Below are 72,089 nucleotides of genomic sequence, written 5' to 3' on the forward strand. Positions count from 1 at the left end.
TCCTCCTGAAAGATTAATCCTGTGTTTCATGTTTCCTTGTTGAAAAAGGCTGATGTATCGGATAGGGAGGCCACTGTCACAGTTCCTCCGGTGGTGGAAGACGGCGAATATGAAATTTCTCGTATCCTGAATTCCAGAGAGCATAGAGGGAGATTGCAGTATCTCGTCGCTTGGAAAGGTTTCGGTCCCGAGGAATAACTCCTGGGTTAAGGCGGATGATGTCTCTGCCCCTAGACTTGTCAGAGCTTTCCACAGGAGATTTCCAGATAGGCCTGGGCCTGGAGGATCCGGAGGATCCTCATAAAAGAGGGGGTACTGTTAGAACCCTCCTGTTTGTTTTTGTTTCTATCTTGTGTTTTGCGGTCACGTGACCATCTTCCTATTTATTCCAGCTCCACCCTTCTGGCCTTGCTAGACTTCAGTGTTGTTTAGACTGTCTTTCTAGCCAGGTGCTTTTGTGACTATCTATCTCTAGTTTGCTTGGTCCTCTGGACCTCTAGTACTTTTGTCAGTTTTTCTTTTGCTCTGCAACAACTTCTGTTAGGAGGTGTCCCATTTTTGTCCCAGTCCTTAGTTCTTTTAGGGACCCCTTCCTTTCTCTATAGGTCTCCGTTCAGACTAGCAGAGGACGAAGGCGGGTCTGTTCACAAGGAACAGGTTGCCTGCTACAACGTAGGGACTCAGCTTAGTCTTACTGTGGGGACAGCTCTCCCCTTCTTTCCCTAGTTTATGTTGCAGATCATAATAATCTTGGATCTACTCATACTTAACAGACAGAACCTTCAGTGTTTCTCACTCACACACCACCTCCTCATCTCGCATCCTATCTGTCAGTGTTCCCCAAGGTTAAGTCATAGGACCCCTGCTCTTCTCCATCTACACCTTCGGCCTGGGACAGCTCATAGAGTCCCACGGCTTTCAGTATCATCTCTATGCTAACGACACACAGATTTACCTCTCTGGACCTGATATCACCTCCTTACTAACCAGAACCCCAAAATGTCTGTTCGCTATCTCATCCTTCTTCTCTGCTAGATTTCTAAAACTTAACATGGATAAAACAGAATTCATCATCTTTCCCCCATTTCACTCAGCCTCCCCATCTGACCTATCCATCAAAATCAATGGCTGTCCACTTTCCCCAGTCCCACAAGCTCGCTGCATCAGAGTAACCCTGGACTCTAACCTCTCCTTCAAGCCACATATCAAAGCCCTTTCCTCCTCCTGCCGACTCCAACTCAAAAACATGGATCCGCATATTCCTCAACCATGAATCTGCAAAAACACTAGTGCACGCCCTCATCATCTCCCGCCTCGACTACTACAACCTCCTGCTCTGTGGCCTCCACGCTAACACTCCCGTACCCCTCCAATCTATCCTAAACTCTGCTGCCCGACTAATCCACCTGCCTTCCGCCTACTCCCCGGCCTCTCCTCTCTGTCAAATGCTTCACTGACTCCCCATTGCCCAGAGACTCCAGTTCAAAACCCTAACCGTGGCATACCAAGCCATCCACTACCTGTCTCCTCCATACATCTGTGACCTAGTCTCCCGGTACACACCTACACGCAACCTACGATCCTCACAAGATCTCCTTCTCTACTCCCCTCTTATCGTTTCTTCTCACAATTGCATACAAGATTTCTCCCGTGCATCCCCCCTACTCTAGAACTCTCTACCCCAAAACATCAGACTCTCGCCTACCGTGGAAACCTTCTAAAGGAACCTGAAACCCACCTCTTCCGAAAAGCCTACAACCTGCAGTAATCATTGCTCCACCACACCGCTGCATGACCAGCTCTACCCTCACCTACTGTATCCTCACCCATCCCTTGAAGATTGTGAGACATCGCAGGTAGGGTTCTCTCTCCTCCAGTACCAGTTTGCCATTGCGTTTTTGTTCAAGATTTTTGCAATTGTGTTTGCTATGTATACCCCCTTTTTCACATGTAAAGCACCATGGAATAAATGGAGCTAGAATAATAAATAATAATAATAAAGTGCCACACACAGTGTCCTGGTATCTCATCCATGCTCTTTCTATTTTATCTTTCATTTGCAGAGATATTAGCAATGAAAGTATTTGGCACCTAATGAGTTAAAAAAAATTAAGTCCAAGTAGATGTTATCAGAGTTTTCACTGGGGGTGCGAAATTCTTCTCCCTGCATGATGCTGACCAATTATAAGCAGACGACAACACTGAAAAGAAAGATGATCACATCCCCACCATAGCTTAGAGCAGATTTCTCAGTGTCTAAGATGTAAGGATACAGACCTGGTCTCCTGGGCTAACCTCCTGCATGATTAGAGCACACAACTGACTAATACCTTTCAGTTAAGGTCTCTGTGGGTGAAGGGGCAGCACAAGAGAGTTTAGTTGTGCAACATTACAAACCTTTCTAACAGCTTTCCTCCTCTTATGGCACTCTCACCTCTGCTGTTCTGCGCCTATCCCAAACTACCTGTCCAGAAATGAGAGCACAGTGTCAGTATCACACTTAGATCCCTTGTGCTCAACTTGTACTCATTCTGCAGTGAGATTAGAGCAGACTGTCATTGCATTTCACCATAGAAGTAACCCAGAACACACTGCTCCTGTGTGAGGTGTAATAACAGCCTAATATCACTGCAGAAAGAATACAAGTTGCTTGAGCACAGAAGACATAAGTGTGATACTGGCACACTCCATAATCAGGAGAGTCAATAAAAGGGTTTGTAATGTGACACAGAGAAACTCAGCTGTGCGGCTCCTTCCTTGTCTAAGAGCTGTTACCTCTGCTTTCTAATCATGCAGAAGGTTAGACCAGGAGATCAGGACTCTCCATCATTACACATCTTAGGCTAGGTTCCCACGATGAGCTTTTGGTGAGTTTTTGATGTTGCAGAATTTCTGCACCCATTAAGATAGGTTACTTGCATTATTTCTAAAATATGCAGCGTAAAAACTCACTAAAAACTCATAGTGAGAACGTAGCTTTATACCCTAAGAAACCCGCTTTGAGCTATGGTGGGGGCGTGTTCTTCTTTTCTTTGAGTGTTGCTGCTTGCTTATGATTGGTCAGCATCATACAGGAGAAATCTGCTGCATATTTAAGGATTTCTCACAAGCCTCATTCGGGTAAGGCTGAGTGCCCACGTAGCGTTTTTCAAGCGTTTATGCTGCGGAATTTCCACAGCATAAACGCTTGTGAAAGGCTAGGTAATCCGCACCCCATGGTCCCCAAGGGGATTCCGCATGTTCTATGCACATGCTGCAGATTTTTCCGCAGCGTTTATGCTGCGTACAAAAATCCGCAGCATGGCATTTAATTTTGCAGAAGCGCAGCGGAACTCCCGCCATTGACTTGCATTGAGACGCATAGAAACCACGATTGTACATTTTTACAAGCGGCTTCTATGCGTCTCTATGTGCGGATGGTACCCAGTTCTGGAGGAGAGAAGACAATCCTCCAGACCTGGGTACCATTGTACCTTTGTACCTGTAAAAAAAGAATAAAAAAACAAATAAAGTTTATATTCACCTGTCCGGCGGCTTCTCTCTGAATGCCGGCATCGCTTGAGGACCTGCGGTGATGTCACAGTCATGTGACCGCAGGCCCTTCACCGCTCTGTCTCGCGATATGCCGGCATCCAGGAACCAGACAGGAAGCAGCGCTGCAGCCACGTCGGGCATCAGGGGTGAGTATAGCTTTATTTGTTTTCATTTTTACGGTTCACACTATATAAATCCATGCTGTTTGCATGGATTTATACAGTGTGACCTAGTTGTCAAGCACTTTCCAAGTGATGCTAAAATCGCCTGGAAAGCGCTTGTCAATCTGCATGCGTTTTTTCTGCCAGGGAGATGCAGAAATGCTGCAGAAATTTTCTGCTTCATTTCTGCATCGTGGGCACATAGCCTAAATGCAAAAAGGTAAATAAAATTACCAAAATTTCCACAACAAAAGTGTAGCTCTACCTACAGCGTATTCACACCCAGACTATAAGATTATGGCCGGTCTCTGGGTGGGTGTTTTCTTACACAGTAGTCAGAACCTACAACATTGTGGTGCCGTGCATTACATGGGCTATACTAAGGGAGCGCCTGTCAGCATAGAGCGAATACGTCCATACACCGAGCAGCAGAAAGTGTAAGAGAAGAACTATAGAAGGATGGACCATAGTGGAGCATTCCGGACTGGTGTAACATAAGGAGCCAGAAGGCCTCCCCCCGGTATTCCATGCTATGTGCTCCTTATAAAGTGACATCTCTCCATAGACCCCTCTGTGAAGACCACCCCCTTATCCAGATGATAGATTCTCACTTCCACCATATATAATGCAGACTGGCCATTTTATTTTTTTTTTCAGAAAATCCCCAATTTTGGGTCGTCAGCTGTAAAAGAAGAAATGCTTTACACCAGTGCTGGGAACCTATGGCAGCGTGCAGAGGGGGCAGCAGAGCCCTCCTGGGGGGCACCATGGCCGCAGCACTAGCGCTACTGGATCGGGCCGGCGGGGAGAACTCTGAGCCGCCGAGTGCCGGCACCAGCTCCGCTACTGCAGCTAGATGTGCGATCTCTCTCGACGGAAACACATCGAGCTGAAGTGTATTGCAGCGCACGAACTAGCCAGGCCCGTGCGCTGCAATACACGCTGCCGGCCAATCAGAGGCCAGCATGACGTCGGCCGGTCAATCAGAGGCCAGCATGAATTCGGCCGGACAATCAGAGGCTAGCGGCTTCCGGACAATCAGAAGCGGCTGCCGGCCAATCAGAGGCCAGCATGACGTCGACCGGTCAATCAGAGGCCAGCGTCTGCCGGCCAATCAGAGGCCAGCATGACGTCAGCCGGCCAATCAGAGGCCAGCGGCTTCCTTCCAATCAGAGGCCAGCATGAATTCGGCCGGCCATTCAGAGGCCTGCGGCTTCTGGCCAATCAGAGACCAGCATGACGTTGGCCGGCCAATCAGAAGCTAGCGACTTCCGGACAATCAGAAGCGGCAGCTGGCAAATCAGAGGCCAGCATGACGTCGGCTGGCCAATCAGAGGCCAGCGGCCGCTGGCCTCTGATTGGCCGGCAGCGTGTACTGCAGCGCGCACGGACCTGGCTAGTACGTGCGCGGCAATACACTTCAGCTAGATGTGCCGACTACAGGAGAGGACGCTGCGCGGGAGAAGAAGGAAGGTGAGGAGGAGGGTTTATTATGTTTTTTTTTTTTTTTTAATATGGGATGCACAATGGCTGGGGGGGGGGGGAGAGGAGCATATATACCAGGATTGAGGGGAGGGCCAGCATATATACCAGGATTGAGGGGAGGGCCAGCATATATACCAGGATTGAGGGGAGGGCCAGCATATATACCAGGATTGAGGGGAGGGCCAGCATATATACCAGGATTGAGGAGACGGCCAGCATATATACCAGGATTGAAGGGAAAGGCCAGCATATATACCAGGATTGAGGGGAGGGCCAGCATATATACCAGGATTGAAGGGAGGGCCAGCATATATACCAGGATTCAGGGGAGGGCCAGCATATATACCAGGATTGAGGGGAGGGCCAGCATATATACCAGGATTGAAGGGAGGGCCAGCATATATACCAGGATTGAGGGGAGGCCCACCATATATACCAGGATTGAGGGGAGGGCCAGCATATATACCAGGATTGAGGGGGGGCAGCATATATACCAGGATTGAGGGGAGGGGCAGCATATATACCAGGATTGAGGAGAGGGCCAGCATATATACCAGGATTGAAGAGAGGGCCAGCATATATACCAGGATTGAAGGGAGGGCCAGCATATATACCAGGATTGAGGGGAGGGCCAGCATATATACCAGGATTGAAGGGAGGGCCAGCATATATACCAGGATTCAGGGGAGGGCCAGCATATATACCAGGATTCAGGGGAGGGCCAGCATATATACCAGGATTGAGGGGAGGGCCAGCATATATACCAGGATTGAGGGGAGGCCCACCATATATACCAGGATTGAGGGGAGGGCCAGCATATATACCAGGATTGAGGGGGGGCAGCATGTATACCAGGATTGAGGGGAGGGGCAGCATATATACCAGGATTGAGGGGAGGGGCAGCATATATACCAGGATTGAAGGGAGGGCCAGCATATATACCAGGATTGAGGGGAGGGCCAGCATATACACCAGGATTGAGGGGAGGGCCAGCATATATACCAGGATTGAGGGGAGGGCAGCATATATACCAGGATTGAGGGGAGGGCCAGCATATATACCAGGATTGAGGGGAGGGCCAGCATATATACCAGGATTGAGGGGAGGGCAGCATATATACCAGGATTGAGGGGAGGGCCAGCATATATACCAGGATTGAAGGGAGGGCCAGCATATATACCAGGATTCAGGGGAGGGCCAGCATATATACCAGGATTGAGGGGAGTGCCAGCATATATACCAGGATTGAGGGGAGGCCCACCATATATACCAGGATTGAGGGGAGGGCCAGCATATATACCAGGATTGAGGGGGGGCAGCATGTATACCAGGATTGAGGGGAGGGGCAGCATATATACCAGGATTGAGGGGAGGGGCAGCATATATACCAGGATTGAAGGGAGGGCCAGCATATATACCAGGATTGAGGGGAGGGCCAGCATATACACCAGGATTGAGGGGAGGGCCAGCATATATACCAGGATTGAGGGGAGGGCAGCATATATACCAGGATTGAGGGGAGGGCCAGCATATATACCAGGATTGAGGGGAAGGCCAGCATATATACCAGGATTGAGGGGAGGGCAGCATATATACCAGGATTGAGGGGAGGGCCAGCATTTATACCAGGATTGAGGGGAGGGCCAGCATATATACCAGGATTGAGGGGAGGGCCAGCATATATACCAGGATTGAGGAGAGGGCCAGCATATATACCAGGATTGAAGAGAGGGCCAGCATATATACCAGGATTGAAGGGAGGGCCAGCATATATACCAGGATTGAGGGGAGGGCCAGCATATATACCAGGATTGAAGGGAGGGCCAGCATATATACCAGGATTCAGGGGAGTGCCAGCATATATACCAGGATTGAGGGGGGGCAGCATATATACCAGGATTGAGGGGAGGGCCAGCATATATACCAGGATTGAGGGGAGGGCCAGCATATATACCAGGATTGAGGGGAGGGCCAGCATATATACCAGGATTGAGGGGAGGGCCAGCATATATACCAGGATTCAGGGGAGGGCCAACATATATACCAGGATTGAGGGGAGGGCCAGCATATATACCAGGATTGAAGGGAGGGCCAGCATATATACCAGGATTGAGGGGAGGCCCACTATATATACCAGGATTGAGGGGAGGGCCAGCATATATACCAGGATTGAGGGGGGGCAGCATATATACCAGGATTGAGGGGAGGGGCAGCATATATACCAGGATTGAGGGGAGGGCCAGCATATATACCAGGATTGAGGGGAGGGCCAGCATATATACCAGGATTGAGGGGAGGGCCAGCATATATACCAGGATTGAGGGGAGGGCCAGCATATATGCCAGGATTGAGGGGAGGGCCAGCATATATACCAGGATTGAGGGGAGGGCCAGCATATATACCAGGATTGAGGGGAGGGCCAGCATATATACTAGGATTGAGGGGAGGGCCAGCATATATACCAGGATTGAGGGGAGGGCCGGCATATATACCAGGATTGAGGGGAGGGCCGGCATATATACCAGGATTGAGGGGAGGGCCGGCATATATACCAGGATTGAGGGGAGGGCCTGCATATATACCAGGATTGAGGGGAGGGCTAGCATATATACCAGGATTGAGGGGAGGGCCGGCATATATACCAGGATTGAGGGGAAGGCCTGCATATATACCAGGATTGAGGGGAGGGCCGGCATATATACCAGGATTGAGGGGAGGGCCGGCATATATACCAGGATTGAGGGGAGGGCCGGCATATATACCAGGATTGAGGGGAGGGCCGGCATATATACCAGGATTGAGGGGAGGGCCTGCATATATACCAGGATTAACGGGAGGGCCAGCATATATACCAGGATTGAGGGGAGGGCCAGCACATATACCAGGATTGAGGGGGGGGGCCAGCATATATACCAGGATTGAGGGGGGGCAACATATATATCAGGATTGAGGGGAGGGCCAGCATATATACCAGGATTGAGGGGAGGGCCACCATATATACCAGGATTGAGGGGGGGGGGCAGCATATATACCAGGATTGAGGGGGGGCAACATATATACCAGGATTGAGGGGAGGGCCAGCATATATACCAGGATTGAGGGGGGGGCAGCATATATACCAGGATTGAGGGGAGTGCCAGCATATATACCAGGATTGAGGGGAGGGCCAGCATATATACCAGGATTGAGGGGAGGGCCAGCATATATACCAGGATTGAGGGGAGGGCCAGCATATATACCAGGATTGAGGGGAGGGCCAGCATATATACCAGGATTGAGGGGAGGGCCAGCATATATACCAGGATGTGGGTGAGCACATTCTTTATTTCTGCAGTCTCTTACCCCTGCTCCTGTCTGTGGCTACTCTATGCTGCCCTCGCCTGCTCTTTGTATCAGTTGTTTGTATCAGTAAAACCTCAATATTTAGGATAAATTGCCGTGTTGGCACTTGGCGATAAATAAGTGGGTTTTGGATTTTTGGATTGCAGTTTGGGCACTCGGTCTCTAAAAGATTCGCCATCACTGTTTTAAACCAATCAATGTGCAAATATCAACATTTTTGAGAAAATACAATACATTTGATCAGATGTCAAAAAATATTCCAGAAAAAAAAAATTGTGATCAGAAATCATAAAGAAAAATTAACTCTTTAATACCATTTTTACCAAAAATAGATTGTAAAAAAAAAAGAAGTGTAATTTTCTACAGTACAATATTTATTTCTATTTTTCTCAAATGAATTGTCATTTTAGGCCCCCCAAAAATTGAAAATCAATGTAAAAAGTGTATTTTAATACAATAAAAAAAATCAGGGTAATTGTTCAGTTGTATTGCCAGTTTTACAGCACGACCCGTAGCGATTTACGATCCCACAGGCCGATGAGCTACAATCTTCCTGAGAAAGGATTCATCAATGTATCAGATGCTTTCTTGCATGTTTCTACATGGAGCAATACACATATGTTCCATGTCCCTTCCTCTAAGAAACCTTCAATGAACCCTGATAGGATCTACAGAGAATAGACAAGACGTCCTTTACAGTGTTACACACTTACTCGATACTCAGTCTAATTTCATCATTCATTTTACTTTCTGCTTATAAATGCATTCATTAAAATAATGAATATCTGCATTGAGGACAGTAGAAGAACGAGTTTGTGTTTGTTCATCAAGATGCATTATCTTGGTTTCGTCTTGGCACTGTTAACTGTTGGTAGGTAGGCAGAGTACTGGAGAGGTTGCTCCCGTCGTTCAGAGAGTTGCTCCGGTGCGGTGTTCTGTTGGTAGACTGACCGCTTTGTTGGTTTGCTATCAGGTGGTGAATCATATCGGTTATGAGATTGAGTTTATGATCCATTTGAGTTACCTACAAATATATAAAAAAAAATTCAAACAAAGAGAATAGCATAGATACAGACCACACTCCATACACATTTTACACTACCCATGAGCGCTGCCTGATATTGTAGCTTATCCCTAACCAGATCAATGGGGCGCTGAGTTGCAATACCAGACACACCCCATGGACAAGAGAGGCACAGTTTTGGGGAGAAATAAAGTAGATAGATCCTTTAATGCAATATTGGTTAGCCATTTAGACATTGTTGTTTTAATTGAAAACTAGAGTTGGTGCGATTCGTTTCGCAGCACTGGGTCCATCGGCCACGTCAGTAATCTTTGGATGCTGGACAGGAGCCTCAAGACCTGCCTTCTACCTTCCAAGATTCCCTGCTTCTCTTCTGATTAGCTGCATCTTTATGGTTACAGCATGATGCATATGTGACATTGCATCAGGCCGGCTAATCAGTAGAACAGCTGTGGATGCCGGGATGTAGGAGGTGGTTCTCAGGGCTCCGATGCAGCCGTCACAGATTATGGATGTGGCTGATGGACTGGGTCCTGCGAATTGACTCGCACCAACTCTATTGGAAACCTTTGTCAGATTGAACTACTTAATGAACTCAGAAAGAGCTTTCTGTCCACATCCATGAAAGTAGTAGCCAACACTTAAAGGGGTTTTCTACTACTCGGACATCTCCTTCTCCATATATATATTTTTGCCCTCAGTAAAATAATAACACCTATACTCCCTTCCAGTGTTCCAGCCGTGTCGGCATTGGCTCTCCTTGGGATCACGTGACATTGTTATATCAAGTGATCCCTGCTGCCAATCAGCGCTGGCTTCACTCTTCCTGCCTCCAGTTATAGCACATACCTGTACATCCGGAGGAAGTAAGAGCAGCAACATCTCTCACTTCCTCTGGATGTATGCAAGTTGGCCAAAGGCGGGGAGAGTAAAGTCAGCACTGATTGCCCCTAGGAATCATGAGACATAATGTCATGCTGTCACACAAGGTGTGGGAAAGACTAAGTGCAACACAAAGGGAAAACGGAAAGGGAACCCAGACTAGGGAAAGTGGGGAGTGGAGAACTCCTAGGCTGATCTAGTGTCACCCTGTCTCCACTAATGTCCCTTTATTGGTTCTTCACCAATCGCCGCACGCATACCTCAGCCTGTCTATCCCTGGCATTAGGCTCAGGCTAGGGAACAGAAAGGATGAGCACTAGTTGATCCCCACTGAACACTAAAGACAACAAGGGGGAACAAACAAGGGAAAATCGCTTAGCTTTACTCGACTCCAGACAAATGCGCACACGTTCTCTAGCACCAGAGAGATAGAAGTACTGCTCTTGCTCAAGCCTTCACAAGGGGCAATGAATATCGCTGGCACCTCCCTCTGGCTCACAACAGGTATTTATACATCCAGGCCAGGGTGTTAATTAGCCCGAGGAAGCTAGCCCCTGGGTCCTAGAGATACATATTCTAAGAAGTTGTCTGTAAGGCCAAATGAAGAGATCTCCTGCAACCAACTGCAGGATGACTGTCTGTCACTTCTGACACACCCATGACACACGCAATCCCCAGGAGAGCCAGTGCAGACACCGCTGGAATAGTGCTGGCACTGGAGGTGAGTATAGGTGTTATTATTTTACTGGGGGACACACATATGGATTGAGATGTAGTTGTCTGAGTAATGGAAAACCCCTTTAAGCCTCCATACACAATAGACTAAGCTAATAGTCTAAGGGGACATCCAGACTCTTCCCTGACAGATGAGGTCAGAGGAGGTAAAATTCAAACTGCCTGACCCTTAATGCCCGACCCTTTTGTTATTCAGGTGATAAGCTGCTGCCAGAGCCGTTTGGCAGTGATTTTCATAGTTCTCCACTTTGAAAACACATGAACATTTAACCAAGCCAAACCTTCTCGTGTATGAGAGTTGGGAGAGGTAGTGGACGGCCGAACCAGCAATCAACTTTCAGTTATTGTGTGCGTGGCCACCTTAACTTGTGTGTGCAAGTCACAGATGACCACAGGTATTTAGACTCTTTGCAGTGTATGAGCAGCACTGTAGAATTGGTGTCTGGATGCACCATTATGTATTTTACACTTTTTCAGAGAGTGAGGAATATTCTGTATGTAGTATGTGGTAATTGTCTGTATATCCTGTACTCCATGTGTGTATGTGTAAGTAGTAGCTGTGCATAATATAAATATATATGGTTTTATCTTATTTTCTTACCTTGTCCTCGACACGGTTCAATCTTGACCCAATTGTATTAGAGCCTCGATCTTTCACTTTATCTGGAAATAAATAAAAGTAAAAAAAAGTCATTTTTAAATTTACTATTAGAAATTAGCATTTTTTGGGTCCACTGGCATTCAACCAAATTTGTGCAACTGTTTATGATTTACAGTTCAGAGAATATAACATGAGAAACGATTTACCTATTTTTCCACAAAGCGATGAAATATGGCATCCTTATTCTGGACAACCTCTTAAAAAAGGCTTTCCCATTGTTACAAATGACGGCATGTTGCTTGGATTTGCCATCATATGGTGTCAGATTATTACCATTACTATTGTTAATTTCTCTAAAACATAGCATTTATTCCATTTCATAGTGGTAGGAAGTGGAATCTATCCAGAAAGAAACAGTGAGGGCTTCCCCAATGACTGGTCCAGTCTGTAAGAAAGGGAAAAATCACTGGTGTAATCGAAAAGTATTTTTATTGAAGAGAAATTCCACCTAAAACTTGCAAACTGTCTCTTCCAGTGCAACCTATTAGAAGTAGCAATCCTAAAAGTCAATATCAACCTTTTAACAAGCCTTGCCACATGATTTAGGATAAATGGCAAACTAGAATCTCAATTTGCAGCCATGGTGTTTCGGGGTGTTGCCCCTCAGCAGTGCAAAGCATGAGATCTGATTTAGCTGTGTGAGAGACTTCAGAAGGAAAAACTTTACCCCTTAGGTCCTAGTGAGGAGAGTGAAATGCCAGAGTAAGGAGGCTTATAAACCATGCAATGGCTCCCCGGGGAGCTTACGAGCCTCCTTACACTGGCATTTTTTAGACAAATCATCTTACTTTTCCTCTAAGGATTCAATTTTCTTCCTTTTTTACTATTACTTTATCACTGTTGATGACTCCCACTGATTTGCTATAGCAATGAGATGTGCACATATATACATATATACAGTTGAAACCAGAAGTTTACATACACTATATAAAAAGACACATATGCATGTTTTTCTCAATATGTGACATGAAATAAGAATAAACCTTTACCGTTTTAGGTCAATTAGGATTACCATAATTTTTAATATTTGCCAAATGTTAGAATAATAAGAAAGATAATGTTTTAACCACTTCGCACCAGAGCCTGTTTTTGCCTTCGTGACCGGGCCAATTTTTTCAATTCTGACCACTGTCACTTTATGAAGTAATTACTCTGGAACGCTTCAACGGATTCCCCTGATTCTGAGACTGTTTTTTCATGACATATTGTACTTCATGATTGTGGTAAAATTTCTTTGATATCACTTGCGTTTATTTGTGAAAAAATCGGAAATTTGGCAAAAATTTTGAAAATTTTGCAATTTTCAAACTTTGAATTTTCATGCCCTTAAATCAGAGAGATATGTCACACAAAATAGTTAATAAATAACATTTCCCACATGTCTACTTTACATCAGCACAATTTTGGAACCAAAATTTTTTTTTTTGTTAGGGAGCTATAAGGGTTAAAAGTTGACCAGCGATTTCTCATTTTTCCAACAAAATTTACAAAAACATTTTTTTAGGGACCATATCATATTTGAAGTCACTTTGAGGGGTCTTTATGACAGAAAATACCCAAAAGTGACACCATTCTAAAAACTGCACCCCTCAAGGTGCTCAAAACCACATTCAAGAACTTTATTAACCCTTCAGGTGCTTCACAGGAATTTTTGGAATGTGGAAGAAAAAAATTAACATTTAACTTTTTTCACAAAAATGTTACTTTAGACCTAATTTTTTTTATTTTCACAGGGGTAACAGGAAAAAATGGACCCGAAAATTTTTTGTGCAATTTCTCTTGAGCGCGCTGATACCCCATATGTGAGGGAAAACCACTGTTTGGGCGCACAGCAGGGCTCGGAAGGGAAGGAGCGCCATTAGACTTTTTGAATGTAAAATTTGTCTGAATAATTAGCAGACGCCATGTTGCGTTTGGAGAGCCCCTGATGTTCCTAAACAGTGGAAACCCCCACAAGTGACACCATTTTGGAAACTAGACCCCTTAAGGAACATATCTAGATGTGTGGTGAGCACCTTGAACCCCAAGGTGCTTCACAGAAGTTTATAATATTGAGCTGTAAAAATAAAATTTTCACATTTTTCCCACAAAAACGTTTTATATCCCTTAATTTTGCATTATCATAAGGGTAATAGGATAAATTGCACCATGAAATTTATTGTGCAGTTTCTCCTGAACACGCCGATACCCCATATGTGGAGGCAAACCACTGTTTGGGCGCACGGCAGGGTTTGAAAGGGAAGGAGCTCCATTTGACTTTTTGAATTTAAAATTTGTTTGAATAATTAGCGGACGCCATGTTGCATTTGGGGAGCCCCTGATGTGCCTAAACAGTGGAAACCCCCCACAAGTGACACCATTTTGGATACTAGACCCCTTAGGGAACTTATCTAGATGTGTGGTGAGCACCTTGAACCCCAAGGTGCTTCACAGAAGTTTATAATATTGAGCTGTAAAAATAAAATTTTCACATTTTTCCCACAAAACCGTTTTTCATCCCTTTAATTTTGCATTATCATAAGGGTAATAGGAAAAATTGCACCATGAAATTTGTTGTGCAATTTCTCCTGAACACGCCGATACCCCATATGTGGGGGCAAATTACTGTTTGGGCGCATGGCAGGGTTTGAAAGGGAAGGAGCGCCATTTGACTTTTTGAATGGAAAATTTGTTTGAATAATTAGCAGACGCCATGTCGCATTTGGGGAGTCCCTAATGTGCCTAAACAGTGGAAACCCCCCACAAGTGCCACCATTTTGGAAACTAGACCCCTTAGGAAACTTATCTAGATGTGTGGTGAGCACCTTGCACCCCCAGCTGCTTCACAGAAGTTTATAATATTGAGCCGTAAAAATACAATTTTCACATTTTTCCCACAAAAAATGTTTTTCATTCCCTAATTTTGTATTATCATAAGGGTAACAGGATAAATTGCACCATGAAATTTGTTGTGCAATTTCTCCTGAGTACGCCGATACCCCATATGTGGGGGAAAACCACTCCTTTGGTGTACGGCAGGGTTCGGAACAGAAAGGAGCGCTATGTTGGCTGGGATAGGTGGCAGACACCATGTCACATTTGAAGAGTCGCTGACATGCCTAAACAGCAGAAACCCCCACAAGTGACCCCATTTTGTAAACTACATCTCTCAAGGAATTCATCTAGGGAAGTAGTGAGTATTTTTTTAATTTTTAAATTTATACCATTGGGCAGTGAAAAAAGCATAATTATATTTTTACCACAAAAAAATGTTTTACCCTCAGATTTTACATTTTCACACAGGGCAATGGGTAAAAATGGTGCCGAAATGTGTCACACAATTACTTCTAAAAGTGGCAATACCCCATATGTGGCTGTATCGTACCACTCAGCCATACGGTGAGATCTGGGGGGGGGACGGAGTGCTATTTGACAATTGGAGAACAAATTATTGTAGAATAGGCATTTGAATTTGGGAGCACAACATTTTCTGAATTTCTTTTGGGGGGCAAGGGCCATTTCGCTTTTCCAGAGCCTTTCTGCTACCAGTAACTTGGAAGTCCCTTATAATTTTAACAGATGACGGACCTGAGTGGGGACTAGCTTTTTTTGAGGACTGAGTTGAAGCTTTTATTTGGAACATTTAACGTAACATTTATCCGGCGCTCTAGGCTGAGCACTTACATCGAGGTTTCCATCTAAATTTCCAAGTGATTTCCTGCGGGATCCATTCAGTGTAATGAGGCAGCAGAGTTACTCTGGACTCCGTCTGGCCTCTGTTTAGCGGTGTCCTTTTTTTCAGAAGTGCACAAAACTGTGGCCAACCGCACTTTTATGCACGCCTAAAACAAATGACACCGTGGGATCACAGGCCAGACGGCATCCACAGTGGCCTATATCTGCCTCATTAGAGGGAATCTTCCGTCATGGGTTTTGTCTGAATCACGTATTTCAGAGATTTACACGGAAACTCTTGTGTAAGCGCTCAGCGCAGAGCGCAGGATAAATGTGAGCGGAGCCTTACTGCGATCTTTGGGAGACATAATAAACAAATCAGTAGCAGGTGAAGAATTGGTTTTATTTATTTTTTACGCCGTTCCTCTTGTGATATAACTGATTAGATTACTTTATTCTTCGGGTCGGTGTGATTACAGCGATACCAGAATCATATCGGGTTTTTATGATTGACAGCTATCACACACTAAAAGACGCTTTTTTTTGCAAAATCTAGTTTTTTCATCACCATATTTTGAGAGCTATAATTTTTCCATGTTTCGGCCGACAGAGTCATGTGATGGCTTGTTTTTTGCGGGACGAGTTGACATTTTTATTGGTACCATTTTTGGGTACGTGACATTTTTTGATCGCTTTCTATTCCCTTTTTTGGGAGGTAAAATTAACAAAAACCAACAATTCAGGAATTGTTTTTTGAGGGTTTTTTTTTATGCCGTTCTGCGTGTGGTAAAAGTGATCAGGCAGCGTTATTCTTCGGGTCAGTACCTTTACAGCGATACTACACTTACTGTATTTTTTTTTATTTTTTGGCGCTTTTACACAATAAAACAATTTTATAGAAAAAAATATTTTTTTTGCATTGCTTTATTCTGTGCGCTATAACTTTTTTATTTTTCGGCTGATGGAGCTGTATGGCGGCTTTTTTTTTGCGGAACAAGATGACGTTTTCAGCGGTACCATTTTTATTTCTATTTTGCTTTTTGATCGCATTTTTTTCCACTTTTTGTTTGGCGATATGATGAAAAAGCATATTTTTTTGCCCCGTTTTTTATTTATTTTTATTACGGTGTGCACAGAAGGAGTTAATTAGTGTGACACTTTTATAGCTTGGGTTGTTTCGGACGCGGCGATACCAAATATGTGTACTTTTTTTGGTTTTGTAAAAATATATGGATTTATTGGTTTAATATTTTCTTTATTTATTTTTATTTATTTTGTGATTTTTTTTTAACAGTTTAAAAACTTTTTTTTAAACTTTTTTTTACATTTTTACTTAGTCCCTGCATGGGTCATTAATTTTTATTTTTCTGATCACTGATCTCATGTAATATAATAGACATGTATTACATTACATGAGATCTTTGCTGACTGTTTCACACCGTGTCTCCTGCCAGGCTTCAGCTGCAGGCTGAGCCAGGCAGGACACCATATATGGCAGATCTGGAGGCGGTCATGTGACCTCCAGCTGCCATAGCAACCCCAGGTCCTGGAAGGTATCAGGGGTCGTCGGAGAGGTAAGTAAGACGACCCCCTCTCCTCTGTCTATCTTCTATATGCCGCGATCACTATAGATCGCGGCATATAGAACATAGCAAAGGGTTAACATCACTGGGACCTGATCCAATCAGGTCCCAATGATGTCCCCTGTCAGAGCTAACGCTCTGCACCGGAATCGCAGCGCTTGCAGGACCCTGGGGGTCCTGAGCGCTGCGAGACCACCCACCGTTTTTAAACGTCGGCGCTGCACAGAGCCCAGCAAGGGCCGACGTTTATCTACAGTGGGCGGTCGGGAACCGGTTAAATTATTTGCCTGCTCCAGTGGTTTTGGGGTTACCTTGGTTAAAATTGCACAATCCTGTACTGGACTGGTCTACCAATGAAATTAAGTCTTGGAGTCCTAAGTGTTATGATAGATGTTGTAACGGTCGCATTGCTGCTGTGGAAAGAGGGGAATTACCTGTACCTATTCAGGATTTTTGGAAGTTTTTTTCAGAGGAGGAGTTGCAAGTTTTGCCTCCTCATAGGGACTATGATTGTACTATTGAGTTTGTCCCTGGAGCAACTCTTCCCAAGAGTCGCTTATTTAATCTTACTATCCCTGAGAGAAAGGCCTTGGAGGAATACATACAGACAAGCTTGGCCGCCGGTCACATTAGACCTTCTAAGTCACCTGTGGCTGTTGGATTTTTTTTTGGAAAAAAAAAGGACGGCGGTTTACGTCCATGTCTGGACTTTCGCGAAATTAATAAAATTACAGTATGCAATTCCTACCCACTGCCATTAATTCCTGACTTGTTCAACCAGTTAGTGGGGGCCAAGTGGTTCTCTAAGATTGATCTCCGGGGGGCATACAATTTGTTACGTATGAAGGAAGGTGATGAGTGGAAAACTGCTTTTAACACTCCAGTGGGTCATTTTGAGAATCTGGTTATGCCCTTTGGTCTTACCAACGCACCAGCGTTTTTTCAGAACCTTATTAATGACATCCTAAGACCGTTGATTGGTAAGAATGTGGTGGTGTATTTGGATGACATTTTGATTTTTGCGCCGGATCTGGAGTCTCATTGGCAGAGCGTACGTGAGGTATTGCAGTTGTTAAGCGACAATTCACTTTTTGCTAAGCTGGAGAACTGTGAGTTCGCTGTGCAGAGAATTAGTTTTTTGGGCTACATTATCTCCAGTGAGGGCTTTGAGATGGATCCGGTGAAGGTTCAGGCGGTGCAGGAATGGCCTAGGCCTATTAGTTTGAAACCAATACAGAGATTTTTGGGTTTCGCCAATTATTACAGAAAATTCATTAAGAATTTTTCTATAATTGTTAAGCCGCTGACCGATCTCACCAGGAAAGGTGCGAATACGGTTCAGTGGACTACTGAGGCCATTGAAGCTTTTGTGTATCTCAAGGAGAGGTTCAGTTCTGCCCCCATCCTTATGCAGCCTGATGAGACCAAGCCTTTTTTGGTCGAGGTTGATGCTTCTTCTGTGGGGGTCGGTGCTGTTTTGTCTCAGGAAAACAAGGATGGAGTACATCCCTGTGCTTTTTTTTTCAAAAAAATTTTCTGAGACCGAACTTAATTACGATGTCGGTAATCGGGAATTGCTGGCTATTAAACTCGCATTTGAACATTGGCGTCATCTCTTGGAAGGTGCTAAATTTCCCATTCAGGTTTTTACTGATCATAAGAATCTGATCTATCTTGATGCTGCCAAGCGCTTGAATGCCCGTCAAGCTAGGTGGGCACTTTTTTTTTTCGCGGTTTAATTTTTCTGTTACTTACATCCCGGGTACCAAGAATCTAAAAGCTGATGCTTTATCTCGCAGTTTTTCTCCCATGGTTGGTACCGAGGAGGAGAGCATTTTACAGGAAGGTGTTGTGATAGCAGCATTGGACTCCGTTTTGGAAGATGGGATTCTGAAAGCCCAGGAGGATGCCCCATCTAACACTCCCCATGGGAGGTTGTTTGTGCCTAGGAACTTTATGAGAGATTTGTTTGTGGAGTGTCATAAGTCTCGGTTGGCAGGTCATCCAGGAATTTCGGAGACTAAGAGACTTGTAGGTCACAGTTTTTGGTGGCCTGGGTGGCAGAAGGAAGTCATTAAGTGGGTGCGTAAGTGTACTGTGTGTGCTAGATCTAAGTCTTCACATGCTCCTGCTGCGGGGTTGCTTTGCCCTCTGGAGGTTCCTAGTGCTCCTTGGACGCATCTTGCTATGGATTTTATTACTGACCTTCCTGCCTCTGAGGGTTTCACTGTTATCTGGGTGGTCGTGGACCGTTTTAGCAAGATGTGTCACTTGGTTCCCTTCATCAAACTGCCCTGCGCCAGGACACTCGCTAAGGCTTTTGTTAAAGAAATTGTCAGGCTCCATGGCGTTCCTTCCGACATTGTTTCCGATAGGGGACCTCAGTTCGTGGCTCGTTTTTGGCGTGCCTTTTGTGACAGGTTGGGAGTCCATTTGTCATTTTCGTCTGGTTATCATCCTGAGTCTAATGGACTGACAGAAAGAAAGAACCAGGATGTTGAACAGTTTTTGCGTTGTTTTGTGGCTGACTATCAAGAGGGGTGGTCTGAGTTTCTGCCACTGGCTGAATTTGCTCTTAACAACCATACATCCTCTTCTGCTAGGTGTTCTCCTTTTTTTTGTTGTACTGGGAGACATCCGTCTTTTGGGTCATTCTCCAAATTGGTATCGGCTGTGCCGGAGGAGGAGAATTTTTCCGGTGATTTGGAGAGAGTTTGGACTGATGTACGTCGTAACCTTCAAGAGGCTAACAAAAAATCCAAGAGGTACTTTGACAGGAAACGTCAAGAGGTTTTGTTTACTGTTGGTGACATGGTTTGGTTGTCCTCTAGGAATCTGCGGTTGAAGATTCCTTCTAAGAAATTGGGCCCGAAGTTTGTAGGTCCGTTTAAGGTGCTTCAGGTAGTTAACCAATCTGCTGTTAGGTTGGAGGTTCCTACCTCCTGGAAGATTAATCCGGTGTTTCATGTTTCCTTATTGAAAAAAGCTGATGTTTCTGATAGGGACGCCACTGTCTCTGTTCCTCCGGTGGAGGAAGAAGGTGAATATGAAATTTCTCGCATTCTTAATTCTAGATGGCATAGAGGGAGATTGCAGTATCTCGTCGCTTGGAAGGGTTTCAGTCCCGAGGATAACTCCTGGGTAAGGGCGGATGATGTCTCTGCTCCTAGACTTGTCGGAGCGTTTCACAGGAGGTTTCCTGATAGACCTGGGCCTGGAGGATCCGGAGGATCCTCATTGAAGAGGGGGTACTGTTAGAACCCTCCTGTTTGTTTTTTCTATTTTGCTGGTCACATGACTTTTTGCCTATATAATCCAGCTCCGCCCTCCTGGCCTTGCAGGACTTCAGTGTTACATTTACTCTTAAGCTAGCCAGGTGCCTTGTACCTTACTCTGTAGTTTGCTTGGTCTTTTGACCACTAGTACTTCTGTTTGTTTGTTTGTCTTTGCTCTGCTACAATTTCTGCTAGGAGGTGTCCAACTATATCCCAGTCCTTAGTTCTTGTAGGGACCCCTCCCTTATATCTATAGGTCTGCGTTCAGACTAGCCGAGGACTTAGGCGGGTCTGTTCACAAGGAACAGGTCCCCCGCTGCATCGTAGGGAATCAGTTTAGTCCTATTGTAGGGACAGTTTTCCTTTCTTTCCTTAGTGTTTGTAGCAGTTCATAACAGCTCCCTGCATTCCACCGGTATGGGGCCACTCAATACTCCCACCGCGTGAAGGAGGAAGACTTAACAACCATCATGATCAATCCCCTACCTCACCACAGCTGGGCCAAGACCCAAGATAGTGACCCTGCAGTCCGCATGGTGAAAGACCTGCTGACCCGAGAAGACGGCCGTCTAGATCCGGATGCCCCAGAGGAAGCCAAGCAGCTATGGAAAGAGAAGAGCAGGCTGTTCCTCTATGAAGGTAAGCTGTACAGAAGACTCGTCAACCACCGGACGCACAAGCTGACCTGGCAAGTCGTCCCAAGGCGAGATGCAGCTATGGTCCTGGAGGCTTACCATGACAGAGCGGGGCACTTCGGCTGGAAGAAACTGGAGTTCCTGCTAAGAGGACGGTTCTTCTGGATCAGCATGAGAGGGGCTGTAGAGAAGTGGTGCAGAGACTGTGGCCCTTGTAATCTAAGGAGGAAGGACCGCACCAGCCAGAAGACACCCTTGAGGCCCATCGTCACCAAGCAGCCTCTTGAGCTGGTAGCTCTGGACCACGTCAAATTGGCTCCAAGCCGGTCAGGATACGTTTATGCCCTGACAATCGTGGACCACTATTCCCGATTTCTAGTGGTGGTCCCGGTAAAAGACTTGACAGCTCAAACGGCGGCCAGAGCCTTCCAGCAAAACTTCTGCCACCCACACGGGTATCCAGAACAGGTCCTGACAGACCAAGGTCCTGCATTCGAGGCCAAAATCTTCCAAGAGTTCTGCAACCTCTATGGATGTAAGAAGATTCGGACAACACCTTACCACCCACAAACCAACGGGATGTGTGAGAAAATGAACAATATAGTCATTGATCTCCTGAAGATGTTGCCCCTGGAGGAATGCAGCCTGTGGCCAGAAAAACTGCCGGACCTGATAGACTTATACAACCATATCCCGGTGAATGCTACAAACTGCACCCCGGCTTACCTGATGCGAGCCAGACCAGGTAAGCTGCCCATAGACCTGGAGATGGGAGTCCTAACACCCAAGGACACCTCCCCAGATGCGGACTGGGATACGGAAAGGCGACTGCAGTACAAGAAGGTACAGGAGAGTGTGGAGAAGAGCCTGGCCCAGGCGAGAGAAAAGCAAGAGAGGCTCTTCAACCAACACGTCCCTGCTTGTCCCCTGGAACCTGGTGAGCAGGTTCTGAAGCGAAAAAGAAGGCTACACAAGCTGGATGACCTGTGGGAAAGGGAACCCTACACAGTACTGCAGTCTGATCACGACAACCCGAAGGTGTGCGTGGTCACTAAGGATGGAGGAGAAACCACTAGTACCGTCTCCAGAGACAACCTAAAAATGTGCTCCGAGCAACTACGGAATGCAGAAGAGGATCAAAGTGACCTTGAACCCGCAGAGGACAAGGAAGAAATGATCAGCACCATTCTCGGAGAATTCCCTCAGTCCTGGACTTGAATAAACGGTGCCATAGTGGTACCCGTCCTGCATTTCCTGCAACCGGCTCAGCAACAACCTACACCAGAGCAGGAAGGTGGAGAAGAACAAGCAGTTCCAGAGGCAGAAGGGCCTGTACCAGCAGCCCAGGAGAGTCAACCCTCTGCTGACAGTGAGCCTGCCATGCCTGCGGTAAGCCAGAGGACCCGCAGACAGCTGCCTGCCCTGCCTGTAAGTTTAGCCAGTGACTGCACCCCGAGCGCTAGTGAGAAAAACCAGGTTAGACCACCACCAGACAGTGGGTTACGTAGGTCAACCCGAAGCACTAAGGGGCAAATGCCAGCTCGCTGGAAGATCTAAGTGGATAATGTATGTATTTAATGTGTTATGTTGTACCCTGGTTATTAATTATGTTTTTCTAGTTTTTCTAGCTCATGGACTGACAGGTTATGGACGGTGAATAACCGGAACTATCATGTAGATAGTTGCAGTTGGTGCCTCTTGCGAAGACGGCCACGGAAGAAAAACCTGTCTGGCGTGGCCCCGTGTGGTCCAAAGTAGGTAGTTTTGCCTTGCAGCCACGCCCAACGTTTGGGGTTTGCTTTGGACAGGTCCCCACATCGCTCAAAGACTTCGCCTTGTTGGGTGAAATGGACACCCGGTCGCGGAAGCGCCGTTTCCTTAAGGACAAAATGCACTTGTACATATGTTATGTTGTTGTTTATAACCTATATTTGTGTTTCCTGTTAGTCCCGGAGTACTAAGTTTTACTAGGGGGGAATGTGTCACCCTGGCCTGGATGCCACAAATGTATAATAAAGCTGTGTCTGAGAGCAAGGGGGAGGTTCTCTGGTCAGGGACCATTAGCATGCAGCACCTCCTGTCCCAAGTCAGTAGGGGGAGCAGGCTGACCCTATAAAAGCTGGAACTGGGGGCAGGGTTAGAGAGTTCTGGACGACCTGTCTCTGGAGTGAGAGGTGTCCCAGAGAAGGGAGAGCCAGTTCAGCTGAAGCTGAGGAGGTCGTGTGGCAGTAGAGGAGCCATGAGCCAGGAACGGAAGGCGAGGAGAGGCTGTCCTGGCTGAGAGAGAAACTGATCTACCGGACTTGGTGTCCGAGGCTGTTAGGAATCCAAGTCCTACAGCAAATAACCAGCCCGCAGGGGACTGTATGTTCCTTGGCCTAAGAAGCCCGGTGGTTCCGCCACAGCAGAAGGGACCAGCAAAGCTGCACCAGGCCAAGAGTAGAAAGGGACCCAAGTTGCAAGCCATACGTGCGAGAAAACACGGTGAGCTCAGGAACGTGGGCTGTTACACCACAAGGAGGGAAATAGCCAGAAAGAGCGCAGAGAGCATGGTAGGCCTTCACCCTCACCCTGACCAGGGCCAGCTTCCCACTTGTTCTCAGACATCCAGGCCCCCTCCTAGCCGGGACTGTTTTTGGGTCGTCTCACCTGTTCTAATAAAGACCCTGAACTGTTTAAGAGGCCTCCGTTTCCTGGCTATTGCGGTCAGAATCATCCCCTCCATCATCCATCTATATACTGCCCTGGGGCCACACTCCTCCCGTGGGGAGTTATACTACTTAGTGCTGCACACCTACATCTGCCCCAGCGGTCTGCACTGCTGCTGCGGTTAACCCTGACCGCAATCCACGGGTGGCGTAGTCGGACATTTAAAACCCTACAAATAGACTGCCACAACATTTGGTATGACCACCCTGAGCCATGGACCGGGTTGCCACTACTACCCCCATTATTGCCCTATTGCCCGGTTCCGGGTAACCCACGGCCCATAGGGCGAGTCATATCCATAAGATAGGGCATCAATGTATGATCGGCCGGGGTCCTGCACGCAGCACCCCTGCCGATCAGAAGTTATCGGTGCTGGCGGCGGCGGCCACCAGCCGGAAGTACTTGCCTGCGGTGTTTGGCCATCCATCTATAGTGGCCCCCGCGGGGTACTGCACATCCGCCTCCCATTCAATTGAATGGCAGTTTGATGTGCACTAACAAGTGCCGACCACTACAACATGGCGACCAGTCACCGGAAGGTAAGCACTTCCGGCCGGCGGCCACCGCCGGCACCGATAACAGCTGATGGCGGGGGTGCTGTGTGCGGGACCCCGGGCAAACATAAATTGATGCCCTATCCTATGGATAGGGCATCAATGTGAAAGTAGTGGACAACCCCTTTAAAGCACAGTGGCCATGAGGTTTCTATAAAATCCCATCCACTTTGCTTGAACTGCAAAACACTCTGTTTTTGCCACAGCAAATAAATATTGTCAAAAACAAACCGAAAGCTCATTGTGGGAACATAACCCACAAGAGTACTATGGGGCCTGTGACTTCCTCCTCTATCATTCTTCCTCAGCGTCTGACGTCTCAGCACAGCGGGCCTGATGACATCATTACATGGCACCCACTGCCCTGAGATGTGCAGGCGCTTCAGAATGCTTGCTACATAGACCGGAGCAGCGGGGAACAAGGAGGAGAGGTGAGTATTTTTTTTTTAAATCAATGAGCACATTTTGGTAGTCATAGTACTGTATAGAGGACCATGGGGAATTCATTATACTGTATGGAGGACGATGGAGGTGCATTATACTATATGGAGGACTATGGGGAGTGTATTATACTATATGGAGGACTATGGGTAGTGCACTATACTGTATGGAGGGCTATGGGTAGTGCATTATACAATATGGAGGACTATGGAAGTGCATTATACTACATTGAGGACTATGGGGAGTGCATTACACTACGTGGAGGACTATGGGAGTGCATTATACTATGTGGAGGACTATGGGGAGTGCATTATACTATATGGCGGAATATGGGGTGCATTATACTATATAGAGGTCTATGTGGAGTGCATTATACAGTATGGAGGACTATGTGGATTGCACTATACTATATGCAGGACTATGTATGTGCGTTTTTACCTGCAGATTTTCGGCATCTAATGGAAATCTATGGGGAAAATCCACACATAAAACTCAGCATACTCACAAGAGAAATTGACATGATGTGGATTTGATACACACACCGCAGCTCAGTTTACGCTGAATAAAATTAAAGCACAGTGGCCATGAGGTTTCTATAAATCCCATCCACTTTGCTTGAATTGTAAAACACTCAGTTTTTGCCACAGAAAATAATTAGTGTCAAAAACAAACCAAAAGCTCATTGTTGGAACATAGGCCACGCGAGTACTATGGGTCCTGTGACTTCCTACTTCGTCATTCTTCCTCAGCATCTGACGTCTCAGTACAGCGGGCCCTATGACACCATTACATGGCATCCACTGCCCTGAGATGTGCAGGCACTTCAGAATGCTTGCTGCATAGACCTGAGCAGCGGAGAACAAGGAGGAGAGGTGAGTATTTTTTTTTTAAATCAATGAACACATTGTGGTGGTCATAGTACTGTATAGAGGACTATGAGGAGTGCATTATACTGTATGGACTATATAGGACCATGGGGAGTGCGTTATACTATATGGAGGACTATGGGGAGTGTGTTATACTATATGGAGGACTATGGGAGTGCATTATACTATATGGCGGATTATGGGGAGTGCATTATACTACATGGAGGACTATCGGCAGTGCCATATACTGTATGGAGGACTATGGGGAGTGTATTATACTATATGGAGGACTATGAGGAGTGCATCTTACTGTATGGAGCACTATGAGGAGTGCATTTTACTATATGGAGGAGTGCATTATGCTATATGGAGGACTATGGGGAGTGCATTATGCTATATGGAGAACTATGGGGAGTGCATTATACTGTATGAAGAACTATGGGCAGTGCATTATACTATATGGAGGAGTGCATTACACTATATGAAGGACTATGGGGAGTGCATTATACTATATGGAGGACTATGGGCAGTGCATTATACTGTATGGAGCACTATGAGGAATGCATTTTACTATATGGAGGACTATGGGGAGTGCATTATGCTGTATGGAGAACAATGGGGAGTGCATTATACTATATGGAGGACTATGGGGAGTGCATTATACTATATGGAGGATTATGGGAAGTGCATTATAGTATATGGAGGAATATGGGGTGCATTATACTGTATGGAGGACTATGTGGATTGCATTATACTACATGCAGGACTATGGGGAGTGCATTATACTATATGGAAGACTATGGGGAGTGCATGATACTATATGGAGGACTATAGGGTTCAGCACACTATATAAAAGATTATGATTTTGCATTATACAATATGGAGGAATATGGGGCCCATTATAGTATATAGAGGGCTATGTGGGGGCTATTATAATATTTCGAGGGCTATGTGGGAGCCTTTATACTTTGTGGAGGGCTATGTGAGGGCCAATATACTGTATGCAAGCAATTATACAGTGTGAAGGTTTGAGTGGGGACCATCATACCATGTGGAGGGCCATGTGGGGGTCATTGCACTGTTTGGTTGTACTGTTTGGAGAGCTAGTGGGGGCCATTATACAGCATGGTGAGGTGTGGGGCCATTATACTGTATGATGACCTATTATACTTTATAGAGGGCCGTGTGGGGGCCAAAGCTGGGGGATCACACTGTGTCAGGGTCACCATACTTTGCCGGGGGAGTTGAAGTCGAGTACAGTAGGGTCATCATAATGTGCATGTGGAGGGTACTGTGAAAGAATTCACATACTGTGTTTGTTGGGCACTTTTGTTGGTATCATACTTTAAACATGCAATGAAAGAGGAATCTGGGGCTTCAGTAGGAGGAAAATTACTTTCTAAAGGCTGGAAAGTTGTGAGATATGCTCTTCTGTCACCCCGTCGAATGTTTTTTTTTTTTGTTGGTTGGGGGTAATTAGCACTTCTGCTATGGGATCCCATGATTTCTATGTACACCCATGTCTATGGGCCTGTTTCCATGCCAGTGTATTTTCACAGTCTTGGGGCTCATTCACCTGTTAGTTTCTGTGCTATTTTTTATTTTTTTCACAGGTAGCATGTGTACCTATGACAGTCTATGGGGATGCTCACATGTCCATGATTTTTCATTGAGATATGTTTTATATTGATTCAAGTGTCAGATCAAATTCATCAATGAAAGTGTCCGGGTCTGTTAAAAGATGGGCCAGAACTCGGATGAAGTTTGTCCGTTTTTGACTGACCGATGGGAAAAGTACTGATGTAATTCTGACCAACCTAAGGTAAAAATCACTGATTAAACTCGCTCCATTTTTCTCGTACATGAAAAAACCTGATGTCTGAATGAGGCCTAAGTGGTCCACACAAAATTATATACAGTATCACCAATGCAAGTCTATTAGGCCGCAAAAAATGTGGACAGCATTTGGATGTCATCTGTGTGCCAGTCATGAAATGGACTGTTGGTTATGAGAAGGGGGAGAAACATTCATCAGTTTTATTTTCAGCTGAGAAAAGCTAATGAACCCTGACCAAACTGTGATGAAACTGATCAAAAACACTCATCACACTTACACCATTTTTGTGAGTAGAAGACATATCACTGTTGTATAATTCAGCACTTTACACACTACAGGGTTAACCCAACAGATTAGCTATGTAGCATCCAGAAGGCGGGAGGAGAAGAGTTAATATAAAGCTCAGTCCCAGGTTTGCCTTTAGAGTAATTAGCTTGGAGGAGCAGAGCAGCATGGAGCAGGGTGATGGCTCCACATTCCCTCTTATCCCTCAAGGAGGAGGATAGGAATTTGTCCTGATCCTCCTCCGCTGCAGCCGGCTGTGCAGGATGGGAAAGCATGAAGATGATGGGAATGTGCACTACACGGAAGGAAGATGTGTAAGGTAACTGGAACAATGAGGCCCACAGGGGAGTTACTGCCCTGTATGGAGGGGAACATACTATAGGTAAAACTGCCACCAATGGATAATGACCGATCAGTAAAGATGAGCAAGACTTTTGAAACTTACATTTGCAGAGTTTTCCCAGGAAATTCCATTCTCTGCAAATGTCTTCCAAAGCCTCTACTTGCCCTGAAAAACATGTATGACGCCATTCCCTTTTTTCCTTAACACACTAATCCCCTTCACTGCATTGATGTCGCCCTCTCTCTCTGTCTGTTTTCTATCATGTTTCATGGCTTTCTCTCCCTATTTCTATGGCTAGGCTGTGAGCTGTGATGTACTTTTCTCTATCCAGGTTCACCACAAAATGGCTGCTTCCTTTCCTGCTTCTGCTTTTATACTTGCTATAATAGTCCTTCTTAATTGTCTGAGCTATACTATGTTAGGCCTCATTCACATGTGCAGGGTTTAAACCTGTACGTGAAAAAATGGTACCGGTGTCCTCAGTTTTCGATCAGTGTTTTTCACCGATGGATAAAGAAATTACAAAGCTTCTCCTATACAATGTTAAACTTGTACAGGACACTGATGGCACACTGACCGACCCATAGACCACTATTGGACCTCTGTGTCATCCGTGCTGCCGGAAAAAAAATGGACATGGCTCTGTGTGTTCTGTATGGACACAAGGGGTGTGTAAAAACACTGGTGTGTGAATAGCACCATACATTGAGTACACGTTCTATCCATTAAAACTGCTACAACTCGTGCGTGCAATGCAGATGAGACCTAATATGATGGCAGCAAGGCATTCTGGGAAAGCCCGTCTTCTCTGACTGATGCAATCTTCTGCAATGTCTCAAAAGGTGACATTCATTTTAGGCACAAAAATTCAACATGAACTTGATTCCCGTTGAATGGATTCGCTCAGATCTAGTCATCAGAAAATGTTTAAATTAGTTTGTTTTCCGTGTGTTTTTTTAATGTTTTCATACTTTCTTCTCACAATCTTGCAGTTCTCACACTGGCCACCAGGGCTATTTTAGACATTTACTTCTGTCCTTTCTGGAAGAATTTTCAGCAAAGCTTTTTATCAGAGGCCGGATTACAATGACCGGTAACATACAGCTGATAACGCAGGTTCCACCAATCACAGTTGATGTCACACCTGACCTTACTCCCCTTCACCCAATGATCTTTGTACAAGCTCATTGGACGCTTCAAAGCAAAACAGAGGCCCTGACTTCAGACCAGTGGTGTTCATGCTAATCTTGATGAGGTCGGTGTGCTAGAGTCATGCAGAGGTCAATGAATCAGGACTATCAGAGAACTAGCGAGCGCCTTGTGTGTCTCCATGTGTGCCTTGCCAATAATCTTACTCCAGTCAGTGACTGGAGTAAGATATGTCGCACAGAGAATGCCACAGCTTATAAAATTTTGCTGGTGCCCACTTTATCAGGGCTGGGTGAAAATGGAGTGTGAACGCTAAAAAGTCACAATTTCAGCCCAGCTTCGAGTTGCGCTAAAACTTTGTGACTTTTCAAAGCTTTTTGCACTAGTATTCTGGCTTTGAATGAGGCTCATAGTGTCTAAGTGAGTTTATTGCTGTTAATGTAGATTTCCTGAAAGAACAGGACATATGAACATAGAATAGCCTCAGGGGTCAGTGTAAAAAATTCTAAGATTTCTAATTTTAAATATAAACTTTGATATGGGAAAATATTGCCAATTTTTTTGAATGCATTTAAACAAAACTTTTTTTGATGCCTCCCCTTTAATTTTGCTTATGAAAATTTGGAGCTCTGAATTTGAAAAACTGAGCACCAACTACTATGAGGATTTACTGTTAGAAATGAATGAAAGGCAGATAAATTCAGAATAACATTTAATGTTTTATATGAATTTGACCCCTTTGCATATATGGGCGTAACTGTACGTCCGCGCTGAGGTGACCGCATGTGGAGGCGGCTCAGGAGCTGAACTCCTTCCACACGTGTCTGATGCAGACTGTAATAAAGGGGTTGTCCATTACTCAGACAACCCCTTCTTAATTACGGTTTCAATCATGTGAAATAGCAGCTATGCTCTCCTCTGGTGCGGGCGCCATTCCAGTGATGTCGGCGTCTGGTCTCCTGGAGCATGCATGACATATCACGGGAACCCTGCAGCCGACGCCATTCCAGTGATGTCGGCGTCTGGTCTCCTGGAGCATGCATGACGTATCACGGGAACCCTGCAGCCGACGCCATTCCAGTGATGTCTGTGTCTGGTCTCCTGGGGCATGTGTAGCCCCTCGCGGGTTCGGTTGCTACAGGGGTATTGCACCTCAACCAGAGGTGTGATATTCCACTCCCAGGTAAGGATGGAGTGTGGACCAGGGCTCAGTTAGCTGCACACACACACTCCCCATTTCTGGGGGACAGCTCGATGGTGCTCCCATTTTTGCAGGCACAACTGACCATGTCCCTGGCTGGAGTGGGGAGGGGGGAGAGAACCCAGTGGTGTAGGAGCAGAAGGGGACGGTTTCTGGAGCATAGGAAGGAGCTCATTGGGTGCAGGTCACCTGAGCTCAGCACAGAGAAGCAGATATAAGGTGGGAGCCATCTTAAGTCTAGGAGAATAGTGGGAGTAGTAAGAGAGAGAGCTGACAGGGAGCAGCAGCTCAGCCTGAGCTCAGCTCCACGAGGCAGGCCTAGAGAGAAGGCCGGGGCCAGAGAGAAGAAGGGAAGGAGAAGGAAGGAAGGAGAAGAGACAGAGGAGTGGAAGGGCTCCAGAAACAAGAAGGCAGGAGGGATCCTAAGAGTGCAGAACGGCCAGCAACCGTTGCAAACCCCATTATACCGGGTGAAAGGGTCAGGCCGTGGAAAGGTACTGGATCCCTAAGTTGGTGGAGGCGAATCTACCCTCAGCCAAGAACCGGAAGTTGTGACCATTTATTGGTGCGACCCCCCGCTAAACCTGCTAGGAAGGCACCATATAGGATAGCGGGAAGTGAAGGCCAATGCTTACCCGACATGGTCCGCGGTAGCCGGACAGAAGTCAGGACACTGGTGGGGCACGAGAGGCCAGAGAAAGGACAGAAGGGGGTCCTGTGCCATACTCCTGAATTGCCTGGGGGTTGACCGAGCTCCTCACCTGGTGGATGCAGCACGGCTCGGGCAGTCCTTGCTGACAGAAGTGACTTGGATATCAACTGTGAGTAAAACACCCTGGACTGCATCATTGGACTCTGTGTCATTTATGCTGCGCCTGCACCATCACCCCCAGCATTCACTTTCACTGCCCTGAGGCTACACTTTTCCCATGGGGAGTTATCCTATCCCTGTGCTGCACATTAACACCAGCCTCAGCGGTCTGCCTCGCAGCGGCGGTTATCTCTGACCGCAATCCACGGGTGGCGTAGTCGGACATTCACAGAACTATAAATAGACTGCCACAGCATTTGGTCTGACCACCCTGAGCCACGGGATCGGGTTGCCACTACTACCCCCATCAGCACCGTACACTAGAAGGCCCAGTTCCGGGTACCCCACGGCTCAGGGGGCGAGTCACATGCATGACTAATCATAGGATCCCTGCAGCCAATCAGTGACTGTGACTCACCCCCTGGGCCGTGGGGCACTTGGAACCGGGCTTCAGTGTGATGATGGGGGTAGTAGTGGCAACCTGATCCCGTGGCTCAGGGTGGTCAGACCAAATGCTGTGGCAGTCTATTTATAGTTTTGTGAATGTCCGACTACGCCACCCGTGGATTGCGGTCAGAGATAACCGCCGCTGCGAGGCAGACCGCTGAGGCTGATGTAGATATGCAGCACAGGGATAGGATAACTCCCCACGGGAAGAGTGTAGCCTCAGAGCAGGTAATGGGATGCTGGGGGTGATGGTGCAGGCCGCAATAATAAAGGTCCAGAGTCTACTTCAAACAGTCCAGGGTCTTTATTGTAGGTGGTACTTATGACCCAACAGGAGTACAGGGTAGGAATGGGCCTGGGTGTCTGAGAACATTCAGGCGAGCCCCACTGGTCAGGGTGAGTGGGTAGGCCTACCGTTCTCTCTGCCCTTGCTGACTATCTCCCCCTTTAGTGGTGTGATAGCCCACGTCCCTGAGCTGGCCGTGTACTACCCCTGTATGGCTTGCGACTCAGGCCTTAGGTACCTGTTGCTTCTCTGTGCTGTACCAGTCCCTCTGTGTGGCGGAGCCTCCAGGCTTCTCAGGCCAAGGGACCTAAAATCCCTCGCAGGTAGGTTATCTGCTGCCAGGCTTGCAACCCTGACAGCCTCGGATCCCAGTGTCCGGTTATGTAGTTCTCTCTCTCAGGGTCCCTTCTGCCTTCTTTGTTTCTGGAGCCTTTCTACTCCTCTTTCTCTCCACCTTTCTTCCTTCCTTCTCCTTCTCCTCTTCTCCTTCCTGGCCCCGGCCTCTTCTCTAGGCCTGCCTCGTGGAGCTGAGCCCAAGCTGAGCCTCAGCTCCCTGTCAGCCCTCTCTGGCTGAACTTCTTCCCTCTCTGAACTAACCGACTGAACACTCTCTCCTAAGATGGTCCCCACCTTTTATCTGCTTCACTGTGTCTGAACTCAGGTGACCTGCAACCAATGAGCTCCTTCCTATGCTCCAGAAACCGTCCCCTTCTGCTCCTACATCACTGGGTTCTCTCCCCCCTCCCCACTCCAGCCAGGGACATGGTCAGTTGTGCCTGCAATAAATGGGAGCATCTGCGAACTGTCCCCCGGAAATGAGGAGTGTGTGTATGCAGCTAACTGAGCCCTGGTCCATACTCCATCCTTACCTGGGAGTGGAATATCACACCTCTGGTTAAGGTGCAAAACCCTTGTAGCAACCGAACCCTCTGGGCGCTACAACTGCATCACTCTCTCATCCTTTGTACAGAACTGACAGCCAGAGAGCAGCAGCAGATTACACTACTTTAGGGTGTCCCTTTCGTCTGAAGGAAGTGAGAGTGAAATGGCTACTGACTGCGTGATATGAGGTCACTCGAGTCCTGGGAGACTAAGCGCAGACATGGGTAGAACAGCAAGAGCACAAAAGGTGATTATAGCTGTTTAATATGTAGGAAATATTGTGATTGAGAGCTGTTTGAGTAGTGGACAACCCTTTCTATATAGCTGACATTTTATCTCTAACAGTCGCAGTCAGAGCTTCGTTTCGGCCGCAGCTGTTGACCATTTAAATGCCGCTGGCTCCCATTGGCGCTCTGGGATGAGGCCGATGAGTTAAAATGAAAGCTGGTGGCATGCTGAAGGTCCCTGTCTCGACTACATTTGAACTGATCTGAATCAAAGCTTTGAAGGAAACTGGTATTTTCACTATATAGCATAATAATGTGGTATTGCACCGTGTCATAGAAAATATTGCAATTTATGAAGCCACTAGTAAAGGAGCATTCCTTCACCCCTCTCACCTCCTCTTCTGCAATAGGACAAAAGAGGGCAATCTAAGCAGCCCATAAGTAGAATGCCTAATTGACAAGTAGGAAAATTAGATGTAGCTGGATAGTGAACTATGGGGGAAGGCATCGGCGAGATCTTACAATATCCCACCGCTGCCACCAATTTGTCAGGGATTTGCACACAGACTATCCTGATTACTCACTATGTAGTTACCTGCAAGCAAGCAGTGAGCGTATGGCGTACACGCCTCCGAATTTCAACGCATTGAATGTGTATATGCCCCCATACGATCATTGCCAGCTTCACGATAACCCAATTAATAGTATTCACTGCCACCACCGATCAGTTCTAAATACAGGCCTGATCGGACTCCTGCTTTCTGGTAGCGTATGGCTTCGGGGAGGAACAATTACAGAACAGAAGAAACAGGACTAATACATTTTATATTTAATCCAAAGGGAGGCAGGGTTTATGAAAAAATATACAAAGGATTTTACAAAGAGGGACAGTACAATACATATACAGTTACACAAAATGAAAGGTATTAATAGAAGAGCTTACTAGACAGATCAGAGACTATTCAATTTACCTGGAGGAGAGGTGCTCCAATGGACTGTTATGGAGCAGGACCTGTGCTTACAAATATGTATCTCACGGCATGAGTATAGACCCATATTCAGCTGGAACTTTTATGCTGAAGGGGTGGCCCTGCCCACACACTCCCCTGTGATGACCTCACGTGGGCTCATCTCTGTCCTTCATGGTTTTATGAAATCTATAATTTCTGCAATAACTTCTCACTGGTTAATCACAGAAGTTAGCAAGTGATGCCATCTTTTTTTAATGTGATTTTTGCCTTGAGAAGAATATTGAAAATTTAACCCCATGTCAATCATTGTGCCCTGTTTGGCGGGATTATAGAGGTCTACAGCATACAGTTGTAACTGGACACTTCTGCAGCTAAGAAAGGAGGGGGCAGAGAGGCAGCGAGTGACAAATGTCTCACAGTAGCCCTCAGCCAAGAAGCTGCCACAGCAAGACCCCCTTTGGACCCCAGCCATGCAGCATGCCCATTGTGTCAGATACAGTATTCCCATAACTCTGTATTGAATTATAGCATGTCCTAGTTATTCATAATCTAGATTTTCGAGATCCCAAGAGAATGGGAAATGTCACGGTCATAGAAATATTGAGAATCTTTCTCCCACTCCGAAATCCCACTCACTCTTCCCTCCTCCCCTATCTACCATTTGTCAAAGGAGCAAGAGCTTACACTCTACCCAATTGCCCATATGCAAATAGCGGGATCCACCAAGTGTTCAGGCTAATCACCATATAAAATGGAGACAGGAGTGATGAATTGACACCTGGGTGAAGAGGATACAGCTCCTAGAATTCCTTTGAAGCTTAGCTAATCTCCATTTGCACATGTATTCAAGCTGCAGTCTGGTAGGCACTGAAATGAAATATGGAATATCAGAGTTTCTATAACGCCGATTGTGATAGGATACATATTTTTAGTGGCAGGGTTAGCTAAGGAACAATATGCATATTTTTCCTTATCTGAGAACAGTACGGGTGCGCTATGATGCAAGAAGGCAGGAATGACCAACCGAAGATATGTCCTGTCTAGTCTCTAAAGAAAGGTAAATTTGTAATAAGAAATGTGATATTACATGGAAACCTCTGCGATCAACCAGCGAGGAGTTATTGTGGAAGTTATAGATCTTAATAAAACCATGAAGTGGTGCCCAGCCCACAGTGAGGTCATGACAGTGGAATGTGTGGGCAGGGCCCCTTTCAGCATAGAAGTTCCAGCTGTAGTTGAGAATATAGTCATGCCGGGAATTATATATATTTTATAAGCAGAGGTCCCATAGTCTGTGTAGAACTGTACCAATCTGACCTTACACATCCTCGAGGGGGTGCGGAATGTCACGATGGTGCAAATGACAGATCCGTACCATGTGCGCCGTCTGACGTAATTGTGACGTCAGGCAGGTGGTGGGGTGTGGATTCATCAGTTCCAACAGCGGTAGGATTCTGTGGGGTCTCTCCTGCTGCCAATTTCTTTGCATTGGTGGCAAGCGGTGGGATCAAGATAATAGTGTGTGTGTGTGTGTGTAACGCATACTCAGACACTAAAGACTGCCAGTAGTAGTAGCTTTTGCTGCTGGGGTCTTAAGATCAGCTCAGCACTAGACAGTCCGAGTGCAAATACTGTAAGGTGTGTGTGGGTGCATCAGGTGGCAGTTCGGTGTCACTGACCATAGAGTGCAAGGATGGCCAGTGGCACCAGGGCCAGAACCAAGGAGATGGCCAATGCTCCGTATGGTGTTGAGGAGGTGGAAGACCACGTCACTCTAAGAGAAGGGGAGTCCAACTTAGGCCCCCCAGAGAGAGATTCACCAGTGGTCGGTCCCGCAGTGGGCTACCCACCACCTGACCCCCCTCATACAATTTTCCCTAGCGAGTCTCCAGGTTGGAGACAGGGCCACCTATGAGACCCTCATGGCAGAACGTCAGCAGGAGCACGAGCACCAGAAAGATGTGTTCCAGCTCCAACTGCAGGCACCAGCCGGTCGCAAGTCCTCTGAGATCCGAGTCCCGAAGCTATGGACGAATGACTTCTCCCTGCTGGACAAAGCTGGGGGCTTGGACACTTTCTTGCTGGCATTTGAAAAAAACTGCCATCAGTACCATCTGCCTGAGGAACAGTGGGTCCGGTTCCTAACCCCTCAGCTTAGGGGTAAGGCCCTGGAAATCTTTGGGTACTTGCACAGTGAGACCACCCTGAGCTATGAGGACATCAAGAAGGCTGTGGTCTGGCAGTACAACTTGACTCCTGAGTCATACCGGAAGAAGCTCCAGAGTATGCAGTGGTGTCCTGCAGACTGCTGGGTCGATCACATGTGGGCCCTAATGAGAGCAGTTGATCCTCGTCCCAGAATCTGTCCACTGTTTTGTGTGTGAGTGGGGGTGGTGGGAGGTCCCTTGACAACTTTCAGACTGTTACCATAGGCCACGCCAGAGCAATGGGACTGTGAGACACCGGTGCTGAGATGACCCTTGTGTGGCCCGAACTGGTGTCACCCTAGGATTTGATACCTGGTAAAACTTTCGCCGGCTCCAGGATTGGAGGCATCAAGCCGGCGCTGTCCATCGCCAAGGTGTATGTGATCAATGCTGCATGCTGTATGAAGTTGAATTCAAACGTTCAAGTAAAGTTCTTTTTTATAAAACTGAGTGGAAGTTCCCTAATGTGTGTGTGCGGTGGTTCCTGAGGTGGGAGAACTGAAGACAGCAGAGATCTGCGACCAAAACGTGAGTGTTACACGCCAGATACAGAGCACAGGAGAATTGGGACATGTGTCTTTATCAGGGAGCCAGAGTGTGGTAACACAGCAGCCCCTCACCACAACTACCACCCTGAGCCCCTCACACCTCTCTCCCCATGGGGGACGAGATCAATCAAGTCAGCTGTGATGAGGCCTCAGAATGTGGCCATACGGCAGGCTGGAGACATTTGTCCTGTGAGGTTGTCGCAGAGGGGGCAGATAAGGGGCAAACAGCTGCAGAGGGGGAGCATGCCATGGAGGGCGGGGCAGTTCCAGGAGAGATAGGGCTCCCAGGTAAGGCCGCATGGTAGGCTTCCTCCACAACCAGGATGTTAGAGGGCCAGGGTAGTCCTTTTAGACCAGATGCTTGGTCAGAAGCAGAGGAGAAACAGGCGCTACCCGCGGTCTCAGCGGCCGTAGCCACTGTTGCTTGCAGTGGCGGCACCCGGGCCCTAGTGGCCCCTCAGGAGTCCGACGGCTTCTCCCCTTCCGACCAAGTGGCTGCCGGGTCAGACGGAGGCCAGGAGACGTGGCAGGTTTGTCTATTCTGGCCACGTCCAGTCAGGGGTTTCAGGTGGCGTTAGAGACTGACAGCCTGAAGACTCGTGAGGAGTGGGCGGCACAGCCTCCCTCGAACTCGGTCCTCCAGTGGGTGGTCTGGGACCAAGGATGGCTATACCGGGTAACAGTCCAGCGAGGCTCACCGGAGGCGTGGCCCAGGGATCGACAGTTAGTGGTACCCTATCCGTTCAGGGTGGAGTTTGTTGCAGTTGGCACACGAAATTCCGATGGCTGGACATCTAGGGATCCATAAGACCAAGGCCAGGCTAGCCCAGCATTTCTAATGGCCAAGGTTGGGGGCTGAGGTAACTGTCTACTGCCGTTCGTGTTACACCTGTCAGAGAGTGGGGAAGGTGGGGCGGTGGCCCAAAGCCCCACTGGTAACTCTGCCCATCATCGAAGAGCCTTTCAGGAGGTTGGCCGTGGATTTGGCTGGCCCGATGGCCACTCCCAGCAGCTCCAGGAAACGCTTCATACTGATGGTAGTAGACTATGCCACCCGGAAGCGGTAGCCTTGTCATCCATTCGGGCAGACAAGGTGGCTATTGCCTTACTGAAGATGTTCTCCTGAGTGTGCTTTCCCCAGGAAATGCTCACCGACCGGGGAACCTAGTTCATGTCGTGGCTGATGGAGACCCTCTGTAAGCAAATACAGGTGCAAAATCTGGTGACCAGCCCATACCACCCACAGACCAATGGCCTGTGCGACCTGATCAATGGCACTCTGAAGCAGATGCTTAAGGTGTTGGTTGACTCCTAGGGGCACGACTGGGCGCGGTACCTCCACACCTGCTCCTTGCCTACCGGGAGGTTCCACGGGCCTCAACGGGGTTCTCCCTTTTGAGCTCCTGTACGACCGGCGTGCGCGGGGCGCCTGGCTCTGGTGAAGGAGGTCTGGGAAGGGGACTTGGCCTCCCCTGGAGTGTCAGTCATTGAATGTCTTACGCTTCCATGACAAAATGCAGGCCTTGGCACAGCTGGTGCACGACAATGACGCGAGCCCAGGCCGACCAGAAGCGATAGTACGACCAAAATGCTTGTGAAAGGACCTACCAGCCCTCCATGTGCTCGCCAGAGGTAGCCTGACTGCCATTAGGTACTGAGATGAGATCCTCAGACCCCTTGTGAGACCTTATGCTGGTGCACTGGGTGAAACCTAATGCAGGACAATGCCAGACCTCATGTGGCTGGAGTGTGTCAGCAGTTCCTGCAAGATGAAGGCATTGAAGCTATGGACTGGCCCGCTCATTCCCCAGACCTGAATCCGATTGAGCACATCTGGGACATCATGTCTAGCTCCATCCACCAACGTCACGTTGCACCACAGACTGTCCAGGAGTTGGAGGATGCTTTAGTCCAGGTCTGGGAGGAGATCCCACAGGAGACCATCTGCAACCTCATCAGTAGCATGCCCAGGCCTTGTAGGGAGATCATAGAGGCACGTGGAGGCCACACACAATACTGAGCCTCATTTTGACTTGTTTTAAGGACATTACATCAAAGTTGGATCAGCCTGTAGTGTGTTTTTCCACTTTAATTTTGGGGGTGACTCCATATCCAGGCCTCCATTGGTTAATGCATTTGATTTCCATTGATGATTTTTGTGTGATTTTGTTGTCAGCACATTCAACTTTGTACAGAGCAAAGTATTCAATGAGAATATTTCATTCATTCAGATCTAGGAGGTGTTATTTGAGTGTTCCCTTTATTTTTTTGAGCAGTGTAGTATAAATATGCTCCAAGATAATTCTGCAGTATTTCACAGTCAAATCCAATGGGATTAAAATATAAAAAATAACCTTTATTCAAAGATTTTTTTAAGTGTCCAAAATCCATGACAAATTTCCTAAAATTATCCTAAACATAGGACTATTGTGTATGGTTTAAATTTATCTCACCGGCTAACCATTTATATATATTGTCTTGTTGGGAGGCCAGGGATTAGTCACAATTCCTAGGGGTATCTCTTTATTTATATTTATAACCCCCTTTTCAATTTAGCCTCTGGCTATTAGAAATCATGCCATCTCATTTCTCCTCATTGTGAGTCTGCAGTCTGATAATGGCATTAATAATATTCATTTTACCATGTCCTGTGCTATTCTCTTCAGAACGGCTTTATAGTGCTGCCGTCATATACCGGTGCGGTGCTTGTTTCTCCTGATCTAGGAGCTTTATATTGAGGTAGCCTGGCTAATCATCTCTTGTAGGACTTTCTATAGAAATGCTCAGCCCTACGCGTTTCATCATTCTTATATGAGACTCTCATGGTCATCAGGGGCTCACAGTCTATGATCTTTTTTGGTTTGATAGTACGATAGTTTTGTAATAAACTTATTGGCAGGGTTGCCGGCAGCGTCTGGCAGCTAAACCAGCGTGACTTTATAGGAAAGTTGGTGCCCCCTCTTGTGCGCCCCCCTTCTGTCATCCAATCGAGTGACTAGGGTGCGTTGCAGGCGTATCATGTTCCGATCATATAATCGTGCAGGGACTCGTCTCATTCTTCCAGTAGGATCTTTTTCTCACAGATGTCTTGGCTGCACTGCGATCTCACAGTATTAATATGTCTTTTATATCTAGGGAAGGAGACTGGTATATTGCATTGCATCTTATAACGTAGTCTCTACGAGTTTGTTGCGATATGAGTTGTTAATAGTGTTTGTTCGTAGTTTGTCATTTGTTTGGTTTACAGACAGATCTGCCTGTTTCATGTGCTACCTCGTCCCACCTACACTTAGATCGATGCAGAACTTCCTTTCATCGTGACAAATGCCATCTGGCTATGTCACTGCTTCCGCACCAGCAAACGCTTGCGGACGTCTCTTTCCTCAAAGTTCATTTCATTTGATCGTATCAATATGTCCATAATAGACATTGGGATGACTTTTATTCTGATTGTATCGATGTATCTGTATTATTAAGTCTTCAGATGAGTATTTTATAATATAAAAACAAAGGAAGAAATTCTGATGAAATTTGTCCTATTGTTATTAAACTTCAATTTGTTCAAGAGGTCATTTTTAGTGTTGAGCGAGCATGCTCGACACTGCTCAGTACTCGCCCGAGCATCTCACTACTCGGGATGTTCGGCGAGCACCGAGCATTTCCGGGTTACTCGGCGGGAGCTCGGGTCTCCGCCCTGTATGTTTGGCGCTCTTTACAGAGCCAATGAACATGCAGGGATTGCCAGCCAGTCACTGTAATGCCGCAGCCATGTTTGTGGGCATTACAGTGATTGGTTGGCCGCACAGCGTCACCTCGAGTATTTAAAACCGGGCGCCGCCATCTTGGACACAGTCGCTCCGGATCAGACAGTGTAGAGACAGCGCTGCTGATTTAGGGAGAGATATAAACTGCGAAATAGTTAGTGTAGGGTCTGTAAAGCCAGCAAAAGCAAACAAACAGTCCTTCTCAGGACTAATATCCATCCCAGATACCAGGCAGGCTGTATAGGAGATGCAGTGGTTATAGCAGCAAGCGCTGCATTACAGTCCTGTGTGCTGCTCCTGTTGCTGAAATTGCTGGACTTAACTCCAGGTCTCAGGGGACAGGAAAAATCCTTTTTTTTTTTTTTTTCCTCCTTCACACTGTACAAATACCCGTCTTATTAACCTTTTGGTCCACCCCCCCCAAAAAAAAAGCGTGTCTCTGATTTTTCAGACACAAATATATCTGTTGAAAATAGTCAGGTGTAGGCTAGAGAAACAGAAGTGTTGTTTTGCACTTCCACGGTTCAAACCTCTGTATTATCCACTTTGGCCCATTTGTATCTAAAAAAAAAACATGGTTTGAGTGTCGCTCACTGTTCAGCTGCAATTATATCTATTTAAAAAAGTCTGGTATACCCAAATAAACAATAACTGTGGTTTTGCCATCCCATGGTAAAAAATCTCTATTCAGGTTTTGGTATTTTATATGTTAAGAAAAACAGTAATAGTTTCTCCCTGATTGTTCAGATTGTTTAAAAGAGTCGGGTGTAGGCCAGAGAAATAGAACTGTGGTTTTCCTCTTCCACGGTTCTAATCTACTTTTTATTACACTCGCACTATCAATGGAAAAAGGATAAGCTATTTTACTTCCTTTACAATGGGCAAGGCGCGTGGCAAGGGACGTGGAAGTGGACGTTCTGGTGATGGTTCGTGCAGAGGACGGGGCCGTGGCCAAGGTGAAAACGTGCCACAACCAACGCCACATCTTCTCGCTCCCACTTCTTGACCGAATTATTAGGGAAGCACAGAACAACACCAGTATTGCGAACTGATCAGTGTGAACAGGTTATTAATTGGATAGCAGATAATACTTCCAGTTACCTGGGCACCACCACCTCCGCTCTGTCTTCCACACGGTCAACTCTTAGTAGCCGTGAGTCTCGACCGCATACTCCTCCTCACCCTGATGCTCCTTCCTCCCACCATGCCGAGTGTCGTCAGACAGCAATTGATCCCACACTTGGACACTCTGAAGAGCTGTTCACTGGTCCATTTCCATATTTGTGCCCCTCGCCTGATACGCTTGAAGTGGTGGAAGAGGAGTTCCTATGTAGCGATGCCCAAATATTTGAACAGCCACGGCCACAGGAAGTCGACGCTGGCAATTTGTCACAAGAGGTGGACGATGACGAGACACAATTGCCAGGAAGTGAGGAGGAGCATCGTGGTGCGCAAGTGGAAGAGGAGGAGGTGTTGGATGATCTAGTAACTGACCCAATGTGGCAGGAGGACATGCAGAGTGAGGCCAGCAGCACACAGGGGGAGGGAGGCAGAGTACCCCAACAGGCAGGAAGAAGCAGTGTGGTGGCCGCAGACAGAAGGCGGGCAACCGTTTCCCGTAACACCAACACGAGGGACGTTGCCAGTACAAGCGGTAGGTCTTCCAGAGTCTGGAATTTTTTTAAAGACTCTGCTGATAACCCCAAAAAGGCCATATGTTCCACCTGCCATGCCAGCATCAGCAGGGGTGACAAAACTACCAGCCTGACCACCACCAGCATGATCAGGCACATGGCAGCAAAGCACCTGACTTTGTGGGGCGAAACCCAGGGTCCACGACCAGTGTCAGCGAGTGTCACCACTGCTTCTTCCACTGTTGTGCGTTCAATAGAACCCCCTGTTGTGTGTGCAAGGCAATCCCCTGTCCATACTGCATGTAAAGATTCCCCCTCCTCTCAGTCTTCACTTGTTATGGCAGTTTCTCAAGAAACAGCATCCATGTCCATGTTCCACCGCAGCGTTCAGTTGTCCATATCCCAGACCTTTTGAACGAAAGCGGAAATTCGCAGCTAACGCCCCACAGGCCACAGTCCTAAATTCGCACATTTCACGACTGCTTGCTTTGGAAATGCTGCCTTTTAGGCTGGTGGAGACTGAATCCTTCCGCAATATTATGGTGGTGGCCGTCCCTCGGTACTCGGCCCCCAGCCGACACTATTTTGCCCGGTGTGCCATCCCCGCACTACACAAGCACGTGTCCCAAAGCATCTGCCGTGCCCTCAACAACGCAGTTACTGGGAGAGTCCACCTGACAACAGACACGAGGACAAGTGCTTGTGGCCAGGGACGGTACATCTGACGGCACACTGGGTAAACATAGTGGAAGCCAGTCGGACCTTGGGCCCCACACCGAGGATTGCGGGCCCTATGTCAGTCATAGTTGCCCCCACAGTGTATAGTTCCTCCTCCTCCTCCTAGTACTGCCTCCTCCTCCTCCTCCTCCTAGTACTGCCTCCTCCTCCTCCTCCTCCTCCTCCTCGCAACAAGCTGTCCTGAAACTCATAAGCTTAGGTGATAAACCTCACACTGCTTGTGAGTTGTGGACAGCTGTGAAAAAGCAGGCAGATCTGTGGCTGAGACCGCTGAACCTACATCCAGGCATGGTCGTGTGTGACAATGGCCGTAACCTGGTGGCGGCTCTGAGGCGAGGTGGGCTCACACACGTACCATGCCTGGCTCATGTGATTAACCTCGTAGTTCAGCGGTTTCTTAAATCATACCCCAAGTTGCCAGATCTGCTCGTGAAAGTACGCCGCCAGTCAGCTCATTTTCGCAAGTCTGCTACAGCTTCCGCCGCCCTTGCTGTGTTGCAGCAGCGTTTGCAGCTTCCGGCACACCGACTGGTGTGTGATGTCCCCACACGTTGGAACTCTACCCTCCACATGTTGCAAAGGATTTGTGAGCAGAAGAGAGCAGTTGTGGTGTACCAGATGCAACAAGGCCGTCGATGTTCAGGTCAGACTCCACACATAAGACCTCATGAGTGGACCTGGATGTTTGACATATGTACCATCCTGACAAACTTTGAGGAGGCCACCAAGATGGTGAGTGGCGATGACGCCATCATTAGTGTCAGCATCCCACTTGTCTGTCTTTTGCAACGCTCTCTGCAGAGAATTAAAGAGGAGGCATTGCAGCCAGAGTATGAGATGGATCAAGAAGCCGTAGTGGGCGATTACACACAGCCCAGCCTCATCTCATCCCAACGTGCATTGGGGGACAGAGGGAGAGGAGGAGGCCCCATAGATTGCTCCATACTGTATAATGGCCCTATAGCTTGCTCCATGCTTTAATGGCCATATAGCTTGCTCCATGCTGTAATGGCCCCATAGATTGCTCCATGCAGTAATGGCCCTATAGATTGCTCCATGCAGTAATGGCCCTATAGATTGCTCCATGCAGTAATGGCCCTATAGATTGCTCCATGCTGTAATGGCCCTATAGCTTGCTCCATGCTGTAATGGCCCTATAGCTTGCTCCATGCTTTAATGGCCCCATAGCTTGCTCCATGCTGTAATGGCCCTATAGATTGCTCCATGCAGTAATGGCCCTATAGATTGCTCCATGCAGTAATGGCCCTATAGATTGCTCCATGCAGTAATGGCCCTATAGATTGCTCCATGCAGTAATGGCCCTATAGCTTGCTCCATGCTGTAATGGCCCTATAGCTTGCTCCATGCTGTAATGGCCCCATAAATTGCGCCATGCTGTAATGGCCCCATAGATTGCTCCATAAGTATAATGGCCCCCTAGATTGCTCCATGCTGCATAATGGCCCTATAGATTGCTCCATGCTGTATAATGGCCCCATAGATTGCTCCATGCTGTATAATGGCCCCATAGATTGCTCCATACATTAATTGCCTCATAGATTGTTCCATGCAACATAATGGCCTCATAGATTGCTCCATGCTGCATAATGGCCGAATGGATTGCTCCATACTGTAATGGCACCATAGATTGCTCCCTACTGTACAATGCCCCCCTAGCTTGCTCCATAATATAATGGCCCCATATATTGCTCCATGCTGCATAATGACCCCATAGATTGCTCCATACTGTAATGGCCCCATATATAACTCCATACTGTATAATGCCCCCACATGCTGCTGCATAATGTATAATGGCCCCATATAGTGCTCCATACTGTATAATGGCCTCATATATTGCTCCATACTGTATAGTGGCTCCATACTGTAATGACCTATAGATTTCTCAATGCTGTAATGGCCCTATAGATTGCTCCATAAGTATAATGGCCCTATAGATTGCTCCATAAGTATAATGGCCCTATAGATTGCTCCATGCTGTAATGGCCCTATAGATTGCTCCATAAGTATACTGGCCCCATAGATTGCTCCATCCTGTAATGGCCCCATAGATTGTTCCATACTGTAATGACCCCATAGATTGCTTCCTCTTGTATAATGGCCCCATAGACTGCTCCACAAGTATAATGGCCCCATAGATTGCTCCATGCTGTAATGGCCCCATAGACTGCTCCATACTGTATAATGGCCCCATAGATTGCCCCATGCTGTATAATGGCCCCATATATTGCTCCATGCTGTAATGGCCCCATAGATTGCTCCATAAGTATAATGGCCCTATAGATTGCTCCATAAGTATAAGGGCCCTATAGATTGCTCCATAAGTATAGTGGCCCTATAGATTGCTCCATAAGTATAATGGCCCCATAGATTGCTCCATGCCGTAATGGCTCCATAGATTGCTCCATGCTGTAATGGCCCCATAGATTGCTCCATAAGTATAATGGCCTTATAGATTGCTCCATAAGTATAATGGCCCTATAGATTGCTCCATAAGTATAATGGCCCCATAGATTGCTCCATGCTGTATTGGCCCTATAGATTGCTCCATAAGTATAATGGCACCATAGATTGCTCCATGCTGTATAATGGCACCATAGATTGCTCCCTACTGTATAATGGCCCCATAGACTGCTCCATACTGTGTAATGGCCCCATATATTGCTCCATGCTGTAATGGCCCCATAGATTGCTCCATGCTGTATAATGGTCCCAAAGATTGCTCCATACTGTATAATGGCCCCATAGATTGCTCCATGCTGTAATGGGCCTATAGATTGCTCCATAAGTATAATGGCCCCATAGATTGCTCCATAAGTATAATGGCCCCATAAGTATAATGGCCCCATAGATTGCTCCATAAGTATAATGGCCCCATAGATTGCTCCATGCTGTATAATGGCCCCATAGATTGCTCCATGCTGTATAATGGCCCCATAGATTGCTCCATGCTGTATAATGGCCCCATAGATTTCTCCATGCTGTAATGGCCCCATAGATTGCTCCATAAGTATTATGGCCCCATAGATTGCTCCCTGCTGTAATGGCCCTATAGATTGCTCCATAAGTATAATGACCCCATAGATTGCTCCATAAGTATAATGACCCCATAGATTGCTCCATAAGTATAATGGCCCCATAGATTGCTCCATGCTGTATAATGGCCCCATAGATTGCGCCATGCTGTATAATGGCCCCATAGATTGCTCCCTACTGTATAATGGCCCCATAGATTGCGCCATGCTGTAATGGCCCCATAGATTGCTCCATAAGTATAATGGCCCTATAGATTGCTCCATAAGTATAATGGCCCCATAGATTGCTCCATAAGTATAATGGCCCTATAGATTGCTCCATAAGTATAATGGCCCCATAGATTGCTCCATGCTGTAATGGCCCCATAGATTGCTCCATACTGTATAATGGCTCCATAGATTGCTCCATGCTGTATAATGGCCCCATAGATTGCTGCATGCTGTAATGGCCCTATAGATTGCTCCATAAGTATAATGGCCCCATAGGTTGCTCCCTACTGTATAATGGCCCCATAGATTGCTCCATGCGGTAATGGCCCCATAGATTGCTCCATGCGGTAATGGCCCCATAGATTGCTCCATGCTGTAATGGCCCCATAGATTGCTCCATGCTGTAATGGCCCTATAGATTAACCCATGCTGTATAATTGCCCCATAGATTGCTCCCTACTGTATAATGGCCCTATAGATTGCTCCATGCTGTATAATGGCCCCATAGATTGCGCCATGCTGTAATGGCCCCATAGATTGCTCCATAAGTATAATGGCCCTATAGATTGCTCCATGCTGTATAATGGCCCCATAGATTGCGCCATGCGGTAATGGCCCCATAGATTGCGCCATGCTGTAATGGCCCCATAGATTGCGCCATGCTGTAATGGCCCCATAGATTGCTCCATGCTGTATAATGGCCCCATAGATTGCTCCATGCTGTATAATGGCCCCATAGATTGCTCCCTGCTGTATAATGGCCCCATAGATTGCTGCATGCTGTAATGGCCCTATAGATTGCTCCATAAGGATAATGGCCCCATAGATTGCTCCATAAGGATAATGGCCCCATAGATTGCTCCATAAGGATAATGGCCCCATAGATTGCTCCATAAGGATAATGGCCCCATAGATTGCTCCATGCTGTATAATGGCCCCATAGATTACCCCATGCTGTATAATGGCCCCATAGATTGCTCCCTACTATATAATGGCCCCATAGATTGCTCCATGCTGTATAATGGCCCCATAGATTGCGCCATGCTGTAATGGCCCCATAGATTGCTCCATAAGTATAATGGCCCTATAGATTGCTCCATGAGTCTAATGGCCCTATAGATTGCTCCATAAGTATAATGGCCCCATAGATTGCTCCATGCGGTAATGGTCCCATAGATTGCTCCATGCTGTATAATGGCCCCATAGATTGCGCCATGCTGTATAATGTCCCCATAGATTGCTCCATGCTGTATAATGTCCCCATAGATTGCTCCATGCTGTATAATGGCCCCATAGAGTGCTCCATGCTGTAATGGCCCCATAGATTGCTCCATAAGTATAATGGCCCTATAGATTGCTCCATACTGTATAATGGCCCCATAGATTGCTCCATAAGTATAATGGCCCCATAGATTGCTCCATGCTGTATAATGGCCCCATAGATTGCTTCATGCTGTAATGGCCCTATAGATTGCTCCATAAGTGTAATGGCCCCATAGATTGCCCCATGCTGTATAATGGCCCCATAGATTGCCCCATGCTGTATAATGGCCCCATAGATTGCTCCATGCTGTATAATGGCCCCATAGATTGCTCCATGCGGTAATGGCCCCATAGATTGCTCCATAAGTATAATGGCCCCATAGACTGCTCCATGCTGTATAATGGCCCCATAGACTGCTCCATGCTGTATAATGGCCCCATAGATTGCGCCATGCTGTAATAGCCCCATAGATTGCTCCATAAGTATAATAGCCCCATAGATTGCTCCATAAGTATAATAGCCCCATAGATTGCTCCATGCTGTAATGGCCCCATAGATTGCTCCATGCTGTATAATGGCCCCATAGATTGCCCCATGCTGTATAATGGCCCCATAGATTGCTCCATGCTGCATAATGGCCCCATAGATTGCCCCATGCTGTATAATGGCCCCATAGATTGCTCCATGCTGCATAATGGCCCCATAGATTGCCCCATGCTGTATAATGGCCCCATAGATTGCCCCATGCTGTATAATGGCCCCATAGATTGCTCCATACTGCATAATGGCCCCATAGATTGCTCCATACTGCATAATGGCCCCATAGATTGCTCCATACTGCATAATGGCCCCATAGATTGCTCCAAAAGTATAATGGCTGCATAGATTACTCCATGCTGTAATGGCCCCATAGATTGCCCCATGCTGTATAATGGCCCCATAGATTGCTCCCTGCTGTATAATGGCCCCATAGATTGCTCCCTGCTGTATAATGGCCCCATAGATTGCTCCCTGCTGTATAATGGCCCCATAGATTGCTGCATGCTGTAATGGCCCTATAGATTGCTCCATAAGTATAATGGCCCCATAGATTGCTCCATGCTGTAATGGCCCTATAGATTGCTCCATAAGTATAATGGCCCCATAGATTGCTCCATGCTGTAATGGCCCCATAGGTTGCTCCATAAGGATAATGGCCCCATAGATTGCTCCATAAGGATAATGGCCCCATAGATTGCTCCATGCTGTATAATGGCCCCATAGATTACCCCATGCTGTATAATGGCCCCATAGATTGCTCCCTACTATATAATGGCCCCATAGATTGCTCCATGCTATGTAATGGCCCCATAGATTGCTCCATGAGGCTAATGGCCCTATAGATTGCTCCATAAGTATAATGGCCCCATAGATTGCTCCATGCGGTAATGGCCCCATAAATTGCGCCATGCTGTAATGGCCCCATAGATTGCTCCAGAAGTATAATGGCCCCATAGATTGCTCCATGCTGTATAATGGCCCCATAGATTGCGCCATGCTGTAATGGCCCCATAGATTGCTCCATAAGTATAATGGCCCCATAGATTGCTCCATGCTGTAATGGTCCCATAGATTGCTCCATGCTGTAATGGTCCCATAGATTGCTCCATGCTGTATAATGGCCCCATAGATTGCTCCATGCTGTATAATGGCCCCATAGATTGCGCCATGCTGTATAATGGCCCCATAGAGTGCTCCATGCTGTAATGGCCCCATAGATTGCTCCATAAGTATAATGGCCCCATAGATTGCTCCATGCTGTATAATGGCCCTATAGATTGCTCCATGCTGTATAATGGCCCCATAGATTGCTCCATGCTGTATAATGGCCCCATAGATTGCTCCATGCTGTATAATGGCCCCATAGATTGCTCCATGCTGTATAATGGCCCCATAGATTGCTCCACGCTGTAATGGTCCCATAGATTGCTCCATAAGTATAATGGCCCCATAGATTGCTCCATGCTGTAATGGCCCTATAGATTGCTCCATGCTGCATAATGGCTCCATAGATTGCTCCATACTGCATAATGGCTCCATAGATTGCTCCATACTGTATAATGGCCCCATAGATTTCTCCATAAGTATAATGGCCCTATAGATTGCTCCATGAGTCTAATGGCCCTATAGATTGCTCCATAAGTATAATGGCCCCATAGATTGCTCCATGCGGTAATGGCCCCATAGATTGCGCCATGCTGTAATGGCCCCATAGATTGCTCCATAAGTATAATGGCCCTATAGATTGCTCCATGCTGTATAATGGCCCCATAGATTGCGCCATGCTGTAATGGCCCCATAGATTGCTCCATAAGTATAATGGCCCTATAGATTGCTCCATGAGGCTAATGGCCCTATAGATTGCTCCATAAGTATAATGGCCCCATAGATTGCTCCATGCGGTAATGGCCCCATAAATTGCGCCATGCTGTAATGGCCCCATAGATTGCTCCAGAAGTATAATGGCCCCATAGATTGCTCCATGCTGTATAATGGCCCCATAGATTGCGCCATGCTGTAATGGCCCCATAGATTGCTCCATAAGTATAATGGCCCCATAGATTGCTCCATGCTGTAATGGCCCTATAGATTGCTCCATGCTGTAATGGTCCCATAGATTGCTCCATGCTGTATAATGGCCCAAAGATTGCTCCATGCTGTATAATGGCCCCATAGATTGCGCCATGCTGTATAATGGCCCCATAGATTGCTCCATGCTGTATAATGGCCCCATAGAGTGCTCCATGCTGTAATGGCCCCATAGATTGCTCCATAAGTATAATGGCCCCATAGATTGCTCCATGATGTAATGGCCCTATAGATTGCTCCATAAGTATAATGGCCCCATAGATTGCTCCATGCTGTATAATGGCCCTATAGATTGCTCCATAAGTGTAATGGCCCCATAGATTGCTCCATGCTGTATAATGGCCCCATAGATTGCCCCATGCTGTATAATGGCCCCATAGATTGCTCCATGCTGTATAATGGCCCCATAGATTGCTCCACGCTGTAATGGCCCTATAGATTGCTCCATAAGTATAATGGCCCCATAGATTGCTCCATGCTGTAATGGCCCCATAGATTGCTCCATGCTGTATAATGGCCCTATAGATTGCTCCATAAGTGTAATGGCCCCATAGATTGCTCCATGCTGTATAATGGCCCCATAGATTGCCCCATGCTGTATAATGGCCCCATAGATTGCTCCATGCTGTATAATGGCCCCATAGATTGCTCCACGCTGTAATGGTCCCATAGATTGCTCCATAAGTATAATGGCCCCATAGATTGCTCCATGCTGTAATGGCCCTATAGATTGCTCCATGCTGCATAATGGCTCCATAGATTGCTCCATACTGCATAATGGCTCCATAGATTGCTCCATACTGTATAATGGCCCCATAGATTGCTCCATGAGTCTAATGGCCCTATAGATTGCTCCATAAGTATAATGGCCCCATAGATTGCTCCATGCTGTAATGGCCCCATAGATTGCGCCATGCTGTAATGGCCCCATATTTTGCTCCATAAGTATAATGGCCCTATAGATTGCTCCATGCTGTATAATGGCCCTATAGATTGCTCCATGCTGTATAATGGCCCCATAGCTTGCTCCATGCTGTATAATGGCCCCATAGATTGCTCCATGCTGCATAATGGCCCCATAGATTGCTCCCTGCTGTAATGGCCCCATAGATTGCTCCCTGCTGTAATGGCCCCATAGATTGCTCCATGCTGTAATGGCCCCATAGATTGCTCCATGCTGTATAATGGCCCCATAGATTGCTCCATGCTGTATAATGGCCCCATAGATTGCTCCATGCTGTATAATGGCCCCATAGATTGCTCCATGCTGTATAATGGCCCCATAGATTGCTCCATGCTGTATAATGGCCCCATAGATTGCTCCATGCTGTATAATGGCCCCATAGATTGCTCCATGCTGTATAATGGCCCCATAGATTGCTCCATGCTGTATAATGGCCCCATAGATTGCTCCATGCTGTATAATGGCCCCATAGATTGCTCCATGCTGTATAATGGCCCCATAGATTGCTCCATGCTGTATAATGGCCCCATAGATTGCTCCATGCTGTATAATGGCCCCATAGATTGCTCCATGCTGTATAATGGCCCCATAGATTGCTCCATGCTGTATAATGGCCCCATAGATTGCTCCATGCTGTATAATGGCCCCATAGATTGCTCCATGCTGTATAATGGCCCCATAGATTGCTCCATGCTGTATAATGGCCCCATAGATTGCTCCATGCTGTATAATGGCCCCATAGATTGCTCCATGCTGTATAATGGCCCCATAGATTGCTCCATGCTGTATAATGGCCCCATAGATTGCTCCATGCTGTATAATAGCCCCATAGATTGCTCCATGCTGTATAATGGCCCCATAGATTGCTCCATGCTGTATAATGGCCCCATAGATTGCTCCCTGCTGTATAATGGCCCCATAGATTGCTCCCTGCTGTATAATGGCCCCATAGATTGCTCCCTGCTGTATAATGGCCCCATAGATTGCTCCCTGCTGTATAATGGCCCCATAGATTGCTCCCTGCTGTATAATGGCCCCATAGATTGCTCCCTGCTGTATAATGGCCCCATAGATTGCTCCCTGCTGTATAATGGCCCCATAGATTGCTCCCTGCTGTATAATGGCCCCATAGATAGCTCCCTGCTGTATAATGGCCCCATAGATAGCTCCCTGCTGTATAATGGCCCCATAGATTGCTCCCTGCTGTATAATGGCCCCATAGATTGCTCCATAAGTAGAATGGCCCCATAGATTGCTCCATAAGTAGAATGGCCCCATAGATTGCTCCATAAGTAGAATGGCCCCATAGATTGCTCCATGCTGTATAATGGCCCTATAGATTGCTCCATGCTGTAATGGCCCCATAGATTGCACCATGCTGTATAATGGCCCCATAGTTTGCATTATACTTATGGATTGCTAGATAAGACAGAGGGCGCACGGTAGTGACGACAGACTCCGAAGACGCTGAAGACACAGGAGTTGCTGGGAACGGGAGAGGTAAGTATTTGAGGAGGGGGCCCCGATGCCAGCGCGCAGGGTAGGACTGGCCTGGTGTGATAGCTGGAAAAATTCCCGGTGGGCCCCGATGAGCGAGTTAGAGAGAATTGGTAGCGGGGGCTCTTAAAAAGTGCGGGCCCTTTAAAAGCGCAGCCGAAGGAAATGTAGCGTCGCGTGCGGCGCTCATACTATTCAGTGGTGACAGCGGGTGACGCGCATAGTCACATGACTGAGGACGTGTTCTTGGTGGGCGGTGTCACGCACCGCGCTCTGCTTTGCCGCTGGTGGCTGGCAGTGGTGTGTTGTCAGGTGACACGCTGACGTCGCGCTCTCCTCTCCCTGCTCCCCTGCCGGCTTTTGATACGCCGACGCCTCGCTCTGCTCTCCAGTCCCGGCTCCTGCTCCCTTGGAATTGGCCTTGTAACACCGGCTCCCGTCCGGGTATGGAACACCGCACCAGCACCGCGCACCGCCCTCTTCTCTCCTGCTCTCTTGCCTTTTAAGCCGGCTCCTGGGCTGAGTATGCGGTGACCAGCACTCTGCTCTCTCACCATAACCCTGGAAACAAGGCTGCAGGTCTGGCTACAGCTCTCCCTGCTTCAACTTCAAGTCAAGTGCAATATCTACGTTTTTCTGGGTGAGTGTTCCCAGCATTGGTCATCATCCATATATGGAGGGGTCGCAGGCTGGTCAAATGGGGACATGGATGGGGACATGGGGCTGAAGGGGGGGCTGGCTGGACCCATGGGGACATGGGGCTGAAAGGGAGGGGGCTGGCTGGGCCCATGGGAACATGGATGGGGACATGGGGCTGAAGGGGGGGCTGGCTAGACCCATGGGGACATGGATGGGGACATGGGGCTGAAGGGGGGGCTGGCTAGACCCATGGGGACATGGATGGGGACATGGGGCTGAAGGGGGGGCGGCTGGCTGGACCCATGGGGACATGGATGGGGACATGGGGCTGAAGGGGGGGCTGGATGGACCCATGGGGACATGGATGGGGACATGGGGCTGAAGGGGGGGCTGGCTAGACCCATGCGGACATGGATGGGGACATGGGGGGGGCTGTCTGGACCCATGGGGACATGGGGCTGGCTGGCTGGACCCATGGGGACATGGATGGGGACATGGGGCTGAAGGGGGGGCTGGCTGGACCCATGGGGACATGGATGGGGACATGGGGCTGAAGGGGGGGCTGGCTGGACCCATGGGGACATGGATGGGGAAATGGGGCTGAAGGGGGGGCTGGCTGGACCCATGGGGACATGGATGGGGAAATGGGGCTGAAGGGGGGGCTGGATGGACCCATGGGGACATGGATGGGGACATGGGGCTGAAGGGGGGGCTGGCTGGACCCATGGAGACATGGATGGGGACATGGGGCTGAAGGGGGGGCTGGATGGACCCATGGGGACATGGGGCTGAAGGGGGGGCTGGCTGGACGCATGGGGGACATATGGATGGAGGCACGGGGCTGAAGGGGGGGCTGGCTGGACCCATGGGGACATGGATGGGGACATGGGGCTGAAGGGGGGGCTGGATGGACCCATGGGGACATGGGGCTGAAGGGGGGGCTGGCTGGACGCATGGGGGAGATATGGATGGAGGCACGGGGCTGAAGGGGGGCTGGCTGGACCCATGGAGACATGGATGGGGACATGGGGCTGAAGGGGGGGGCTGGCTGGACCCATGGGGAGACGTATGGATGGAGGCATGGGGCTGAAGGGGGGGGGCTGGTTGGACGCATGGGGAGACATATGGATGGAGGCACGGGGCTGAAGGGGGGGGCTGGATGGACGCATAAGGGGACACATGGTGGTGAAGGGGGCCAAGTTGGGAACCTGGATGGACACATGGAGGTGAAGGGGGGCAAGCTGGACACATTGGGACCTGGATGGACACATATAGGTGAAGGGCAGCAAGCTGGACACATGGGGACCTGGATGGACACATGGAGGTGAAGGGCGGCAAGCTGGACACATGGGGTCCTGGATAGATATATGGGGTGGGGTGGGATGCATATATGAGTGGGACAGGATGGATATATGAAGGGGGGCAGGCTGGACACATGGAGGCCCGGATGGATATATGGGAGGGGCAGACTGGACACATGGAGACCAGAATGGATATATGGCGAGTGGGGAACATTATTACTTTAGAGTCCAATTAGGGACATTATTACTTCTGTAATATAATTTTATTTTTAGGAAACTGTTTTCCGTAAGAGGGGACAAAAGGGGGGTCCTGTTACTGTGCAGGGCGCCACTATGTCGCTTTATTTCTTCAACTGGTGTAGTGTAGAAGCCTGGGGAAAAGTGGGAATGTGCTCTAAAAGAGATCAGTTATTGATAACTGTGTGTTATTTTCTGCAGAGATGATTCCTGGCTGGAAGAAGTGATGGTGGACTGTGCCAGATGAGGAAAAGCGAAGATGAAGAACTTCACCTAGAGACATCACTGGTGAGTCAGTGTATTACTGTACACTTACACTATATAGTATATACAGAGCTCCTGTGTATGTCACTGGTGACCAGTGTATTACCTATACACTATATACAGAGCTCCTGTGTATAATGTCACTCGTGATAACTGTATTACCTGTACACTACATACAGAGCTCCTGTGTATAATGTCACCGGTGATCACTGTATTACATGTACACTGACACTATATACAGAGATCCTGTTTATAATGTCACTGGGGATCACTGTATTACCTGTACACTGACACTATATACAGAGCTCATATGTATAGTGACAGTGTTGTTAGTATTGTGGTTTGTATTCCTGATCAGTATTGTATTATTTGGTCACTATGTGGTGGTAATATGTGGTCTGGTCATGGTGTGGTGATTTGTCCCTTTTGTATGTGGTATTATTGGTGTTGTTATAGTGGATTATGTTGTGTATGGCGGTCATTTGTTCTCGCTGAGATTAACTAGGAAAAGATTTTTTTCCATGAGGCCACGGCTTCACTATCAGTATTTGGTCAGTATTTTTTCTCAGTAGTGAGAGCCAAAAGCAGGAGTGGGTGATAAATACAGAATTGGTGACTTGTTTCTATTCTACCTTTTCTCTGATTGTTCCTCACCTGGTTTTGGCTCCCACTCCTGAGAAAAAATCCTGACTGAATACTGATAGTGGGACTGTGGTCTTAGAGATGAAATACTTGGAGCAGAGCGTCAGAGATGCACTCACAGGGGTTCTCCGGGGAGAACAAGTAATCCCCTCTCCACAGGATAAGTGTTATGTTCTGCTACCAGAGCTAAGGAAAGAGAGGAGATCTGTCCCTACGATAGAACTCCGCTGAATCCCTACGATGTAACAGGGAACCTGATCCTGCGATCAGACCTGCTAAAGTCCTAAGCTAGTCTGTACGGAGACCTATAGATGTGGGGAAGGAATCCCTACAAGTACTAAGGACTGGGAGGAAAATGGGACACCTCCTAACAGAAATAGTAGCAGACAGACGAACAAACAAAATATATAGAACATAGAGGTCCGTAGACCAAGCAAACTAACAGAGTTAGATACAGAGCACAGGCTAGCTAGAAAGTAGTTATACAATGAAGTCCAGCAAAGCCAGAAGGGCGGAGCAGGATTAAATAGGCCAACAAGGTCATGTGACCAGCAAAGGAAAAAACCTAAGAGCAAGGTTCTAACAGTACCCCCCCCCCCCCTTCTAAGAGGATCCTCCGGATCCCCTAGGACCAGGCTTATCAGGAAATCTCCTGTGAAACGCTCTGATAAGTCTGGACGCGGAAACATCATCTGACCTCACCCAAGAGTTATCCTCGGGTCCGAAACCTTTCCAGGCCACAAGATACTGCAAACTACCTCTATACCGTCTAGAGTTAAGGATGCGAGAAATTTCATATTCCCCGTCATCCACCACCGGAGGAACAGAGGCAGAGGCGTCACCATCCGACACAACAGCTTTTTTTAACAGAGAGACATGAAATACCGGATTAATTCTCCAGGAGGTAGGAACCTCCAACCTAACAGCAGATTGGTTGACAACCTGAAGCACCTTAAAGGGCCCTACAAACTTGGGACCCAATTTCTTAGAAGGAATCCTCAACCGCAGATTCCTAGAGGACAACCAGACCATGTCACCAACAGCGAACAAAACCTCCTGTCGTTTCCTATCAAAGTAGTCTTTAGATTTTCTGTTGGCCTCCTGAAGATTACCACGCACATCCGTCCAAACTCTCTCCAAATCACCGGAAAAATTCTCCTCCTCAGGCACGGCAGATCCCAACTTGGAGAACGACCCAAACGACGGATGTCTCCCAGAACAACAAAAAAAAGGCGAACAACCAGCAGAAGAAGATGTATGATTGTTCAGAGCAAATTCAGCAAGTGGCAGAAACTCAGACCACCCCTCTTGATTGTCTGCCACAAAACAACGCAAGAACTGCTCAACATCCTGGTTTTTCCTTTCTGTCTGGCCATTAGATTCAGGATGATATCCGGACGAGAACGACAAATGAACTCCCAACCTGTCACAAAAGGCACGCCAAAAACGAGCCATGAACTGAGGACCCCTATCAGAAACAATGTCAGTAGGAACGCCATGAAGTCTGACAATTTCCTTGACAAAGGCCTTAGCGAGAGTTTTAGCGCAGGGCAGTTTGACGAAGGGAACCAAGTGACACATCTTGCTAAAACGGTCCACGACAACCCAGATGACAGTAAAACCCTCAGAGGGGGGAAGGTCAGTTATAAAGTCCATAGCCAAATGTGTCCAAGGAGCACTGGGAACCTCCAAAGGACAAAGCAACCCCGCAGCAGGAGTATGTGAGGACTTAGGTCTAGCACATATAGTACATTGATGCACCCACTTAATGACTTCCTTCTGCCATCCAGGCCACCAAAAACTGCGACCCACCAGTCTCTTGGTCTCAGAGATTCCGGGATGACCTGCCAACCGAGATTCGTGACACTCAACAAACAAATCTCTCCTAAAGGTCCCAGGCACAAACAACCTCCAATGAGGAGTGTTAGATGGGGCATTCTCCTGTGCTTTAAGAATCTCATCTTCCAAAACAAAGTCCAAAGCAGCTATCACAACACCTTCTTGTAAAATGTTCTCCTCTTTCTCAGCACCGACTATGGGAGAAAAACTGCGAGACAAGGCATCCGCCTTAACATTCTTAGTACCAGGGATGTAAGTAACGGAGAAATTAAACCGCGAGAAAAACAGTGCCCACCTAGCCTGACGGGCATTCAGGCGCTTGGCAGCATCAAGATATATCAGATTTTTATGATCCGTAAGAACCTGAACGGGAAATTCCGCACCTTCCAAGAAGTGGCGCCAGTGTTCAAATGCGAGTTTAATAGCCAATAATTCCCGATTACCAATATCGTAATTCAGTTCAGTCTCCGAAAATTTTTTTGAAAAAAAGGCACAGGGATGTAATCCATCCCCGTTATCCTGAGACAATACTGCGCCAACCCCCACAGAGGAAGCATCAACCTCAACCAAAAACGGCTTAGTCACATCAGGCTGCATAAGGATGGGAGCAGAGGTGAACCTCTCCTTGAGATACACAAAAGCTTCAATGGCCTCAGAAGACCACTGAACCGCATCAGCACCTTTCCTGGTGAGATCGGTCAGAGGTTTGACAATACTAGAAATTTTTTTTATGAATTTTCTGTAATAATTGGCGAAACCCAAAAACCTCTGTATCGATTTCAAACCAATAGGCCTAGGCCATTCCTGTACAGCTTGAACTTTAACCGGGTCCATCTCAAAACCTTCGCTGGAGATAATGTAGCCTAAAAAACTAATTCTCTGTACAGCGAACTCACATTTCTCCAGCTTAGCAAAAAGCGAATTGTCCATTAATAACTGTAATACCTCACGTACGCTCCGCCAATGAGACTCCAGATCCGGCGAATAAATCAAAATGTCATCCAAATACACAACCACATTTTTGCCGATCAAAGGTCTAAGGATGTCATTAATCAGATTCTGAAAAAATGCAGGAGCATTAGTAAGACCAAAAGGCATAACCAGGTTCTCAAAATGACCCACAGGAGTGTTAAAAGCAGTCTTCCATTCATCACCCTCCTTCATGCGCAACAGATTGTATGCCCCCTTAAGGTCAATTTTAGAGAACCACTTGGCCCCCATTAACTGGTTAAACAGATCAGGAATCAATGGCAGTGGGTAAGGATTGCGTACAGTAATTTTGTTAATCTCACGAAAATCCAGACAAGGACGTAAACCGCCGTCCTTTTTTTTTACAAAAAAAAATCCAACCGCCACAGGAGACTTAGAGGGCCTAATGTGACCGGCGGCCAAACTTGTCTGTATGTATTCCTCCAAAGCCTTCCTCTCAGGAATAGTAAGGTTAAATAAACGACTTTTAGGAAGAGTCGCTCCAGGGACAAATTCAATAGAACAATCATAGTCTCTATGGGGAGGCAAAACCTGCGATTCCTTCTCAGAAAAAACTCTCCAAAAATCCTGAATAGGAACAGGCAATTCTCCCCTATCCAAAGCTGCAATACGCCCGTTACAACACTTGTCATAACATTTATGGCTCCAGGATTTAATTTCACTGGTAGACCAATCCAGTACAGGATTGTGAAATTTTAACCAGGGCAATCCCAATATTACTGGAGAAGGCAAGTTATTCAACACTACCAAATCCAATTTCTCATGGTGAACACCATTAATAGTGAGAGGAAATTCACAGACCTTGAGAGTAATATTCTTCAAAGGGGAACCATCCACAGAAACCACAGCAATGGGGGATGATAAAGGTTCGGGTTTTAAATTGATGTAAAGAGAGGAGAGAACAAGGCGCAATGGGTGACTCAGTATTGCAATTGTTAGAGGGGTGTGAGGATGGCTACTAACCTTATGAAGTTGTGCACCTCTGCACAACCCCAGTGTAAAGCTCCACAAGCTCCGCTCTGTTGGTGGCTGTCATCTATTTCCAGCGGCGTTCACAGATCCTGATCTCTCGGTGGTGGATCACGTGGTCAGGTTAGTTGCATGTAACGCCGAGATGGACGCCCAGCTTCACCAACACCCCCGGCAGCGTTCCGGAGGGGTTAGGGCAGCGCAGCTTGGAAAACCAGGGTAGTGATTCTAATTAAATTCCTCCCACAGGTGAAAGAACAATAAGTTAAAGGCAGCTCCACCGCACCCCAACAGGGGGAAAGGGACAATAAATGGATATGAATAGCGGTACCAGAGCGCCAATAACAGGGCAAAAATATTAAAAGGACTGATTTATTAATATACACACAACGCGTTTCGGTGGACACAGCCACCTTCATCAGGTGTGACAAGCAGCAAACAATTGATCCTTATATACATTTGACTAGGTATACAATTACTTAAAAGGGGCGGGGCCAGATACAGAGTAATACCTCTATATTAACCCCTTGAGTTCATATATGCTCAATAGAGTAAAAAGGATTGTTATAAAATAATGCCTAATGAAGCATATAGGGTTCTTATAAAAAGGATTCGCTGTAAAAAAACAACAACTTGTGAATCCTATAATCTTAATACTTCATAGGATATATTGTCATCTACCACCCTATATTTTAGATTATATAAAAAAATAATAATAATTTTTACATACAACATAAAACAATGCATAAATATAAAGTATAAAATTACAATCAGTTTCTATCATTATAATTAGGAAAAGTAGACGAAGAAAGGAAAGAGAAAAAAAAAAAAAAAAAAAATTCCAAAAAAAATCCCCCCCAAAAAAAAAAAAAATTTTTTCAAAAAAAACAAAAATAAAAAAAAAAAAAAATAAAAAATTTTTCTTTAAATTTTTTTTTTTTTTTATTTTTGTTTTTTTTGAAAATTTTTTTTTTTTTTTTGGGGGGGATTTTTTTTGGAATTTTTTTTTTCTCTTTCCTTTCTTTGTTTGCTGCTTGTCACACCTGATGAAGGTGGCTGTGTCCACCGAAACGCGTTGTGTGTATATTAATAAATCAGTCCTTTTAATATTTTTGCCCTGTTATTGGCGCTCTGGTACCGCTATTCATATCCAAGAATTGAAAAAATTGGCCCGGTCGCTAAGGCAAAAACAGGCTCTGGCGCAAAGTGGTTAAACAATTCTCGACTGCCCATATGATGATGCCATGTGTTTGGAAGCTTCTAATAGTTTTTTGGGCAACATCTGAGTTAATTAGAGACACACCTGTGGATGTATTTTAATGCATACCTGAAACACACTGCTTCTTTGTGTAGCATCATGGGAAAGTGTAAATAAATCAGCCAAGATATCAGGAAGAGAATTGTGGGCTTGCACAATTCTGGCTCATCCTTGGGTACAATTTCAAGATATCTGAAGGTGCCTCGTTCATCTGTACAAACAATTATATGCAAGTACAAACAAGATTGGAATGTCCAGCCATCATACCATTCAGGAAAGAGACGGGTTCTGTGTCCCAGAGATGAACGTGCTTTGGTCTGACATGTGCATATCAACCCCAGGACAAAAGCAAAAGACCTTGTGAAGAGGATGGCAGAAGCTAGTAAGATTGTCAGAGTGACAATTCACAGTGAAACGAGTACTGTATCAAAATGGGCTGAAAGACCACTCTGCCAGGAAGAAGCCATTACTCCAAAAGAAACATAACAAATCCAGATTAATGTTTGCAAATGCACACAGGAACAAAGACCTTAATTTTTGGAGACATGTCCTGTGGTCTGATGAAACTAGAATTGAACTTTTTGTGCATAATGACCATCGTTAAGTTTGGAGGAAAAAGGGAGAAGCTTAGAAGCCTAAGAACACCATCCCAACTGTGAAACACGGGGGTGGCAGCATCATGTTGTGGGGTTGCTTTGCTGCAAGAGGGACTTGGTCCACATCACAAAATACGTAGTTGACTTCATGAGAAAAGAAGATTGTTGTCAATACTGAAGCAACATCTCAAGATATCAGCCAGGAAGTTAAAGCTTGAGCAGAAATGGGTCCTCCAAATGAGCAATGACCGGAAGCATACTGCCAAAATGGTAACAAAGTGGCTTAACCCCTTCGTGACCAAACCAATTTTTTTAAATCTGACCAGTGTCACTTTATGTAGTAATAACTCTGGAATAACATATCCCATAGCTTTTGAGACTGTTTTTTGTGACACATGATACTTTATAATAATGGTAAATTTAGGCTGATATGGTTTGTGTTTATTTATAAAAATATCAGAAACTTGGCAAAAATGTCTTAAAAATTGCACTTTTCAAACTATGATTGATTATGCCTTTAATCCCAATAGTCATACCACACAAAAACAGTACTAAATAACATTTCCCTCATGTCTGCTTTACATCAGCACCATTTGTAAAATGTTGTTTTATTAGCATTTTAGAAGATTTAAAAATGTAGCAGTTATTTTTCATTTTTTTCAAGGAAATTTACAAAACTTATTTTTATAGGGACTTGTTCAGTTTTGAAGTGACTTTGAGGCTGCGTGCCCACTGTGCGTTTTTCAAGCGTTTTTGCTGCGGAATTTTCGAAGCGAAAACGCTTAAATGCTTGGTAATGCGTGCCCCATGGTCCTCAATGATAACCCGCATGTGCTGTGTGTTGGTATATGCAACAGTTGTGGACTTCTTTGTTTGTGTGAAGGAGGACTTTATGCTGATCTGACAGTAGATGGCGATGTTGTGTAAAGTTTCCTTGTTTACTGTATTGTAAAAGAAAAAAGTCTCTCTTGTATTTTCTATTTTGTTCTTACTTCCTGGTGCAGTACTGTGTAACTGTGCGTTTTTTCCTTTACCCCATGTTCTGAGAAGTAAAAGCTTGTTATCCCCTGTAATCTGCTCTGTGAAGTTTTATACTGCAACTGTGGGTATCCAGAAGCTGTGCAACACTGTGCACATGCTGCAGAAATTTACGCTGCGGATTATCATTACGGAAAAATCTGAAGCATATCCATTAATTTTGCGGAAACGCGGCGTAATTCCCGCCATTGACTTCCATTGAATTGCATAATTTCTTAATGACTACATGTACACATGTGGATATTAAGTGATTCAATGTGTGGTTGGTACCCAGGTCTGGAGAAGAGGAGACTCTCCTCCAGACCCGGGTACCATAGTACCTGTAGATAAAAAAGAATAAAATAAAAAATAACATTATACTTACCTTCTCATGGCCCCCGGTCTCCTGTATGGTGCGTCCGGTGTCTTCGGCGGCTCGTGGTGGTGTAAAAGGACCTTCCATGATGTCATTTAGTCATGTGATTTAGTCATGTGACAGGTCACGTGACCATTGATGTCGGAGGTCGCTTGACCTGTCACATGACTAAATGACGTCATGGAAAGTCCTTTTACACCATCGCGAGCCGCCCAAGACACCGGACGCACCGGAGAAGGAGACCGGGGGCTATCGGAAGGCGAGTAGAATGTTTTTTTTGTTTACCATTTTTATTCTTTTTTTAACTATTAACTTGGTCACACTATATAAATCCATGCCGGTTGCATGGATTTATATAGTGTGACCAAGTTGTCAAGCACTTTTCCAACTGATGCTAAAATCGCTTGGAAAAGCGCTTGACAACCCGCTTGCAAAAATGCATGCAAAAACACTTGACAAACGCTTCTACCTGGCGGGAAAAACGCATGTAAAATCCGCATGCATTTTTCCTGCCAGGGAGATACAGAAAAAATCTGGAGCATTTTTGCTTGGTGGGCACTTAGCCTGCGAGTCTTATATGTTGGAAACCACCCAAAAGTGTTACCATTTTAACCCATTTAAAGCCCATGACGTACTAATACGCGTCTGTGCCCTGGGCTTTAAGAGCCTGACCCGTATTAGTACGTCACCGCGATCGCGCGCGCACACAGGCTGTGCGGGCGCGATCGCCGCCGGGTGTCAGCTGATTGTCACAGCTGACACCCGGTACTATGTGCAGGGAGTGGTTCCGCACCGCTCCCAGCACATTAACCCCCGCAATGCTGCGATCGAAGTCGATCGCAGCATTGCGGAGGCAAGGGGAGGTGATCGGTATACTCACCTCCTCTTCCGGCCTCCAGCGCTGTCTGCCGCGGCTTCCCGGGTGTTGCCATGACTACCCGATGTCGTCATGACAACATCCGGGTCACCAGACAGCAGTAAGATTGTTTGGACATGCGCAGTGCATCTCCAAACTATCTTCTCCCTGTCCAGCGCTGACAGCCTGCATGGCACAGGGATGGTGCTCCATCCTTATGCTGTGCAGGCGATCAGAATAAAAAAAGTGAAAGTCCCACAGTGGGACAAAGTAAAAAAGTGTAAAAACTCCCAGAAAGTGAAAAAAAAAAAAAAAAATTGTAAAAATATTAAAAAAAAAATAATCCACTAAAAACAAAAATATAATGTACCCATCAATAAATATTATTGTGAAAAAACAAACAAATAAACAATAAAAGTACACATGTTTGGTATTGCCGCGTCCGTAACGACCTGGACTATAAAACTGTTCCACTAGTTAACCCCTTCAGTGAACACGGTAAAAAATAAAAATAAAAAACAAAGCAAAAAACAATGCTTTATCATCATACCGCCATGCAAAAAATGGAATAACACGCGATCAAACAGACGAATATAAATAAAAATGGTACCGCTGAAAACGTCATCTCGTCCCGCAAAAAGCAAGCTGCCATACAGATCCATCATCCGAAAAATCAAAAAGTTACAGCTCTCAGAATAAAGCAATGCAAAAAAATATTTTTTTTTATAAAATAGCTTTTATTATGTAAAAGCGGCAAAACATAAAAAACAATATAAATGTGGTACCGCTGTAAACGTACTGACCCGAAGAATAAAGCTACCTTATCAATTTTACCACACCCGGAGCAGAATAAAAAAAAAAAAAAAAAAAAATTACTGAATTGTTGGTTTTTGTTTATTCTGTCTCCCAAAAGCTGGAATAGAAAGCGATCAAAAAATGTCACATGCCTGAAAATGGCACCAATAAAAACGCCAACTCATCCCGCAAAAAACAAGCCGTCACATGACTCTGTCGGCCAAAATATGGCAATGCAAAAACTAGATTTTACAAAATATGTGTCTTTTAGTGTGTGACAGCTGTCAATCATAAAAACCCAATATGATTCTGGTATCGCTGTAATCTCATCACTTATACCGCACGAGGAACGGCGTAAAAAATAAACGTATAAAGTATTTTTTTTTCCACTTTTTCATTTTTACGAATCAATTTGTGAAGCACCTGAGGGTTCCAAGTGCTCACTATGCATCTAGATAGGTGCCTTGGGGGGTCTAGTTTCCAAAATGGGGTCACTTGTGGGGGAGCTCCAATGTTTAGGCACACAGGGGCTCTCCAAACGCAACATGGTGTCCGCTAACAATTTGAGCCGATTTTCCATTCAATTTGTTAGAGGACACCATGTTGCGTTTGAAGAGCCCCTGATGTGCCTAAACAGTGGAGCTACCCCACAAGTGACCCCATTTTGGAAACTAGACCCCCCAAGGCACCTATCTAGATGCATAGTGAGCACTTGGAACCCTCAGGTGCTTCACAAATTGATTCGTTAAAATGAAAAAGTGGAAAAAAAAAACTTTTTCATTTTTACGAATCAATTTGTGAAGCACCTAGGGGTTCCAAGTTCTCACTATGCATCTAGATAGGTGCCTTGGGGGGTCTATTTTCCAAAATGGGGTCACTTGTGGGGGAGCTCCACTGTTTAGGCACATTAGGGACTCTCCAAACGCAACATGGCGTCCGCTAATTATTCAAGCAAATTTTACAATCAAAAAGTCAAATGGCGCTCCTTCCCTTCCGAGCCCTGCCGTGCGCCCAAACAGTGGTTTTTCCCCACATATGGGGTATCTGCGTGCCCAGGGGAAATTGCACAACAAATTTTGGGGTCCATTTTTTCCTGTTACCCCTGCGAAAATAAAAAAAATTGGGTCTAAAGTAACATTTTTGTGAAAAAAGTTAAATGTTCATTTTTTTCTTCCACATTCCAAAAATTCCTGTGAAGCACCTGAAGGGTTAATAAAGTTCTTGAATGTGGTTTTGAGCACCTTGAGGGGTGCAGTTTTTAGAATGGTGTCACTTTTGGGTATTTTCTGTCATATAGACCTCTCAAAGTGACTTCAAATGTGATGTGGTCCCTAAAAAAATGGTTTTGTAAATTTTGTTGGAAAAATGAGAAATCACTGGTCAACTTTTAACCCTTATAGCTCCCTAACAAAAAAACAATTTTGGTTCCAAAATTGTGCTGATGTAAAGTAGACATGTGGGAAATGTTATTTATTAACTCTTTTGTGTGACATATCTCTCTGATTTAAGGGCATAAAAATTAAAATTTTGAAAATTGCAAAATTTTCAAAATTTTCGTTTTTTTCACAAATAAACGCAAGTGATATCGAAGAAATTTTACCAAAATCATGAAGTACAATATGTCACGAAAAAACATTCTCAGAATCAGGGGGATCCGTTGAAGCGTTCCAGAGTAATTACCTCATAAAGTGACAGTGGTCAGAATTGTAAAAATTGGCCTGGTCATTAACGTGCAAACCACCCTCGGGGGTAAAGGGGTTAAACACTGCACCCCTCAACGTATTTAAAATTGCTTTCATATAGTTCATTAACCCTTCTGGTTCTTTTCAGGAAGTAATGGAAAGTGGAATGACAAGAATGAAAAAGTTTATTTTTACAATCTAGATTTTGATAACTTCTGAACAGGCAATTATAGCCGGCATACTTTAAAGGTAGTTATTTGGCCATGAGCTGCCAAGGCAAACATCAGGACCACACAATCAAGATATCAAGGTGCCGATAAAGTTAAAAGGAAGCCCCCACACTGTGTTAACTATTTAGATTCTATAATCACTATTGACAACAGAATCAAAGGGGTTAAACGTCCATGGTCTGTGCCAACACTGATCATGGCTGATGCAGCAAGTTGTCAGCTATAATGTACAGGTGACAGCTACAGGATAGTCACCTGTCGGGGAACGCTAGTCTCTTATATTGCAGATCAGTAAAAAGACGTCTATTGGTCAATAAGGGGTTAAGGATAACAAAGTCAATGTTTTGGAGCGGCCATCACCAAGCCCTGATCTTAGTCCTATTGAAAATGTATGGGCAAAGCTGAAAAGGCCGGTGCGAGCAAGACGACCTACAAACCTGGATCAGTTACACCAGTTGTGTCAGGAGAAATGGGCCCAAATTCCGACCTAAGAGTATGTGCCCACGTAGCGTTTTATAAGCGTATATGCTGCGGACTTTCCTCAGGGTAAACGCTTGTGAAACGCTAGGTAATCTGCCCCCCATGGTCCCCAAGGGGAATCCGCAAGTTCTATGCCCATGCTGCGGATTTTTCCGCAGCGTTTTTGATGCGCGCAATAATCCACAGCATGTCAATTAATTTTGCGTTTCCGCAAGCGGAATTACCTTTGCAATGCAATAAAAAACGCAAGGCAATTCCGCATGTGGAAAATGCGCGATAAACGCAGGATAAACACGCGTGGAATTCCGCATGTGGAAAACGCGCGATAAACGCGCGTGGAATTCCGCATGTGGAAAACGCAGGATAAACGCGCGTGGAATTCCGCATGTGGAAAATGCGCGATAAACGCAGGATAAACGCGCGTGGAATTCCGCATGCGTTTTTCCGGGAGAGGACATGTGGAAAGCAACGTGGGCACATAGCCTTATATTGTGAGAAGCTTGTGGGAGGAAATCCCAAATGTTTCACCCAAGTCATTCACTTTAAGGACAATGGTACCAAATACTAATGAAATGGATGGAAAGTTTTGACTTTGTTTTAAGCATTTTTATTACTTACTGCATTCTCGCTCTCTCATTATTCTGGCATTTGGCAAATATTACAAATGATGGTAATCCTAATTGACCTAAAACAGGAAAGGTTTATTCTGATTTCATGTCAGATATGGAGAGAAACATGCATATACTGTGTGTCTTTTTATATAGTGTATGGAAACTTCTGGTTTCAACTGTATATGAGATATTGAAATGTAATTGGTCATATTGTAATTTATTTTGAATGAAGTAAGTGAATTCCCACATTAATTTGACATTATATAATAATGTCTTTATATTTAAATAAATCTCAAGTGATTTCAACAATACAACAGGATGTTATTTTCTTATAATAAAAAAATTAAAATAAAAAATTCTATTGTGGTGTTAATTTTGTAATATTGATTTCTTTATCTGTTTCATTTATGTCTCAGTGTTTGAAAAAGGCCTTTTGCATAAGGCTGAAACGTTACATTGAATTTTGGGATTTCTTTATGAAATAAAGAATTGCATTATCATTATGAATATTTGAGTGCCGAGTATCTATATATACACTGGCATGCCAGGCATGTCAATCTCCACAAGGAGAAAAATGACCCTTTAGATCCCAGTGAGAAGCCTCTCATACAGTCAAATCGGATCTCATGCTTTGTACTGACGAGGAGCAATACCCTGAAACACCGTGGCTGCAAATTGAGATTCTGGTTTGGCTTTTCTCCCAAGTCATGTGACAAGGCTCGTTAAAGGGTCGATATTGACTTTTAGGATTGCTACTTCCAATAGACTTGTCACTTATCTCACTTTTAGCAAATCAGAATATACCGTAGATCATATATAATAGAAATAATCATTATCCACTGTCTGTCTTTCCAAAAGTGATAATAGGAAGTGCAGCCATATCGGTTGTGGCCTTTGAATTAATTTCTCAGAAACAGACAGTGAACAGTCATTTTGTCAGGATGTTATATCAATGACTAAGTCATTAGTTTCCAAGAAGCTGCTTTAAAATTGACAAACTACTTCTTCCTATTTTTGCAGCGGTGCAATATTGCCATCTTATTAGAGAAGAGCAGTTAAAGAGAATGTGTTATCAAAAAATAACCAATTGTTTAAATTACCTTTTTACATGAAATGTATTATTTTTTTTTTACTTTTTTTTCACTATAGTAACCATCTAAACTAAAAAAACACACCCACAGATCCTGCAATTATCACCCTGGCCAAAATTAGTTTCATATTTCCTGTTGTATGCAGAAGATTTTTCAGCAGTTTTATTATCATGACTGAAAATGACAATGAAAGATGACACCTCTATATAAAGCAGATAAAGTAGCCACCATTCACAAGAAATGAGTCACAGCTCACCTCCTCACCCTTCCTTCACAATGAGTCAGGATTGGTTTTTTTTGATTGTGATGTTAAAAAGTGAAAATCTAAAAAAAATGACATTTAAAGTAAATTGAATGTAATCCCTTCTCACCATGGACAGTTTTAGTTTTTGGGCTTTTTCTTTGTTCCTCGCCTTCTTTCTCCCCTTTCGTGTGACATAGCTGTATGAGGGCTGGTTTTTTACCCTACAATATACTGGAAAACTGGAACAAAAATTCCAAGCGAAGTTAAATGGGATTGCGTTTTTCATTGTATTTGGGTTTTGTTTCTAAGGTTTCATTGTGCAGTGAAAATGACCTGTGAACATGATTCTTCATGTCGAGCAAACTTGAAAAACCAGATATCAAACTTGTATAGTTTTATTTTGATGATGAAAATATTTCAGAGATTCGGTGGATAGAGCTTTATGAGGGCTTGCTAATTGCTGAGGTTTTCATTAATAACATTATTTGGGTTATATACGATGTTTCAATCCCACTTTTTCATGTACCAACATGGCAGCCATGGGGGCGGTCAGCAGGCTCATGGTTGCCACTGAAATCCATAAGCAGCACTTTCACTTAGTGAAGGGGGGTGGAAGGCAACATCCCATGGGCATCCAAAATGGTGAACCTCTGGGACATCGCACCTTAACTACCACGGTCAGGGATTTACTGCAGCATCTAAGGGGTTAACAGCAGCAACCAGAGCTGCTCTAATAGCGGCTTTTACAGACAAATACCGGCAGTATAACACAGCTGGAATCTGCAGGTATATTGCGGGTTGAGTTGCAGAGTCCACTCCACACACTCGCACCCAACATGCACTATACATGTAGGGCAGATAGGGGTTAAACAACAGAGGACACGTTCCTTTTAAGCACTTAAGAATTTATTTATTTTTTACTTTGCAGATAGTATACTCGCATATGCTTTGTACTTAAAAGGAATGTCTGCATTAGTTAATGTCTTTTTGTTAGAAGGGCCCCAATATGCTGACTAAAGGATGATCTGTTGCTGGCAATCTCAGCGATAAGCCATTTATTGAAAAATCTGGCAACAAGCATTTAATTCTCCTGCACTGCCACCAAAGGAAACAGGAGGTACTGCACAGTATCCAGTGAAATCAATAAACTGACTATGTAATGAATGAAGTACTGGGACCTTCAAAGTAGGAATGACTCCATGTAACTGCTCTCTAGTCTGCATAAAATGGGTTCAGGTTTACAACGGAGAATCCCCACTATTAACCTGTATAGTGCCCCAAGTATGTGCAAGTGGTTTCTAAACCAGACAACCTCATTAAGTCTCATAACACCTTTGTCAATAAACAGGTATTCTCAAGTTACTAAGTTGCTTTAATTAGTTAAACAGCATGAAAATACACAAGTTTGCCACTGACTTGCTTTTTCTATCTGCTGTCATTCTCCTGCAATGAGAGCTTTTATCTTACATAGTGTAAAGCTCATTTCCTTGGAGTTCAGCCACTAGTAGACCTTGGTAGAGAGTGTGCAGTAGTCACATTCCAGGAGAAAAGTTAACTCCTAACATACCGTTATCTCTGTCCAGCCCATTCATTTCTATACACCAGTTAGCTGCTCCCTGCCTTCTCCCTTTAGGCTTTTGACGAGATGCTCTTATCCATCCTGTAGAATCACAATTCCTGCACCCAGTATCTAGGCTCTCACTGTCCGTGGCTGTGTGCTTGCTCATCAGAGCTATCACTCTGGGAGAAGAGCCCGTCCTGCCAGAAATCAGGAAGTAAGGAGACTGCACAGCTCTGAGCTGCTCAAGAGATCACTTATGAAAACTCCTTTTAGGCATCAAACATTTCCTTTGTTCAAATAGAAAGAATATAGATCTACATATTTTAGAATGTGTATGAACTACATGTCTGAAATAAAAATAAATGATTCTAAATAATATATATATATATATATATATATATATATATATATATATATATATACATACAGTACAGACCAAAAGTTTGGACACACCTCATTTAAAGATTGTTCTGTATTTTCATGACTATGAAAATTGTACATTCACACTGAAGGCATCAAAACTATGAATTAACACAGGTGGAATTATATACTTAACACAAAAAATTTGGGAAACAACTGAAAATATGTCTTATATTCTAGGTTCTTCAAAGTAGCCACCTTTAGCTTTGATAACTGATTTGCACACTTTTGGCATTCTCTTGATGAGCTTCAAGAGGTAGTCACTGGAAATGGTCTTCCAACAATCTTGAAGGAGTTCCAAGAGATGCTTAGCACTTGTTGGCCCTTTTGCCTTCACTCTGCAGTCCAGCTCACCCCAAACCATCTCGATTGGGTTCAGGTCTGGTGACTGTGGAGGCTAGGTCATCTGGCGTAGCACCCCATCACTCTCAGTTTGGTCAAATAGCCCTTACACAGCCTGGAGGTGTGTTTGGGGTCATTGTCTTGTTCAAAAATAAATGATGGTCTAACTGAACGCAAACCGGATGGAATAGCATGCCGCTGCAAGATGCTGTGGTAGCCATGCTGGTTCAGTATGCCTTCAGTTTTGAATAAATCCCCAACAGTGTCACCAGCAAAGCACCCCCACACCATCACACCTCCTCCTCCATGCTTCACGGTGGGAACCAGGCATGTAGAGTCCATCCGTTCACCTTTTCTGTGTCTCACAAAGACACGGTGGCTGGAACCAAAGATCTCAAATTTGGACTCATCAGACCAAAGCACAGATTTCCCCTGGTCTAATGTCCATTCCTTGTGTTCTTTAGCCCAAACAAGTCTCTTCTGCTTGTTGCCTGTCCTTAGCAGTGGTTTCCTAGCAGCTATTTTACCATGAAGGCCTGCTGCACAAAGTCTCCTCTTAACAGTTGTTGTAGAGATGTTTCTGCTGCTAGAACTCTGAGGAAGCCATACGGCGAGAGCGTGGGTTCGGGGATAGGCTGACGACCTGGTGCGGGCTGCACACACATGGGTATGCATTGTTTCTGACTGTTTCTCTGACTCTCTACTTTTTGGGGAAGCTCCTCTTATATTCATGCTTTTATGGCATGCCTAATACATTCTTTACTGAGGGCTCCCATGTATAGGTATCTCACCTGTCATTAGTGGCACATTATTGCAGGGACTGTGATTATACAATCTACTGGGTAATCTATTGCATAGAGCTTTTGCATGGAACATTGAATGGATTACTACTATTATTATTTATTTTTCTTTGCGCAAGACACCTGCACTTTATGATTCATTGGGGAGATTATTACATGGACCTCTGCACGTAATATTGTATGGACTACCAATATATGTTTAACCCCCCCTTCCCCTTTTTTTTCTCTCTGCAAAGTGCCTGGTATAAGTAGTGCCCCATTTTTGTCCAATAAATGCAGCTGATCTCTGCGACCTGTGTATGTGCTGTGTGACTGGGCACTTCAGCCCTCACTGGGTACCCATCTTTACATCTTAAACTGTA

Source organism: Phyllobates terribilis, unplaced genomic scaffold (assembly GCF_046119375.1).
Source record: "Phyllobates terribilis strain yellow unplaced genomic scaffold, ASM4611937v1 Scaffold_330__1_contigs__length_2102749, whole genome shotgun sequence".
Taxonomy (NCBI): domain Eukaryota; kingdom Metazoa; phylum Chordata; class Amphibia; order Anura; family Dendrobatidae; genus Phyllobates; species Phyllobates terribilis.